Here is a 72089-nt window from a genome sequence, read left to right on the forward strand (position 1 = left end):
GATGTCACTAAACAAACAAACAGCAACTACAACAGCAAGCAGCAACAACAAAAAACCCTGGTGAGATGAAGAGAATACAATTTCCAGAGTTACCATTTATAATATTTAAAATACCTATTTTTCAACATAAAATTATGAGACAGACAAAGAAACAAGAAAGTATAGTCCAGACATTGGGTTTACTAGACAAAGAGTTTAACCAGCTGTTTTTTTAAATAGATTCAAATAACTAAAGAAAACCATGTCTAAAGAACAGAAAGAAAGTATGAGAACTATGTTTTACTAAATAGAGAATACCAATAAGCAGATAGAAATTAATTTTTTTTAAAAAATCTGAGTTCTGGAGTTGAAAATTACAAAATTTGAAGTTAAAAAAATCAGTATGGGAGCTCAACAGCACATTTGAGCAAGCAGAAGAAAGAATCAACAAACTTAAAGATAAGTCAATTGATATTATTTATTCTGAATAACGCAAAGAAAAAAGAATAAAGAAAAATGAACCCAACCTACAGAAATGTGAGATATCACCAAGCATACCAACGTACACATAATGGCAGTTCCAGAAGGAATGGAGAAAGGGGAAGTGTCATAAAAAATATTTGAAGAAATAATGGCTGAAAACTTCCCAACTGTAAAGAAAAAATGTTAATCTACACATTAAAGAAGTACAACAAACTCCAAGTAAGATAAACTCAAAAGATCCATCATAAACTGAGGAAGCTAAAGAAAGAGGGGATCTTGTATGCAATAAGAGAAGTGACTCCTTACATAAAAGAGATCCTCACTATAATTTAAAACTAATTTCTTATCAAAAACTGTAGAAATTAGAATATGGTAGGTAGACGTATTTATGTACTGAGAGAAAAAAATGTCAACCAGGAAATCTACAGTCAGAAAAACTATCCTTTTAAACTGGAGGAGAATTAAGACACTTCCACATAAACAAAGTCAAGAATTTATCATTAGCATACCTGCCTACAAGAAATATTAAGGGAAGTCCTTCAGGATAATATGAAATGACAGTAGACAGTAATTTGAATCCAGATGAACAAATATGTAGGTAAATACATATGTAAATATAATAGACAATATAAATATATTATTTGTTTTTAACTCTCTTTTCTTTCTATATTAACAAAAATGTCAAAAGACATATGGAAAACATACTAAAATGACAGTTGTGAATCCTAAGTAATCAGCAATTAATTAAATTATATGTCAATGAATTAAATACATCAATCAAAAGGCAAAGATTGGAATTCCAGTTTCTAGTACAAACAAGTAAGAAGTTTGGAAGTTGTTATTCCCATGCTCACAAGAAGAAAAACTTAACAAATTTAAAATTAATTTTTCTTAGGTACATTAGAGAATGAGGTCACCATGAAAATTGCTGCCTCAAAAATGAGAGACAGGTGAATACAGAGAATTGCAGCTTACCAAAGCAGAAGCCCAGGAGCAGAAACCCTGCATGGAATTAGTACCAGATTCATTTTACCCAGCAAATCATGTCAAGTTTTCAACAAAAAATTATAAGGCATGGGGCCGGCCTGGTAGTGCAGTGGTTAAGGTCACACATTCTGCTTTAGCAGCCCAAGATTCACCGGATCAGATCCTGGGTGAAGACATGGCACCGCTTGTCAAGCCACACTGTGGTAGGCATCCCACATATAAAGTAGAGGAAGATGGGCACAGATGTTAGCTTAGGGCCAGTCTTCCTCAGCAAAAAGAGAAGGATTGGCAGCAGATGTTAGCTCAGGGCTAACCCTCCTCAAAAAAATAATTATAAGACACACTGAAGGCAAAAAAAAACACAATTTGAAGAAAAAGAGAAACCATAAGACCCAGACTAAGACATGGCAGAGTTTTTGGAATTATCAGACCAGGAATTTAAAATAACTATGATTAATATGCTAAGGGTTCTAATGGAAAAATTGGACAACATGAAAGATGGGAAATGTAAACAGAAATAGAAATTCTAATAAAGAATCAAAGTAAATGCTAGAAATCAAAAACACTTTAAAAGAAGTGAAGAATACTTTTGAAAAGTACATCACTAGACCTGAAATGGCTAAAGAATCATTGAGCTTGAAGATATGTCAACATAAACTTCCCAAAATGAAAAGGAAAGAAAAACCAGAATAAAAAAACAAAAAAAATTCAAGAAATATGAGAAAATTATGAAAAATATATCATACCCATAATGGGAATATCACAGGAAAAGAGAGAAAATAAGAGAAAAAATATTTTAAGTAATAATGACTGAGAAATTTCCAAAATTAATGATAGATATGAAACTACAGATCCACGAAGCTCAAACATCTCCAAACAGTATAAAACCAAAAAGCCTACACCTAGGCGTATCATATTAAGCTAGAGCAACCAGAAAACAAAAGATAAAATGCCAGTATTACATCCTTATATATCAATAATCAGCCTAAATGTAAATGGATTGAATTCACCCACCAAAAAACACAGAGTGGAGGGATGGATTACAAAAAAAGAGCCAACAATATACTGCCACCAGGAAATCCATTTCATCTGTAAACACAAACATAGCCTCAAAGTGAAGGGCCAGAAGATGACACTTCAAGAAAATGGCAACCAAAAGAAACTGGGTGTAGCCATACTTATAACAGACAGACAAAATAGACTTTAAGTCAAAAAAGATAACAAGAGACAAAAATGGACATTATATAATGATAAAGAGGGAAATATATCAAGAAGACATATCATTTTTTAATCTATATGCAACTAACACAGGAGCATCAAAGTATGTAAAGCAACTATTAACAGACCTAAAGGTGAAATTGACAGCAAGGCAATAACAGGAGAGGATTTTACATCAACAGGACTTTACCCCACTAACATCCACAGATAGATCATCCAAACAGAAAGTTAACAGGAAAACATTGGCTTTGAATGAAACACTGGACTAGATGAACTTAATAGATATATAGAGAACATTCTATCCAAAAGTAGCAGAACAAACATACTTCTCAAGTTCACATCAAATATTCTCAAAGATAGACCATATGTTTGAAAACAAAACAAGCGTCAATAAATTTAAGAAGATTGAAACCATATCAAACATCTATTCCAACCACAATTGTATGAAATTAGAAATCAACTACAAGAAGACAGCTGGAAAAGTCACAAATATGTGAAGACTAAATAACATACTACTGAATGACTATTGAATCAATGAAAAAATCAAAGGAGAAATCAAAAAATACCTAGAGACAAATAGAAGTGAAAACACAACATACCAAAACTATGAGATGCAGCAAAAGATGTACTAAGGGGGAAGTTTATAGTAATTCAAGCATACCTCAAGTGAGAAAAATAAACAAACACTACACCTAAAAGAACTAGAAAATGAAGAACAAACAAAACCCAAAGTCAGTAGAAGAAAGGAAATAATAAAAATCAGAGCAGAAATAAGTGAAACAGAGCCTAAAAAGACAACAAATAGGATCAACAAAGCTAAGATTTAGTTCTCTGAAAAGTTAAGCAAACCCCAGAAATACAAAGGATTATAAGGGAATATTACAAAAAGCTATACAAAAACAAATTGGGTAACACAGAAGAAAGAGATAACTTCTTAGGTTCATACAATGTCCCAAAAACTGAATGGAGAAGACATAGAGAATCTGAGTAGATCAATCACTAGTAAAGAGATTGAAAGAGTAATCAAAAACCTCACAAAAAACGAAAGTCCAGGATCAGTCAGCTTCTCTGGTGAATTCTACCAAACATTATGAGAAGATTTAATAGCTATCCTTCTCAAATTTTCTAAAAAAGTTAAAGAGGAAGGGACATTTCCTAACTCATTTTATGAAGCAAACATTACCCTGATAGCAAAACCAGACAAGGACAACACAAAAAAGGGAAATTAGAGGCCAATATAGCTGATGAACACAGATGCAAAAATCCTCAAAAAAAATAGTAACAAATCGAATACAACACTACATTAAAAGGATTATACACCACAATCAAGTGAGACTTATTCCACAGATGTGAGGATAATTCAACATCCACAAATCAATTAATGTGATACACCACATTAACAAAATGAAGATTAAAAATCACATGATTGGAACTGGCCCCATGGTGGAGTAGTTAAGTTCTCATGCTCCACTTTGGCAGCCAGAAGTTTCACTGGGCTAGATCCTGGGGATGCACCCAGCATTACCCATCAAGTCACGCTGAGGGGACATCCCACATAGCAGAGCCAGAAGGACCTGTGACTAAAATATATACAATTATGTACTGGAGGTCTTCGGAGAGAAGAAGGAAAAAATAACAAAGAAGATCATCAACAGACGTTAGGTCAGGTGCCAATCTTTAAAAAAAAAAAAAAAAAGAGGTTTGCTTTAAAAAAAAAATCACATGATCATCTCCTTAGATGCAGAGAAGGCATTTTTCAACATTTATTAATCATTTTTTATAAAAACTCTTGATAAATGGGTACAGAAGAAAGTACCTCAACATAATAAAGGTCATGTATGACAAACTCACAGCTAACATCATACCCAATGGTGAAAAACTGAAAGCTCTCTCTCCAAGAACAATAACAAGATAAGGATGCCCACTCTCACCACTCTTACTCAACATAGTATTGGAGGTGCTAGCCATGGAGCTTAGGCAAGATAAAGAAATAAAATGCATCCAAATTAGAAAGGAAGAAGTAAAAGTGTCACTATTTTTGAATGACATGCTTTTATATATAGAAAACCCTAAAGAATCTACAAAAACACTATTAGAAATAGTAAAATATAGTAAAGTTGCAGGACACAAAATAAGCATACAAAAATAAATTGCATTTCTATACACTAACAAAAAACTAGCAGAAAAAGAAGTCAAGAATACACGGGCCGGCCCGGTGGCAGAGTGGTTAAGTTAGCATGTTCCACTTCTCGGTGGCCCGGGTTTGCCGGTTCGGGTCCCAGGTGCGGACATGGCACCACCTGGTACTCCATGCTGTGGTAGGCATCCCGAATATAAGGTAGAGGAAGATGGGCACGGATGTTAGCTCAGGGCCAGGCTTCCTCAGCAAAGAAGAGGAGGACTGGCAGTAGTTAGCTCGAGGCTAATCTTCCTCAAAAAAAAAAAAAAAATCCTATTTACAATCACAAAAAAAAAAGAATAAAAGACTTAGGAATAAATTTAACCAGGGAGGTGAAAGGCTTGTACATTTAAAACTATAAGACATTGTTGAAAGAAATTGAAGAAGACACAAAGAAATGGAAAGATATTTTGTGATCACAGATTGGAAGAATTAACATAGTTAAAATGTCGATATTACCTAAAGCAATCCACAGATTCAATGCAATCCCAATCAAAATCCAATGACATTTTTCACAGAAATAGAACAAAGAACCCTAAAATTTTTATGGAATAGCAAAAGATGCTGAAAACCAAAGCAAACCTGAGAAAAAAGAACAAAGCTACACGTATCACACTTCCTGATTTCAAAGTATACTACAAAGCTATGGTAATCAAAACAGCATGATACTGGCAGAAACATAAACACACAGAGCAAAGGAACAGAACTGAAAGCCCAGAAATAGACCCACACTCTTATTGATAGCTAGTTTTTGACAAAGGAGCCAAGAACATACAATGGAGAAAGGAAAGTCTATCCAGTAAATCGTGTTGGGAAAACCGGACAGCCTCATGCAAAAAAATGAAAATAGACGATTATCATACACCATACGTAAAAGTTAACTCAAAATGGATTAAAGAATTGAATGCAAGGCCTGAAACCATAAAACTCTTAGAAAAAAACATAAGGAATATGTCCTTTGACATTGGTCTTAGCAGTATCTTTTTGAAAATGTTTCCTCAGTCAAGGGAAATGAAAGAAATGAATGAATGGGACTACATCAAACTAAAAAGCTTCTGTACAGCAAAGGAAACCATCAACAAACTGAAAGACAATCTACCAATTAGGAGAAGATATTTTCAAATCATATACCCAATAAGGGGTTAATATCCAAATATATAAAAACCTCATACAACTCAAAAACAAACAATCTGATTAAAAAGTGGGCAGAGAATCAGAAGACATATTTCCAAAGAAGATATACAGATGGCAAAAAGGGACTTGAAAAGATGTTCAACATCACTAATTATTAGGGAAATGCAAACCAAAATCACAATCAGTCATCACCTCACATCCGTCAGATGGCCCTTATTAAAAAGTCAAGAAATAACAAGTGTTGGAGAGGATGTGGAGAAAAGGGAACACTCATACACTACCGGTGGGAATGCAAACTGGTGCAGCCACTATGGAAAGTAGTGTGGAGATTCCTCAAAAAGTTAAAAATAGAACTACCATATGATCCAGCTATCCCACTTCTGGGTATTTATGAAAAGAATATGAAAACACTAATTCGAAAAGATGTATGCACGCCTATGTTTATTGAAGCATTATTCACAATAGCCAAGACTTGGAAACAGATGAAGTGCTCATCAAGGACAAATGGATAAAAAAGGTGTGGTATATATATGCAGTGGAATACTTCTCAGTCACAAAAAAAGATGAAATCTTGCCATTTAAAACAACACAGATAGACCCTGAGGGTATTATGCTAAGCAAGATAAGTGAGACAGAGAAAGACAAATACCACATGATTTCACTCACATGTGGAAGATGAACAAGCATATGAACACATAGATACAGAGAACAGATTGGTGGCGACCTGAGGCAAAGGTTGTGGAGAGAAGGCAAAATGGGTAAAGTGACAGGTGGATGGTGATGGATGGCAACTAGACTTTTGGTGGTGAACATGCTGTAGTCTATACAGAAGTTGAAATATAGTGATGCACACTTGAAACTCAGCTAATGTTATAAACCAATATTACCTCAATAAAAAAAAAAGAATAGTCAAAGAGTTCTTGAAAAACAATAATAAAATTAAAGATCCTATCCCACATATTTCAAGGTATATCATAAAGCTACACTATTCAAGAAAATATGGTATTACAACAGCATAAAGAATCCATAAATAGACCCACATATAGATGGTCAAATAACTTTAACAAAGACATCAAAGAAATTCAATGAGAATATAAAAATGTTTTCAACATAAAGTGCTGAAACAACAGAGTATTTATACACTAAAGTAAAACCTCCAACTCTACCTCTCACTGGAGACAAAAAGTCAATTTGAGATGGATCATAGGCCTAAATACAAAACCTAAAAGTATAGAGCTAATAGAAGACACCATAGGAGAATATGCCTGCACCTTTTGCGTAGGCGAAGATTTCCCTGAGAACTCACAAGAAGTAAAAGCCATTAAAAATTATAAACTGGACTTCCCTATAACTTACCACTTCCGCTCGGGGCTGGCCCCATGGCCGAGTGGTTAAGTTCTCGCTCTCCACTTTGGCAGCTCAGGGTATCTCCCTTTTGGGTCCTGGGTGTGGATATCACATGGCTCATCAGGCCATGCTGAGGCAGCATCCCACATAGCATAACCAGAGGGTCTCACAACTAGAATATACAACTATGTACTGGGGGACTTTGGGGAGAAGAAACAGAAAAAAGGAAAAAGATTGGCAACAGATGTTAGCTCAGGTGCCAATCTTAAAAAAAATCAACTTCCTCTCTTCAAAAATCGTCATCAAGACAATAAAAAGACAAGCCATAAAATGGGAGATATATTTGCAGCACATACATATGCCCTAGGACTTGTATCCACCATAAATTAAAAAAAAAAAAATCCTCTCAACTCAATGACAGAGACAAGCAATCCAATTTTAAAATAGGCAAATGAACAGAGACTTCACAAAAGAAAACATACACATGATCAATGAGGACATTTTAAAAATGCTTAACACAATTAGTCATCAGGAAAATTAAAAGCAAAATCATAATGAGATGCCACTACACATCTACCAGAAAGACTGAAATCAAAAAGTCTGAAATAAAAAATCAAATGTTGGAAAGGATGCGGAGCAATCAGGCCTCTCTTACGTGCGGGTACAAATACAAAATGGCATAAACACTTTGGGAAATTTTTTCAGTTTTCTAAACAGTTAAACATACATCTATCCTATGACACAGCAATTCCACTCTTAGGTATTTATGCAAGAGATATGAAAATATTTGTCCACCAAAAAAATGTGTACAAGAATATTCACTACATACAGTATGATTCTAACTATATGACATTCTGGAAAAGGAATACCTATGGAGACTATAAGAAGATCGATGGTTGTTGGAGTGGGGTGAGGGAAATATGAATAGACAGAGCACAGAGGATTTTTAGGGCTGTGAAAATACTCTGTATGATATTATAATGATGTGTATATATATATCATTAAACATTTGTTCAAACCCATAGAATGTACAAAGTAAACTATTGACTTTGGGTGATTATGATGTATCAGTGTAAGTTCATCCTTGGTAAGAAAAAAAAAGTACCATTCTGGTAAGTGATGTTGATAATGGGGGAGGCTACACAGCAGGTATCTGTACCTTCCTCTCAATTTCATTGTAAACCTAAAACTGCTCTAAAAAAATAAAGTCTTTGAAAAGAAGGTTCATTGCAGCTCTATAATATCAAAGTCAAAAACAACTCAGATGTTGGGGCTGGCCCCGTGGCCGAGTGGTTGAGTTTGCGCGCTCCGCTGCAGGCGGTCCAGTGTTTCGTTGGTTCGAATCCTGGGCGCGGACATGGCACTGCTCGTCAGGCCACGCTGAGGTGGCGTCCCACATGCCACAGCTAGAAGGACCCACAACAAAGAATATACAACTATGTACCGGGGGGCTTTGGGGAGAAAAAGGAAAAAAAATAAAATCTTTAAAAAAAAAAAAAAACAACTCAGATGTTCATCAACAGGGTAAATTAACTGTGGTATATTTATGGAATACTGTATTACTCAGCAACAAAATAATATAAATATCAACGTGAATGAATGTCAAAAATATTAGACTAAGTGAAGGAAACCAAACACAAAACAAACATAATGTATGATTCCGTCTATTTGATATTGTAGAACAGGTAAAGCTAACTTATGGTAGTAACATGATCCCAATGATTTTTTATGAAGTCATGAGTGATTGGGAAGGAGCACAACTGAAGTTTCTAGGGAGTTGGAAATGTTCTGTCTTTATATGCATTCACCAAAACTGATTGCATGGTATATTAAACCTCTGAGAATTTAACTATGCACAAATATACCTCAAAGGAAGAGTTAAAAATTCTGTCCTCAGAGGAGTGTCATGTCTCTTAGACACATGAGTAGTTAAGTCTCTGAATCAAACTCAAGATTACACTTCGGACAGTTAAAAACTGACATTACTTCTAAATTTCATATAGATTTTCCTTCACAGTTTCTTTAACTTTTATCGTTAGCATTTAAATTTATGGGGTTTTATTGGGTTTTTTTTAAATTTTTTCCTTTTTCTCTCCAAAGCCCCCCGGTACATAGCTGTATATTCTTCGTTGTGGGTCCTTCTAGTTGTGGCATGTGGGATGCTGCCTCAGCGTGGCTTGACAAGCAGTGCCATGTCCGCACCCAGGATTCGAACCAACGAAACACTGGGCCACCAGCAGCGGAGCACACGAACTTAACCACTCGGCCACAGGGCCAGCCCCTAAACTTAGGTTTTGAGGGGCTCTCGTATATCCTTTATTTCTCCTCTTACCCACCTGGCACCATCTTTTCCCAAATACTTGCATTTGGAGCATACTGAACATGACACAGGAACCATTAAGCAAAGTTATTTCCAGATGTAGCAACAAGATTAAATTTATATCTTCTTCTCTGAATATAGACTTCAGGGAACTGCAGAAACCTCACTCATAGCTCCTATTCCATGACATCATCTTCTACTTTAAGGATTTTACATTTTCCTTATAGTTTAATTCAACAGCTTTATCAATATGTTAAGACACTTTGGCACTGGCCACACAATAGTAAGACGTCTCTATCCTTAAGTGCTAGTGACACAGAAACATTTGTCAATTTTGATACAATTATGTAGGTGGCACATTGACAAAAAATACATAGAGTGGGGCATGATTCCTTTTCTTAAGATGAACAATAATAGGGAGAGTGGAAGAGTTTGTGATATTTGAATCTGATTTAAAAAGTATGAGTAGCATTAACTGAAATTTCTGTAGAAAATTCATAGCATGGAAAGGCAGATGGAATAGGCATTTGAGTGTATTTGTGGCACATTATATGATTGTTGGAGTATAGGCCAGCTTGTAAAGGAGAAAGTAATCCAAAAGACAATTTTAATCCCAATTGTTAAAAATCTGCGGCTTCCATGCTTATAAATGTTCCCTGGTGAGTAATGACTTTTTGCTCTTTTCAAATTCTGTTCCTATCGAGTTTACCTACTATCCATTTGAAAAGGGTCAGAATAGTCTTATAATTTTTGTAATGGCCACATAGTAAAATGCTATTTCTTTCATACATGTTTGCATTTTCATAGCTCCACAAAAAAGGCAGACATACAAACACACACACATGCACATATCACTGATGATGGATTTTAGATTAGTGGTGATTAGTACCCATGACAGACTTTGAGACTTAATTGCACCTGCCCCCAGCCTCTCAAAATTAAACTTCACCAAAACGTGTATCCCTGCCCTATGGCAAAATAGTCTTGTGCTAATGGTCTCAGGTGGATTGTAGGCGAATATATCCTCAGAATTTATCATGACAACTATCAGAAGGTTCAATCTGTCGTAATATACAACACATGTGCCAGAAAACAATGCTGTATTTCAGGGGCTTGCCACTCCCCATTAAGAAATTTTGAGGAAAGAGAATGCCTGAACCCGTAACATAGGCAGCAGTTTCCTGAATAAGCCACTTATCTATGGAATATTGACTATTATCTAGAATGTCTATGAAGGAAGCAATCATTTCTGACTTGCTCAACATTTTATAACAGTGCCTGGCTCTTAGTTTACATTCCAGAAATATTTATGATTATATTGGAAAAAATGAATGTTGACAAATAAGTACACAGCTATGTCCAAAACGCCTCTCATCACTGTTTTCTTCAGTCATCTTCCAAAATCTGAAGATATCTTTGTCATCTATATTATTCCACACTGTTATTCCCGTCATGGTATCCCTTTCCTTTTCTATGCAGCTGCCTTCATTCCTCCCCAAACCTTCCACTGTGCCATTGAGATCTCCTGTTCCATGATTAATAAACTCACCTATATCCTCAAAGTATTTATACAACATTTTCTATACCTCCTAGAATTAAGTGAATTGAGACTCTCCCCTGAAGACACTGTTTCATCCACAACTCCCTTATGAGAAAATAACTCCAGCCTCAATATTTCAGAATGTGAGAATTGAACCAATGGCTTTATTCTACTTCTAGGTTGTTCTTCCCTCCACTCTTATTTTCAAAATACATAGATTCATTTGAAGCTCATGTCATTTGGCTGAGCAACCATCTAGGCTGGTATTCCCCACAGAATGGTCCTCAACAGCAGGCATCACAATTACTTACAGTGTTATTTAAAATGCCCATTCCAGGTATAATAAGATGTTTTAAACCAGAAATTCTGAATATTAAACCCAAGAATCTTAATTTTTAACAAGTACATCATGTGACTCTTATGAATTCTAAAGTTTTAGGAACTTTCTTCCTTTCTTTCATGCTGCTGTCATTTACTAGAATCATAACCTCTCTCCCTCTCATTCATATACATTTTGGAATCAGGCTCAGTTTTCCTCTATACCAAAGACTCTGGTATCATTCCAGCCTACATCAAAATTAGGCTGAATTTTGAATATGCCAGCGTCCCTGTTTCCATCTCCAGAGGAGTTACCACCTCTCATCACTATGTCCACACCACGAACCTAGTCATCCTCCAAAGCTGCTTCAGCTCTGCAATCCTAAAGCAAGATGCCACAAAATGACCTTCTGTCCCTTTAGTTTTCCTATTCATTATTCTCTTTATTCCTTACAACTGAGCAGAAGGATAACAAAATGATTTTACAAGTATTATTCTCTTATAGACAGTGAGAAATTATGTTACATCCTCACAGTAATTGTTCTGATATTATTTCTGACCTGTCTAGTGTTGGTCTGAGTTATTTAATACTCTTTTACTTTTGCAAACAGAAATTCAAATTTAGAAAATTTTTATATGAGATCTCTAAATGAGAAATAAGTGGTACAGTTCATCAGTACAGAAAAATGGGAGGGAATAGAGCCTGATCCTAGTTATATCTATACATGAAATAGGCATCAGTATATGGGAAGAACCTGACAATTGAATACAATTGGTTAGACAATCTATACAAGAGAGTCAACAATTTATATTCATGTGTTAGTGAAACAAACTAAAGTAGTGGAAACTTATAAGAAATAGTTAAAAAAGTAGCAATAGATAAATCTTTGGTAGATGATAGTCAAAAGTCAAAAAGTGTGTAGCATGGTCATCAGCCCTAGGCAGGAGTTGAAGAAGAAGTCTCTCTCCATTAAGGTAATAAATTAAAAGTATTTTGATCAATATCTGTATCCACCATTTGACCATAAGCTCCATGATGTTGATGATTTCATATGTCCTATCTACCATTCCTATTAGATGCCTAATAGGAAACAGATAAATATTTACAAGGTAAATAAATGGAAATTGAATTTGATGTTTTAAAAAAGCCGTTTGATCACAAAAGAGACTCAGAATGAAGAAAACGACACAAATCTATTCCTATAATTGAGGGTGCAGAATATCAGGGCTCAAACGAGGAAACTTGGACACATGATCTTAGAGCAGCAGCACCAGGGAGCAGTAAGTGTGGACTTCTACTTGGCAAACACTTCTGCACTGGATAGTTTTAGGCACATTACACAACAGTGGTGGTCATACTGAGGCAAAGAGGTAGAAGTAACTCAGAACCAAGACCCACTAGAGTGTCAGAGTACAGAAGATTTTCTTAACTTGTCTCTGTCTTAAAACATTTGGAGCCTTGTTGTCAATAGACATTTGGATGAAAGTACTGGATGTGCATGGAGGAAAAATAGAATGAAAAAAGAAAGGGAAAGGCATGAAACATATTATTTGGTCATTTATTTTGCAAGTTTTTGTTTCTTTTGTTCCCCCAATTCAACTGTATTACATGTTAAGACAATGTTAAGACGATGTTAAGACAATGACTATTAAATATATTTATTTCCATACCATACTGTGCCTAAATCAGCACCATGAAGAAAGTAAAGGCCTAACCAATGATTGATGAAAGGAACTGAAATCTCAGCTTGAACAAAACACAGCTCTTTCTCTCCTACTTCAGGGTTAGGGGGTATATCTTCAACTTTTTGTGATGACATTATTTTCTCTACTCAGGTTAAGAAACAGATCAACATGTGTCAACCTCTAGAGTTACTCTGGGAATCCCAAGTCTTCCTCCCCAGTCTCATTAGTGCCCCCTTTACCTCCTTGTTCCTTAGAGTGTAGATGAGTGGGTTAAGAATTGGGGTTACAACAGTGTAGAAAAGAGTGAGAAACTTGCCCCATTCGTGAGCATAATGATTCTTGGGTTGAAGATAGACAGCTGTAACAGTGCCATAGAAGAGGGACAGCACAAGAAGGTGAGAAGCACAGGTGCCAAATGCTTTCTTCTGTCATGTAGTTGACTTTATTCTCAGTACAACCTTAGCAATAGCACCATAGGAGGAAAGGATAATGATCAAGGGCACCACCAGAAGAATAATACTGGCTACAGACATCTGGATTTCATTGTAGGTGGTGTCTGCACTGGAGGCCTGAATCAGGGCTGGGACTTCACATACAATGTCATCTACCCTCTGGAGGGAGCAGAAGGGTAACTGGAGAGTAGCAGGTGACTGGATCAGAGACTGAAACAGGCCAGTTCCCCATGCAAGAATAGCCAACTGCAGACAAAGTTTTGGATGCATGACAGTGGTATATTGCAGTGGATGGCACACTGCCACACAGCGGTCCACAGCCATGACCATAAGAAGGACACATTCAGTGGCCCCAAGCCACAAGAAGACATAGAGTTGAAAGGCACAGCCAATATAGCTGATGGTCTTCTCTGGACTCCAGAAATTAACCAACATCTGTGGAACACAGCTGCTAGTGAAACAGAGATCTAGCAGGGAAAGGTTGGAAAGAAAGAAATACATTGGGATGTGGAGTTTTGGATCCTTCAAGGAGACAAGAATTATGACCATATTTCCTGCAATAGTCAAGCCATAAAAGATCAGAATTACCCAAAAAAGTATCTTTTCTAAATATGGCTTGTCAGAGAAGCCCAGGAGGATGAAATCACTGTGGCTGTTATTACAAATTGTGATCATAATCTTCTGGGTAATCACCTCTTTGAGAAATGGTTCAAAAAAGCCTGTGATGTTTCCAATACAGAGACAAGAAGAGGACAATATGACTTATTTGATTCCTTTGTACTCAAGGATGTTATTTTTATTTCCTATATTTTGAGAAAAAGATACAAGATTTAGTGACTTGTTTTAATCTTGTTATAACCTTGTTTGATACTCACCATTCATTTTCTCTATTTTTCTCTTCCTCTCTCAGATCTTCTTCATATTTTATATCTGATGAGAGCTATGCATTATAAATATTATGTAAAATATATATTAAACACCTACGAGCAAAAATCGCTTTGCAAAATATTATGAAATCATTCCATCTTTGCTCTCAAAGATGGCACATTTATCACATTATCACATAGTTTTTTATATAAATTACTGTTCCATGCATATTATTTTTCTGTCTTTCTCTATTCGTTTTGTTCTCTTATTTTTCTGTGTCTTTGTATCTCAATTTATCTGAATACATTTCTCCCATGTTTCTCCTTCTCCCTTTCATCTCCCCATCCCTCAATCTCTTTTCCTCTTCTCTTTTCTTTCTCCCTTTCTCTTCTTCATTCCTTCTTTCCACCTTCTCTATTGAGTTCTAAGCTTGAATTCTTCCTCACCACCTTGTGCTATGTGATCTTAAAAAAGATTTAAACATTTTGTTCTTATTTTAGTTTTCCCTTAGATTGTCTATTTGGAAAAGGTAGGAAAATCATAGAAACTACCTATGGTTGTTGGAGGAACCAAATATGAACACACAAAGAAATTACTAAAAAAATAATTCCTGGCTCATAGTAACTGTTCAGTGTATGTTAGCTATAATTATCATGATCATCTCATGGTCATGAGGATGATACTATCCAAATGATTGTTCCAGGTGCAAAACACCAAAATTTACAAGCAAAGTGTTGCAGAGAAATTCATTTGAAGAAATGAAATATTATATGTCTACACTATCTCCTTTGCAAAAGAATTGAAAAGTAATTATATTTCCCACCATTATAAATTATCCATCTTTATATTATAGAGCAGGAATATCTCTATTTACTGTCCTTTTCTTCCCAGAAAACATGAGATTACAAAAAAAAATTGGAGAATGTACTATCTATATTCATCTTTCCATAGATCAAAGAAATTTAAGGAAATTTTTTTTTTTACCCAATCGTTGGCATATTTTCTTAACATGGTAAAGCAAAGTGGCACCCTAGTTCCTTTTTCCTTCTTCTGTCTCAATTCTCTTCCATGGTTGTTGTCTTTTTTCGAACTCTGTACTCTGTTGCTTCACTTTTCTGCTTCTCTGTTCCCAACCAGTTTTTCTATTTGTGTAGCATGACAAAATCTGTTGGCTCTTCAAGTTGGTTTACGTAGCACTTTTCACTTTCCAAGTTTTTTTTTTAATTTACAATGAGCTTTTGCGGATAGAGTCACTGAAGGAAAATAATCAATGTTAATGGTTTGAAACAGATTTTATAAATCTATGTCCTCCACTGACTTATTTGACTGAAAATGTTTCCAAGAAATTTAAACTCTTGCCTCCCTTCTCTAACCCAAATCAATATGTTTGATGAAGTCTTATTTGTGCCAACATTTAAATTAAAGATATATATTTCCAAAATATTTTTCAGTGGACCGAATATTAAAGAATTAGATTAAATCATCAAAATTCTGAGGGTGAAAATCCAGATACTATTCCCATCTTTTTATTTATCATCTATCACTTTTTTCCAAATTGCTCCACAAACATAAAGCTTAGAACAGACAAGAATACTCTATCCAGCAAAGTTATCATTCAGAATGGAAGGAGAGATAAAGAATTTCCCAGACAAGCAAAAATTAAAGGAGTTTATCACCCAGAAACCAGTTCTGCAAGAAATGCTACAGGGACTTAAGTGGGAAAGAGAAGACCACAAATAGGAATAAGAAAATTATAAAAAAAAAACAACAAAAAACCCACTCAAAACAAACATAAAATAAAATCACTGGTAAAGGCAAAAATACAGTAAAGGTAGCAGAACAACCACCTATGAAGATAATATGAAGGCTAGAAGACAAGAGTACTAAAACTACGTGTTTCAATGATAAGAGGGTAATGGATAGATACACACAAAATAAGAGGTTAGATGTGATTTCAAAAACATAAAATGTGGGAGGAGGGGAGTAAAAGAGTAGAGCTTTTAGAAAGTTCAAACTAAAGAGACTATCAACTCAATATGCATTGCTGTATACGTAGAATATTATAAATGAACCTCATGGTAATCACAAACCAGAAACCTCTAATAAATACACAAATGAGTAAGAAAAAGGAAATCAAACATATCACCGAAGAAAGCCATCAAACCACAAGGGAAGAGAGCAAGAGAAGAAGAAAGAACCAGAGAACTACTAAAACACCCAGAAAAAAAGCAACAAAGTGGCAATAAATACATATTTATGAATAGCTACTTTAAATGTCAATGGACTAAATGCTACAATCAAAAGACATAAGGTGGCCACTGGATTAAAAAAACAAGACCCATATATACGCTGCACACAAGAGATACACTTCAGAACTAAAGACACTCACAAACTGAAACTGAAGGGGTGGAAAAAGATACTCTATGCAAATGTCAAAGAAAAGAAAGCTTGGGTAGCAATACTTATATCAGACAAAATAGACTTTAAAACAGAAACTGTAGCAAGAGACAAAGAAGGGCACTACATAATGATAAAGAGAACAATCCAACAAGAGGATATAACACTTGTAAACATCTATGCACCCAACACAGGAGCACCTAAATATACAAAGCAATTATTAACTGACATAAAAGGAGAAATAGACAGTAAACACAATAACTGGACAGCCACAGGCAAAAGAATGAAACTAGACTATTGTCTTACACTATGCAGAAAAAGCAACTCAAAATGGATTAAGACTTGAATGTAAGATCTGAAACTGTGCAACTTCTAAAAGAAAACATAGGTCTTACAAGCATTTTTTGAAATATCATATCTGATAGGACAAGGGAAACAACAGAAAAAATAATCAAATGGGATTGCGTCAAACTAAAATGCTTCTGCACGGCAAAGGAAATCATCAACAAAACAAAAAGACAACTTAATAATTGGGATCAGATATTTGCAAACCATATATCAGATAAGGGGTTAATGTCCAAAATATAGAAAGAACTCACATCTCAACAACAAAAAAGACTATCAACCCAATTAAAAAATGAGCAAAAGATCTGAAACAGAGATGTCTCCAAAGAAGATATAAAGATGGCCAACAGGCATAGGAAAGGATGTTCAACATCATTAACTATCAGGGAGATGTAAATGAAAACTACAATGAGATATCACCTCACTCCTCTCAGAATGGCTATAATTAACAAGACAGGAAACAATAAGTGTGGGAGAGGATGTGGAGAGAAGGTAACCCTCATCCACTGCTGGTGGGAGTGCAAACTGGTGCAGCCACTGTGGAAAACATGGTGGAGATTAGTCAGAAAATTAAGAACAGATCTACCATATGATCCAGCTCTTCCACTGCTGGCTATTTATCCAAAGACCATGAAAACACAAATGCATAATGATACATGCACCCTTATCCCTATGTTCATCACAGCATTATTCACAATAGCCAAGACTTGGAAGCAAACCAGGTGCCCATCAAGGGACAAATGGATAAAGAAGATGTGGTATATATACACAATGGAGTACTACTCAGCCATAAGAAATGATGAAATCCGTCCATTTGTGACAACATGGATGGTCCTTGACTGTATTATGCTGAGTGAAATTAGTCAGAGAGAGAAAGTCAAGTACCATATGATCTCACTCATAAGTAGAAGATAAAAACAATGACAAACAAACACATAGCAACAGAGATTGGATTAGTGGTTACCAGAAAGGAAGGGGTGAGGGAGGAGAGTGAAAAGGGTGATTAGGCACATGTTTGTGGTGATGGATTGTAATTAGTTTTGGGGTGGTGAACATGATGCAATCTACACAGAATTCAAAATGTATTATGATGTACACCTGAAATTTATATAATGTTATAAACCAATGTTACTACAATAAAAAAATTAATTAAAATAAATAAATAAAAGGCAAATCTTACCCTGCCAAAAAAAAAAAAAACATAGAACTGAAAAATGGAACTATAATCGATAGAGAGGAATTTTAATTAGAGATCCATAAATAAAACTTCTCTTGATAACCAGCAGCAGCAGCATAGCTATACTTGACTGAGATTTTACATGCTTGGAAATAAAGCTGAAAGCATGTAAAATCATTTAAAAATAATGCATTGTGTAAAATGGACCACTCAAGCCAGGATTCTAAGAAAACTTATGATGTGACCTAATATCTAGCATTTACTATATAGTCATACACTAGGGATGAATTCTTAATCTCAGCTGAATGCAGTCTGAACAACAAAATGATATATCATGCAGTAATTTATCTAAAGTTTTTATATCAGTGTATGTTTTGTTTTTACATAGCTTGCTTAAAGTTATTTCCTGAATATTCTGGTCCTATTCTTTCCTATCTATCCACCCTACTCTTACCGCTTATGATGAATCACGTTTGACTTTGTCCACACACTAGATGTAGATTCATTTGAAGTTCTCTCAATCAGTAGTTCTCATGCTTTCAAGATATTGATCTACAGGTAACTGCCAAGTGAAATTATTTTGCAAAGCATTAAGATGCACATGACCTCTCATTTCTCATATTCTTATTTTACTTAGATTTTTCTTTACTATGCATCACATTTTAGAAAATCCACATACAGTCACGCACTGCAAAACAATGTTTTCATCAACAACAGATGGTGTGTACAATGGTGGCCCCATAAGATTAGTACCACATAGCCTAGGTGTGGAGTAGCCTATACCATCTAGGTTTGTGTAAGCACACTCCATGATGTTCACACAATGACAAAGTTGCCTAATGACACATTTCTTAGAAGGCATCCCCATCATGAAGTTAAGAGTGACTGTATCCTCTCTGAGTCTTTCTTCTCTTTTCTGTGTTATTATTCTTATATTTTCTGTAGAATTTTTTCAAACTAGAGTGGAAATGTTCACTTTGGTCACGAATGTGAGTTTGATATTTCAGTAGAAGAATAAAGCTTGACATCTTAAAGAATCTCAGAGTCCTGTAGATTTTCCCATCTTCAAAACCAAGCTGCCTCCTATTCCATCTTGTGACTTTCATCCACTTCCAGTAACTTCTGGTTTGCGTTCTTTGTCTATTAGAATTTTCCTCTTTTCCTGGTTTACCCTTTTTTCTTTTGTAGTGGTGCCTATATGTCTCTATCTACATATATCCCTATCTATATATCTACAACTCCATCCGTCTATCTTATTTCTCTAAGTTCCTTTATAATTACTAATAATTGGAGGAGATTTATTTTTCCCTCCTGGATCAACTATTCTCAAAAGATTCTCAGGTAGAAGGAGAGAGTTTTAGTTTAGCTGATATTCACTATGCAAAATACAAGAATTCTCTTCATCTTTACTTCTGTTGAGATTGTCTTCTTGAAAATATCGATTTTCCCTGTGATTTTCCTTTAGTTCACCTCCTCTGCCTCTCAGAGCAGTATCTGGAGGAGTTTTTGTTGAGATCCAGGGTACCCCAATTCCTGTGGTTACAAATATGTAATGCAACCTTTATATCTCACCTTCTAAAGTAGATGCCTCTGGTGCCTGTGTATTTCATCTCCTCAGCCCACCTCTGATTTTAGCAGACCGGTGATGGAAAATTCTGTGTAAAATCAAATTCATCTCACACACCCTGGCAGTGATGTACTTCAAGCATGCTGTACTTGTCTTCTCTGTTTGCCCGAAGGCCTTTTCTGACACTGTGGGAGCCCACTTAGCACACAGAGAAGTGCCACCCAGAAATGCAAGAGATTTAATGACCCTAGGGGAAACTTTCAAACAAAGGAGGAGGGTAGCTAATGGATAAGTGTTCCAGAAACCCTTCCTTCAGGTGAAAAAATTCCGTATGCTTTTCATCAGGTCCTGGGAGAACTGAGTTTCCATTGCACACAACCTAGCTAATGCACTCTTATATTGTCTTTCTTTCTTAACTGCCTCATTCTTCCTGTTCCCTCACTCATTCTTCCTGAAGGCACTTCCCAAATAAGTTAATTGAAACTAATTTTTTGTCTCAAGCTCTGCTTTCAGGGAGATCTAAATAAAGTTGGTACTGAAAGCAGCTCTAGAAAGCAGACGCTTAGAAGAGAATTCAGGAAATGAATCACTCACCAGTCAGATTGCAACAAGCCCTCCACTGATAGGGGTAAATGGAATAGTGATAAATCTTAGCATGCTCTAACATCACTATTACTAATAGTCTTACCTGTTGTGGTTTGGGATGAGGTGCTGGTAGAAAGAGAAATATTGGGGTATATGGTAGATCTAGCCCTTGAAAGATATGGGGGTAATAATCAGAATATTGTCAACTTTGCTGGTTTTCACTGACTGTCTTGGAAGCCTTGAAGAAAAAGATTGGTATAGAAGTCCCCGCTTATCCACTATTTCACTTTCCATGGTTTCAATTACCCATGGTCCACTTCAGTACAAAGATATTAAATGGAAAATTCTAGAAATAAACAATTCATAACTTCTAAATTGCCTGTCATTCTGAGTAGTGTGATGAAATCTTACACCAGCCCACTTCATTCTGCTGGGGATATGAATCATTTCTTTGGCCAGCATATCAATGCTTTATACACTACCCTCCCATTAGTCACTGAGTAGCCACCTTGGTTATCAGATCCACTGTTACGTTATCACAGTGTTTGTGATCAAGTAACCATTCATTTACTTAATAATGGCCCCAAAGAGTAGTGATGCCAGCAATGGAGCTGCTACAGTTCCTTGATGGAATATTGAGGTAGGTGTCAGAACGATTAGAGTTAGAATGGATTTATTACGTACAGGCAGAGAACTTATCACCTAACTACACTCCCTGTGATATCCCAGAGGACACACTCTTTAATGAGAATATGGAATGTACTAGTTAAAGAGGAGTTTAATGTCCTCTGTAGACCAGGGTTGACAATAGAAGATGCTTTCCAAGAACTGGGCTCCCCACTGTGAATGGGGATGAAAGAATTCCAAATGAGCAGAATCCAGATGACAGCTCTTAACTTCCAGAAGCCAGCTAGATATAACTAACATAATGGACAGCAGGGCTGGATCAGCAGCAAAAGTGTCTTAATCCAAAAAGATCTATGGTAATGGCTAACAGACTATAATTTTTCCAGAGATGAGATAGATGTAGAGACAACTAGAAAGTTGTTTGAGTTTATTAGTCAGAAAAAAAATTAAGAGTTGGTGAAATGGCATTGGGAGCAGCAATGGGAAAATAATGACCTTGCACCCAGTTTCCATATCTAAGACTGTTCTTTGACCCATCCTGTGAATGAAAGGGAAAGACAGGTCCCTTGGAAGGCCACTGCAAGAATAGACAATAAATATTCCACCTAATATTTCCTCAAGGAGATGTGTGATCATTTACCAGAGTAACTGTACAAGGGTAAAGACAAATATTGAAACCAATATTTTGAGGGCCATTAAATATAGAGTCATAGTTGACACATACCAGGCAGGGCACACAAAATGCCATCCTGAACCACAAGTAGAGTGGGGGCTCATAGAAGAAAGGAGATAAATAGAGTCTTGGCCTAAGTAAAACTTATAGTAAGTCCGGTGGGTTTGTGGACCTACCCTATGGTATTTCTCTGGTCCCTGAATGCATAAATGGGGACAGATATACTTAGCAGGTGGAAGAACCCTCTCATTGATACCCTAAAGGAGTAAGAACCCAGGGAAAAATCTATTAAACTGCCCTTCATCAGTCAAGATCAGAAGCAGTAATGTATCCTGGAGAAAATACACAGATCAGTTCTGCCTTTGAAACACAAAGTATGAATAATAAAGAGATGATGGCTCCCACTTACAAAAACTAGAGGTACTAAGGCAGATGAAAGTACATTACTTTAAACTTAACAAGTTGTTGCCCCAATTGCAATCGGTGTATCAGTTGTAGAATCTTAACCAGAAACGATTAACAAAGGCTCTGCACATGGTTATTTTGTTGAGTGTATCATTTTCAATTCCCATCATCAAAGAGAATCGAAAGCAATTTTTACTTATGCAGGAAGGACAATAGGACACATTCACTGTCTCACCTTGATGCTCTATTAGCTCTCTTTCCTTCAGATGAAATATAGACTACAAGAATCTTGACTGTCCTGATAGTTCAAAGAACATAAACTATTCCCCTATGTTGATGACAGCATCCTAATCAGATCTAAGCAGGAAGGTGCAAGTTGCCTGAATAATCTATCAGATGAATGTCAGAGAGTAGAATATGAACCTTACCAAACTTTAGAGTCTTCCAGATTAGTGAAGTTTTTAGGTGTCCAATAATCTCGGGTGTGCTGGTACATTCTGACTAATATTAAGGAGAATGTATTGCATTTTTACCCTTTACCACAAAGAAAGAGGCACAGCATTTGATAGAACTCAATGGATTTTGGAGGTAGCATATACCACACGTGGGTATAGTGCTGTGAACTATTTGTTGGATGACTGAGAAGTCTCCCAGTTTCATGTGGAGACCAGAGCAAAAGAGGGGTTTATAGCAGGTATAAGCTCTGTTGAGAGTTGTCATGTTGCTTGAGTCATACAACAAAGTATATTCATTGGTGCTAGAGGTATCTTTAGTAGGTAAGGACTTTGTGTGGTATCTCCGACAAGCTAAAAGAAGAGATACATTCAGACTCCCAGAGTTTGGGACCAGGGAAATGGCTTGTGGGAGAGAAAATTACCTGTAAAAAGTAGCTATTCTGACCTAATAGAGACATCAAGTGATTATGTAACTGGAGCTTCCCATCATGCATTGGATGTTGTCAGATCCATCAACTCATAAGGGCAGATTGATGCAGCAAAAATCCAGCATATAATTGGAAACTAAACATTTGGAATCAGGCTGGAGCATGTCCAGAAAATGCAAACTATCTAAAGTAGTGGTCCAAACACTTATAACCTACTTCTGTTGCATCGGTGCTACACACTCCACCTATGGCCTAATGGAGATTCCCTATTGACCACATGCTGGGGAATGAAAACCCTCAGGACTCTCACAAGTAGTCAGCTTTATATGTTGTTGTAAGTCATAAGTAAACAGATGCTGCACTAGCGCTCAACTTAGTCACCCACAAGGACAGTAGTGAGAGGAATTTCTTTCAGTGGGAAGAACTGTACAGCTCACGTGAATGTCAACTTAGAATAGAAGGAGAAAGGGTTTGTGGTATGGATATACACAGGCTTCTGGGCAGAGGTAAGGACTTGTTTTGTTGATCAGAGGCCCGGAAAAGGCAACATGGGAATATCAAGAGACAAGGAGGTCTAGTGAGGGTGCATGTGAATGGTTCTATAGGAGTGAGAATAAAACACGGAATTTTATCTTGCATGTTAATGGCCACCAAAGAGCATTTGCCATGGAAGAGTCACCTCCCAAACAAATGGATGTCACCTAGTTTCTTTTCAGTCAAATCATTTTTTGTGCAATGTACCCATAAATGGTGGAGCTGTTGTGGTAAAATGGAGGCTATGCATAGGCCCAAGAGCATGAACTATCTGGTACCAAGACTGATGAATTCCTGAACTCTCTGATGCCTAGAGAAGTGAAGTTCAATGCTGAGGCCTTGGTATAGTATCAGCCACTGAGAAAAGTGGTCTCTTTGTGGAAAGTTGATTATATCAAACCTTTTGACCATTGACAAGGGAGCCATTAGTTCTTAAAGCATTGATGTTCTAGATATAGATATGTCCTACTTGCCTGTGGTGATCTGCTCAGACCACCATGCTTGATTTACTGACATCTGACCCTGCTTAACATTACCTCAAACTAGGGATATAGTCCGTATTGATGGAAGTATGATAATAGGCGCTTGACCATTTGATTCACTGACCCTAAAATACACATTGAAGACGGAGTTGCCCAGCAAGCAGACTCGGGGATAGAGATTAGCAGTTAGGACCTTTATTTGAGAATGCTTTTTAGATCAATATCTTTGAAAGGGAAGGGAAGGAAGCAGAATTGAAGAGAGAGAAAAGTCAAGTTGCAATGAAAACTCTACCAAAATTTCACTAGATCTTAAAGAGAGTCCTCAATGTTAGGTGATAGTTCAGAGATGTTCTGAATTGGGGCAAGAGGACAAGCTTTAAACGTCCTTGTGGTTCAGTGTTGAATGCAGGCTACATAGAAAGGGGCCACGTGTCTAGTGAGGCAATTCTCTTTAGTTGAGGTAATCCAGAAAAAGGACCTCAGATGAGTTTGTCTTCCAGTAGCATATCTAGCAGCTCTAGTAATAATGCCTTCACTCCAGAACAGGAATCTGAGCAGTGCATTATAACTTTCAACATGATCTATTCCTTTAACTGCTCAGATCCAGTCCTTTGTATAAGTTCTGTGAGAAGCTCCTACAGGATTCTAGTGGGCCTCCATAAATTTGGCAAACAGAAGAATACTGCCATTGCAACTGTTCTTACCACCACTGCAGCAGGTCTTTGATCCACAAATTATGTTCATATCTCCTTCTACTATCTATTCTGTATTCCCCTCAGCATTAGCTAGAACTTCTACTGGTCTCTGTGGTTTACCCACTAGCATTATTTAGAGGTATCTGAGCCTCTGATCACGATGCTTTCCTTAAGTCAAGCTCATTGCACTTAGTCATTTGCCATCGTATTTAGACAAAGTAGTACCCGTCTTAATATTCTTTCTATACTCCCTAGTGGAAGCATTTTTGTTTGGGAAAAGATAAACTCTAAGTTTTCAAAGCTCATAATTGTGAAGATAAGAAATACTTTCTCAAATGAGTTATTGGAAGTGATGATAAGTAGGGCAACTCCTGCTTCCTCCCCTTGGTTCCTAGACCCATGTACTCTTCCTTGTGAGAGCGCAGCACCACATAAATATAATTGATTTAAAGTATACACTGGGGTCCTGGAGGATGGCATTGCTTCAGACTGGCATTTAGATGTGTCTTAAACACGTCTCTCCATGATTCTAATAGATCGCTCTGAGATGGTGCAGTACATGATATAGCCGATGGATCTGATGGTCTTGTGTTCGCTCCCACACTTCCTTTGTTATTAAGTTGGCCTTTTGTCTAACACAGTGGTGTGTAGGATCTCATGCTGCTAAATCAAAGACTCCAATCCCTCAGATGGTAGTGCTGGCTGAGGACTTGTGGTCAGGAAAGGCAAACCCATACCTGGAGTGTGTGTATCCATTCCAAAAAAATCATTGCCACATCAAAGATGGAAGGCTTCCAATGTATTCAACTTAACACGACATTGCTGGTTGGTCTTTTGATGGGATACTGTTTTATCAGGGATATTTCACTGGTCTGTTACTGATGGCTGACTGGATATTTGGCAATGCTTATAGGGCATGCTTTTTAAACCCATACATCACTTCCATCCCTGTTACCATGGGTACTTCATTCCTGTGCCCATTGTACCAGTAATACAGGTTGGGGGACAAGGACAAATGACAGAAGCTTGACAATATCTGCTTGCCAAGTCATATTTTCTTCCTGATTGTTTCATTGCTTTCTACAGTAGCTTCTGTCTTGTGGGTTTTAACTCGATGCAAAGAAGGAAATTCTTGATATGCCCCATTCCATATGTCTATAAATGTTCCTCTGTTCCACACTTCTTTATTCAAAATCTATCTTTTTCCTTACAGCAATCCAAAAGCTTCCCAAGTCATTTTACACTCTTCATGAGTTATACATAGACTAACTTCAGACTACTTCTTTTTCCACTTAAAGTAGATGACCAAGTGTACCAATTAAAACTCTGCTCATTGAGAGGGTTTTCCCTCGCCACTATCTTTCAAGGTCACTCATTAGTAGGAATATAATTCAGTATTGATCCTTTTTTGACTTGCATACACATACCAAGCTGACCTATTCATAAACCAAGCTCAGGTTTTTTCCTACTCCATTAGCTTGGAAGTGTTCTCCCATGCAGGCATAGGTGTGATTTGTGGAAGATATTGATGCGAAAGTGATAGATATCATCAAGGTCTGAGCTACTTGCTCATGTAATTTGTTCCTGCCCCCTGGTCATCTTGTGCTCAATCCTGGATGTACCAATATCATGTTATGATGATTGCTGCTGTATCCACCAAACTAATGACTTGGTGGGTCAGAGAGTACCCAGCTCATGATGGGTAATTTTGGCTATATGGTTACTTGATGTTCGATGGTCTGTTGTTCTGTCTCTACCAGGACCCAGCAGCACACCTGAGTCTGTGTTTCAAAAGTTGTGTAATCCTCTGCTATAGGTAGCAGAGTTTTGCTCCGAACCATGAGGCTTTTATTTTTATTTTCCCATAAGCTCCACCTGATGCTTTTTAACCAGAACTTATGTCTCAAATACTATAGGATCTTCCTAAATGTATGCTCCTACATACAGGGTAACTTACACTATAGCTTAAACCTCCTACAAGCCCCTCTTTCTCTGGAGCCCATTCAAAGCTAGAAACATTCTGTGTTACCAACAGATGGATTGGAGCAGTATTCCACTGGTGTCAAATATGCTTAATACAAAACACAGAGAGGGCTGATAGGCACTTTGTTTCCTTTTTATGACAGGAGATTCCTGATGCAATTATGTGTCTTTTACTTTGGATTGGGTGTACTGTAATGCCCCAGACCAATAAACATCTGAAACTTGTACTGATGTTTCAGGATCCTGAATCTTTATAGTTTTTCACTCACAATCTAGAGTATATGTGTCTTATCAATAACTTCCATGTATTAACCACTTCTTGCTCATGTGGCATGATGTCCTTGATAGATACTAGTGTGAATGTCCTGCAGAATGTGCAGCTAACTCAGTTCTCTTCAGTCTATATAATGACAAAAGGCAAAAGAATTAAAATAGCCCTGGGGTTACGTATACTCTTCTCAGCTCCAAGTGAATGCAAACTCTTTCTCATCATCTTTCTTGATAAAGATGAGCCAGAAACATTCACCAGATCGATGAGTGCATACCAAGTCACCCAGTATCTGTTAATATGCTCTATCAAGGAGACTCATTCAGCCTAGCTGATTCAATTGGGGCCACTGCTTGTTTGATTTGTGATAATCTGTTGTCATCATCCAAGATCTATCCAATTTTTTCAATGGACAGACTGGTCAAGCAAACGGAGATATGACAGGGACCACAACCCATGCACCCCTTAGGATCGTAAAGGAAATAAAGAAAATAAGAAAATAAAAGCAAACTTATAGCCATGAGGAGAATTCAGTATTTGGTATTAAAATTGGTAGGGCACAAGAGAAAACAAAACAGGAAAAATATACACATATATTTCTTCAGTGATACCTTGTGGCACTCAGGTTTCTATGCTTCTCTTCTATAATCTTCCTCTAAAATTGCTTTTCTATTATAATCCAAGTCCAGCCAGTTATATTCTTTTCAAAACTAATTAGGAATATGATTTCTGTATAATACTTTTTAATCCATTAATTACATTCTGATAAACAATCTAAAGGAGGTCAAATATTGAAAAATTTTATTCTGAACAATCTATAGAATAAAGTGACTAATTCAGAAAATGCAAATATTTAATAGCAAAATTATTGGGAAAGTATATGCTTATAGATTATATATATACATGCACAGAATTTAGCTGGTCTAATAGTTAAGATTCAGTGCTCTCACTGCCACTGTCTGGGTTCGTTTCCTGGTCACAGAACCATACCACCCATCTGTCCGTTGTCTTTCTGTGGCAGTTGCCTGTTACTGTGATTTTGAAAGTTATGCCAAGGGTATTGCAAACACCAGTAGGGTCACCTGAGTGGACAGGTTTCAGCAGAGCTTCCAGACTAGACAGACCAGGAAAAAAGACTTGGCCACCCACTTCTGAAAAAGTTCGCTAGCAATCAGAATAGACTAAAAGACACTCACAACAAGCATATATTTTATATATTAATTATCAATTTATAAAATAATGTTATAGGGCTACAAAAATCACTTGTTAAGAAAATGTTATAATTTAGAAAATAATTGTATTCTACCTTTATGATTTTATAATTCATAAAAATACACTCTATAGAAAATAAAAATAAGGAGAAATAAATACATTAAAATACTAACAAGTGATAGTCTTTGAGATTATATCTAGGCTGATGTTCAATTAAATTTTCATTTTATTTTTATCAAAAATCTTAGGTGAGCACATATTCTTATAAATTGCATAAATCAACTTATTTTCAAAAAATATTCCTGTGCCAAGCCCATAGCATTATTCTTCCAGTTCTGCCTTGGTGAATTCATACTAATCTTAAACTTCAATGTGTTAATTTATATGTTGCAACTTTGTGTAATATAATTTTTTAAACTGTGGATCTCTAGCAGGTTTAGTCTGAACATATTCATTACAAAAATCAATGAACAATAGAAATACAACTTTCCCATATACACCATCAGTGGAGTCAGTCTTTGACCCTGAGACCATTTAAAAATAATTTGGGGCTATAAATTCATTTACCTTTGTGCTCTCCTGATAAAACAACTCTAAAATTATTTTTTAATGGTTTATGCTTCGTGACTATTTTCTTCACCCCAGTTTAAAATTTGTGAGCCACGTATGTGCCAGTATTATGCTACCAGTGCAGCTGAGAATAGAGTTCATCTATTTCCTCTCTGGACACAAGGACCAATTAAACTTGAGGGACTCTGGAATCCCTAGGGCTAAAAGAGGACACACATTGAATGAATATCAACCCCTTCATTTAAAGGTACAACCTTCTCTCCATGACTCTACCAATATTGTTTGTATCTAAAAATCACTTCTCACTGTAAAATCCATTAGAACCTGGTGAGAAGAGCCAGTGTTAGTCAAAATGCCCTAGTGACTGAAGACAATACCTATAAAAAAAAACTTTTAACTCATCACAAGGACTTTTTTCATATTATAGTTCTTGATGTGGTCAAAGTTAGATGCTAATTTCATTCTGAATCTGTGGGCAAATGGTAGTTGAATAAGAATGTCACAAGGATTGAAAGCTCAAAAAGTCATTGCATTTATCAGCCTGTATTGGGACCAGACCTCCTTCGAATCATGGCACAAAGAAAGGTATGAATACCTCTTTGACACTTAAAGGAAAAAAGATGAGTGATGTCTACTACAGAAAATTATGTTACCATGAGCTGGAAGGGTCTATCAAGACCATTTCACTCACATCCCTGCCTCTGTGTTGCATCACATTAAATAATCAGAGTGTTCAATTTGTTTCCTGGGAATCTTGAAATAAATGTCAAGCATTTTCAGTGATTCCAAAACTTCTTGTTATCATTTTGCTCTTTGAGTGAATGTTTGCCCATTACGTCTCCATTGGGAAGAAGAGTTAGTAGCATTTTTGTTTTAAGCAAAAAAAAGAATTAGTGGTATTTAAGATTCCTTTCGATTAGTACAGAGTATCTGAATAGTAACAGAATTAAGATGACAGTGGAATGAACATGTGCTTGTCAAAGGGTAGGTTCATTTTTCTGACAATGTAGAAGAGTAATTGGTGGGTGAACTGACACCAGAGCCACATAAATGTAAGGAAGAGTAGAAGATGTGAAAAAATAGAAGTACAAAAAAAACTGCAGCTGTGTAAACTCCTCTTATTTCCCAAGACCTTCAGATAACCCAATATCTCCTACTAACCCTTGACTTGACTTCCATTTACTGGAAAATAAGTTCTCGATATCACGCTAGAAACAAAGAAAAAGTTGCATATACATTTAATCATTTTGTATTATAATATTATAATAAGCATTGGCACCACCAATAGTAATTTGGTTGTCTTGTTTTCTCATACACATGCCAAGCTAAGATAATGATACATTATTACTATCTATGATTACTACTAATGATAAATGTTAATGATACTGTTAGTGATTACTAGCTCACATTCATTAAATGCTTACTGTGTTTCAGACAGTGTCCTAAGTTCAGATGTGTATGGATTGTCTTATTTGACCCTCACAATAACTCTCTTACCATCAGTACAGAAATTTTTCTTTTAAATGTGGCACAAGGATGTTCACCAATTTGCCCAGACTCACACAGCTCAGAAATCAAACGCTGGCAGATTTTAGCTCCAGAGGCAGTGTTCCTAACAGCTAACTTGTAAAGTTAATATTTTTAACATTACCAATGATAAGACAATGTAATATTTCCTTGTTGTTTTAATTTTTGTTTCTTTAATGATGAGAAAGTTGCACATCTTTTCTATTTTCACTTTTGGTTTCTATTTTTTCTTCCCCAAATTGCTTATTTACATCCATTGCTCACTTTTTATTGGGTTTTTGATCTTTTCTTATAATTACTATGTAATAATTCTTTTTACCAAGTAATTTTATTGAGATCATAATGGTTTATAATTGTGTAATTTGGGGTGTACATTATTATTTATCAATTTCTGAACATACTTCATCATGCTCACCCCCAGTAGTTTAATTTTATGGAGGGGATGGTGTAAGATACAGCTCATGGTCTCTGACTTGCATACCTAAACAAGAGGTGAATATATTTATTAAAATAGCTAGCTTTAGAAGAGGGCTCGTGGAGAAGGGAGATCAGGTGTTTGGTTTTTGGATATGTTGGGTTTGAAATGCTTATTGTATATTAAACAAGAGATGGCAATGGTATATACAGGTTTAGAAATTTTTAAAAGTCACCTGTACTAGTGCTCGTCTATCCTTTTCACCCACTCCCAAATCCCCTTCCACTCTGGTGGAACCACTAATCTGTTCTCTTTATCCATGTGTTTGTATTCTTCCACATATGAGTGAAACCATGCAGCATTTCTCTTTCTCTGTCTGACTTATCTCACTTAACATCATACCCTCAAGGTCCATCCATGTTGTTGCAAATGGGACAATTTTTCTTTTTTATGGATGAGTAGTATTCCATTATATATATACACCACATAGTCTTTATCTATTCATCTGTAGAAGGGCACTTGGGTTGCTTCCACTTCTTGGCTATTGTAAATAATGCTACAATGAACACGGGGGTGCATAAATCTCTTTGGATCATTGATTTCAAGTTCTTTGGTTAAATATCCAGTAGTGGGATAGCTGGATTATATTGCATTTCTATTTTTAATTTTTTGAGAAATATCCATACCGTTTTCCATACTGGCTGCATCAGTTTGCATTCCCACCAGCAGTGTATTAGCATTCTCTCTTCTCCACATCCTCTCCAACATTTGTTTTTTTTCCCTTGGTAATTATAGCCATTCTGACCAGTGTAAGGTGATATCTCATTGTGGTTTTGATTTGCATTCCCCTAATAATTCGTGATGTTGAACATGTAATAATTCTTTATATTTTATTAACCATTTTTGCCTTAATCACTAAACATTTTTCCATCTTGCCTTTATCTTTTCTTACTGTATACATCTTTTTTCACGCAAAAATTTTAAACTTACAGGTACTCTCAAAGAAGTCAAATCTGATATACTCTTGCATTTTTCCATTGAAGGTGTATTACTGTTATCGATCAAGAAATAATGTATATCTATAGCTAAAAAGCCAAAGTTATAACCACATATAATGGAAGGATTTACAAATCTTAGAACTGTTTTTATTCATTCTTATGTATCCCATGGTGAAGTTATACTTCATATGTGAATATTTCTCACTCTGGAAAAGGTATGCTACTCTGGTGTAAGATGTGTCAGTCTTTCTTATTTTATATCCTTTCTTAAGTCTGTCTAGCAGTACGCTATTTTTATGCCTGTACATTTAAATGGTGTAAGTTATATCAAAGACCTTGCATTTAAATGTGCAAAATAGACTGAATAAATTTAGATGTGCTTGGGTCATATAACCAAATAACTGATAGCTTCCAAAGACTGAAGAAAATAATTTGATTATCTGCCTTTTGGTGTTCCTGTTTTCATTTATAACCACCGTTGTGTTGTATGTAATCAGTCTTCTTGTGCTATCTGTATATTTGGGGGGAAATATGTTATAAAAAAAGGACTGGCTTTTAAATCCTGGCTTTGAGTCTTGGCCTCAGCATCACTGAGTGTGCAAATGATTTATTCTCGTTGAGTCATAGTAGCAATAAAATGTAGATCATGTTTATTTATCAGAGTTTTTGTGAGAATTAAAAAGGATGTATTTCAGGCACTGAGCAGTGTCCGTCACATGTCAGTCGAGCAACGACTAGACTATCAGTTTTACTATAATCACCAAGGTGTTTGAAGAGAGGGAGAGATGTCAAATGTGGTCATTGCCATAAATCAAAGCTAAGCCATAGTTTTACTACCTTGAATGAAGCATCTTATATCCATGATAGCTCTTTGTGGGAATCGACATGAATACATATCATTTAAGAGAAAGAGACAATTCAAAAAATCACATGAAGATGTTACTAAAACAAGCAATATTTCTTTAGATAAATTGTAGATTTAGATAAAAATCCTATAACCTCTATTTTACTCAGCATTTTCAGCCTGAATTAAAAATAATTGATTACAAGTAGTGTTTATTATTAAAATGCTTATTAACGTAGGTTAACAGGTAAGAAAAGGGAGAAGAATTGAAATGTATTGAGCACTACAACTGTCCACGCTATATGAATTTATATATTTTGTCAAATAATGTAATGATTTACTTCATAAAGTAAGTATAACACAACTTTTTGAAAACAGAACTACTTTTTTTCCTTCCCAAGTCCCCGGTACATAGTTGTACATTCTAGTTTTAAGTCTCAGAAGACTACTTTTAACCACAAGATAACTATATTGACTATAGTTAATTTTGGTGTTGAATTATGCATTATAATGAATCCAAATTCAGTTTGGTTCCAATAAGAATATTCAATAATTATCTATTAACTATTTTCTATTTTCAATTTGTTTAGGAATGAAAAATAGACGAGTCGTCATGAATTGGGCAAATGAGAGCTCCCCAAAAGGGTTTATACTACTTGGCTTTTCAGACAGGCCCTGGCTACAAATGCCTCTTTTTGTTCTCCTATTAGTATCATACACAATCACCATCTTTGGCAATGTGTCCATCATGATGGTGTGCATTCTGGATCCCAAACTTCATACACCCATGTACTTCTTTCTCACTAATCTCTCCATCTTAGATCTCTGTTATACCACAAGCACAGTCCCTCATATGTTGATAAACATTTGTCACAACAAAAAGACCATCAGCTATGGTGGCTGTGTGGCTCAACTCATCATCTTCCTGGCCCTGGGTGCTACTGAGTGTCTCCTCCTGGCTGTCATGTCCTTTGACAGATATGTGGCGATTTGCAGACCCCTCCGCTACATAGTCATCATGAATCATTGGTTCTGCTTAAGGATGGTGGCCTTTTCATGGTTCACTGGCTTCAGCAACTCAGTGTTGCAGTCTTCCTTGACCCTTAACATGCCACGCTGTGGTCGTCAGGAAGTGGACCACTTTTTCTGTGAGGTTCCTGCCCTTCTCAAGTTGTCATGTGCTGACACAAGACCTATTGAGAATGAACTCTTTTTCTTTAGTGTATTAATTCTGTTAATTCCTGTGACTTTGATCCTCATCTCCTATGGCTTCATAGCTCAAGCAGTACTGAGAATCAGGTCAGCCGAAGGACGAAAAAAAGCTTTTGGAACATGTGGGTCCCACATGGTTGTGGTGTCTCTCTTTTTTGGAACAGCCATCTACATGTATCTACAACCACCTTCATCTACATCTAAAGACTGGGGAAAGATGGTTTCCCTCTTCTATGGGATCATCACACCCATGCTGAACCCTCTCATCTATAGCCTTAGAAATAAAGATATGAAGGAGGCCTTCAAGAGAGTGATGAGCATCACTTTTTTCTATAAGAAATGAGAAGCACTCCATTGTGATGAAGATCTTCTGTCTCTCCTTATCCTTGAAGATGGTAATAATGCCTGAACCAATTTTTCTATTTTTCAGGTCTTATGATTTCGTTGAATTCTACCGTTAGAAAAGTTTTCTTTCTTCAGGAAGCAATGTTAAGACCATAACATACCCTTTCTAAATAAAAAACTCCTTAGCTTTCCTTAAGTTCCCCTAATGCACTTTGCTCCTTGGAGCCAAGTCATGCTAATTTCCTCCTATCAATGTCAGACTAGTTAGAACACTTGGATGGTTTACATTTCCATTTATATACTATTTATTCCAGAGCCATCTTGTCTACCACCTTAGTTGGGGATTTCCACATCTTTATGGTTAAATAACCAGTGATCCCAAGACAAAAATGTTCCTTTCAGCACCCAAGTCCTCAATCACCTTACACTCTCACATCCTTTGATAAAATTCATCAGATGCGCCTTCTAGAACTGTTCTAAGCATGCAGTCAAACCCAGCTGGCTTTAAACTAGCCAGGTGTGCGCATCTCACACTGCAAACTTGAAATGTCAGTTGAGTTTCATTTACAACTCTACTTTTTTTTTTTTTTGCTTTTTTGCTGAGGAATATTTTGCCTTGAGCTACCATCTGTTGCCAATCTTCCTCTTTTTCAATGTGAGCTGCTGCCACAACAAGGCCACTGACAGACAAGTGATGAAGGTCCATGCCCTGGAACCAAACCTGAGTAACTGAAGTGGAGTGCGCTGATCTTAACCACTATGTCACCAGGGTTGGCCTTCAAACTCTATTTTTAATTCCTCCTTTTATTTACCATGGATAGCATTTCTCCTGTTTTTGTCTTTTTGTCAAATCCTCATTTTTCCCAAGTTCTGCCCAAAGCATGCAGGATTTCCCCTAAATTATAAAGCTAATTATTATAGAAATGTTAATATGAGTATTTTTTTCTAACGTTGATCTGAATCAATTCATTTTTTGTTTGAGCAGTCATTCAATAAATATTTATTGTTCACTAGGTAGCACTAGACCTCAAGGAAAACAATCATAGTTCCTCTACTGAAGAAATACTCTAGTTCCTGCAGGTAATGACCCTTAAACTCAGACACTTAGGTTGTTATTTACAGTTAGTCATGTAAGGACATAGAGGAGGCAAGATTTTAGGCAACAGAGAAAGGATTACAAAGTGTAGCTTTTCAAAGAATACAAGTAAGTTACTATGCTTAAAATACTCAAACACATGCAAAATGAGGCTGGAGATGCTCGCCAAATAGTTTGGACTTTATCCAGTAAGCAAAGAAAAATAATTAAAGTATAGAAGGGAACAGTGGCAGTAGAAAATAACTACAAACGTAAGTACAGCATTTGGCTGTAATATAATAATCTCCTGTTCACTAAATGAGACATTTCAAATAAATGAGAAAAGGAAAGGCTTTAAATATATGGTCTTTAAAATGTTGGCTTTTTCAAAAAAAGTTAGCAATTCAAGACACTAAAAAACAAATGAAAGCAATTATATCACTAGTACAGGTGACTTTTAAAAATTTCTAAACCTATATACACCATTGCCATCTCTTGTTTAATATGCAATAAGCATTTCAAACCCAACATATCCAAACACCAAGCACCTGATCTCCCTTCTCCGCAAGCCCTCTTCTAAAGCTAGCTATTTTAATGAATATATTCACCTCTTGTTTAGGTATGCAAATCAAATACCATGAGCCATAACTTACACCATCCCCTCCATAATTTTCCATATCAAAACCATTAACAAGACATATTAATAATTTCTCTTTTGTACCTTCAGTCTCTCCATTTCTTTCCATCTTCACATTCCTAGTATCATCATCTTTTACTTAGGCCTACCTTATTACCCAATCCATCTTTGTGCACTCCTCCCAACATTCTGCAATACACATTATAAAATACAACCAGAGTGATCATTTCAAATGGAAATACAATTGTTTCACTCTCCTCATCTGCACTATAGATCATCAGTGGCTTTCTGTTGCTTACCAGATAAAGATAAATGCAGTCATACACCGCATAATGACGTTTTGATCAGTGACAGACCGCGTATACATTGGTGGTCCCATATGATTATAATGGAGCTGAAAAATTGCTATTTCCTAATTATGCCTTCACCATCATAACGCCACATAACTGAAGAAGAGACAAGAGAAAAGGAAACTGCAGGAGAAGAAAAGAAGTACCCTCAAGAAAATTCACAGTGAAAGGCTTAGCAGAAGCTTTTGCAGACCTCTACAAGCTCCTTCAAAAGTTTGAAAATATGGACCCCACCCTTGAAATATTTTCATTAATGAAGAAGAATGCGCATTGTGCATTATCTGCTTACAAGTAAATCTATGGTAAAAAAAAGAAACCAAACAAACCACCGTGGACATATTTCTGAAAAGAATGACATCTCCTCAAGAACAGCCTCAGGCTTGTCCTTCAGGAACTATTCCAGAAAAAGACATTATTATCACAGGAGATGACAGCTCCATGCATGTTGTTGTCCCTGGAGACCTCCTAGTGGGACAGGATGTGGAGGCAGAAGACAGTGATATTGATGATCCCGAACCTGCGTAAGCCTAGGCTAATGTGTGTATGTGTCTTAGTTTTTAACAAAAAAGTTTAAAAATTAAAAATAGAAAAAAGCTTATAGAATATGTATATAAAGAAAGAAAATTTTTTTGTACAGCTGTACAATACGTTTGTGCTTTAAGCTAAGTGTTATTACAAAAGAGTCAAAGTGTTTTGAAAAATTAAAAAATTTAGGGGCCGGACCTGTGGCCTAGTGATTAAGTTCACGCGGTCCGCTTGGGCAGCCCAGGATTTTGCGCTTCCGATCCTGGGCGCGGACCCAGCACCTCTCATCAGGCCATGCTGAGGCTTCACCCCACGTGCCACAGCTGGAAGGACCCACAACTAAAAGTATACAGCTGTGTACCGGGGGGCTTTGGGGAGAAAAAGGAGGAATAAAATCTTTTAAAAAAATTAAAATGTTTGTAAAGTAAAAAATTATAGTAAGTTAAGGTTAATTTATTATTGAAAAAGAAATTTTTTTATAAATTTAGTACAGCCTAAGTGTACAGCGTTTATAAAGCCTACAGTAGTGTGCAGTAATGTCCTAGGCCTTCACATTCTCTCACCGCTCACTCACTGATTCACCCGGAGCAACTTGCAATCCTATAAGCTCCATTCACGGTAAGTGCCCTATACAGGTGTACCATTTTATATTTTATACCATATTTTATACTATATTTTTACTTTTCTATGTTTATATATATTTGAATACACAATTACCATTGTGTTACAATTGCCTGCAGTATTCAGTACAGTCACATGCTGTACAGGTTTGTAGCCTAGGAGTAAAAGACTATACCATAAAGCCTAGGTGTGTGGTAGGTTACACTATCTAGGTTGGTTTAAGTACACTGTATGATGTTTTACACAATGACAACATTACTTAAGGGCGCATTTCTCAGAATATATCCCATTGTTAAACACTGCATGACTATTCACTTCGCAGTCATACAGCCCTGATCCTTGCACTTATCATATTTCCTTAAATCCCATGACATTTAAGCATACTTATTCTTCTACCTGGGATACTCTTCCCATCCATCTTCACCTGGTTACTAATTGTTCAGGCCCCATCATAAATTTAGAGAATCTTTTTTGGTCTCCCTGATTCAGTGAAATACCCACAAATTTACATGCTCATCAGGTACCTCTCATTTATGGCATTTCCACTTTTAAGTGATCATTTGGTAAATGTCTGTATCTACTATTAGACTGTGAGCTCCCGGGCACAGGGACAAAGTATGTTTTTGCTCACCAAAGGATTCATAGCACTTAGTTTATGGAGGCAGAAAAATAAAACACCAAGTTATCAAAACTATGAATAATTTTAACTAATATGCAAATTTTCACTAACTCTCTGAAAAGGATTTTAAGAGATGTGAAACTCTGCAGCTAGGCACAGGGCTCGTATGAAATTTCACAGTTAGATATAATCTTAAATTCTCAAAGTCCAAAGAAATTGTGTTTTTCTATAAAAATGAAAATCTGAGTATCACATATGGTTATTAACAAGCTTTTCTCTTTTAAAAATAATAAAGTACATTGCAAACCGTTTATGGAAAAGAACTCATCCTTAAATTTACTACATTCAAAGTTCACTATAGTTGGCATACTATTTATTCCTCTTTTCTGTCAATGGAGTTTTATAATCATTTTTACGTATTTTTTATTATATTCTGAGAATATATCCTGCTCTCTCTTCTTTAAAACATAGTTTAAGTAGCTGTAAATTGAATTTCACCATGCAGGTATGTTAAAAAGCATTTAACTATTTTTCTGTTGTTGAACATTCAAATTCCTTGTTTTGATTATTATAAGTACCACTGCAAAAAATTCTGCACTTATGAACCTGCGACCATATATGTCAGTTTATTTTCTTAGAAATGATAAGACCTAAGAGTTAACAGATATTGACAAATTTCACTACATAAATTTCATAGCATTCCATTTTTCCACTAGCATTGTATATAATAATTGAGAATATTTGCTCCATGACCTTTTGCTAACCCTGGGAATTTTCATCTTTTGAGACATTTGTCAATTTCAAAGGCAGACATATTATCAAGTTCTTATTTTTTTATTTCCTTGAGTATTTTGGAAGTAGTATATTTTTCACACATGGTATAAACTAGCGATGGTCATATATCTCTGATTCCCTGTCTTCTTCTAGACAGATGATAGATTGAACTTCTCTATCCTGTTAAATGTAGGCCTATCTTTTTAATTTGCTTTGCCAGGAAAATGTGAGCAGAAATGATGTGGGTCACTTCTTGATGACTTTAATATCTAGAGTATACTCTGCCATGACCTGTTTCCCTCTGTCAACCAAAACAAGCGATGTTCCAGGGAGAGTTCTCAATCTGCCTGAATTCTAGATTGTGGACAATATGTAGAACTCCAAACTTTGCTGGACAAGTAGCATGAATGAGAAGTAAACTTTCGTTATTTAAAGTGACTAAGATTTTTGAGGCTCTTATTACTTTGTTATAATGTAGGATTTCCTAACTAATTATAGAAATTGGTACCAGTAGTGGAATTCTGACGTTAAGAAAAAAGAATTAAAATAGGAGACATTGTCATAAAGTTCAGGCGGCATATGGTCAAGACATTGGTATTAGAGATCGGAACCATAGTGATCCATGTTATACAGTAGGAAAATATTTGGTAAAAGTGTCACCTGCAATAATTTGGAAGGCAGATAATGAACCCAATAACTGTAACTCTAGATGAAGAAGTTGGAAAACGTAAGTATTTGCTGCTGTTATATATATTTGACAAGATATTACAAAAAATATAAACTCAGAAAAAACTTTGTTTTCAAGTGGAAACAAAATAGCAAGACTAAAAATTCAAAAACATGATAGATTAAAAAGAAAAATTATTTTTCTAGTTCCAGGAAGTAATATATAAAATTGAAGACATTCTTTGTGCAACAAAGGCCAATTAAAATTTAATCACTAGTGATAAGAATTGATTTAATAATGGAGCAAATAAGCTTTCCCAATTCATAGCTGTAACTCTTCACAACAACTGCCCAGTAGTTTTCAGATTTCTACAGACCTGTGACATCTGTGTATCTCTAAATTTTATCTTTCTGAACAGCAGTGTTTTTATCAGTCATCTTCTTCCAGTTCTACCTATTAAATTTTGAGCATATGGAAAACAGATAACTTGTCTATTTAGTTCACAGATCTCTGAGCCAAGAGAATTCAAGTACAGACTAATGAAGAGATTGATATATATACCACATCTTCTTTATCCATTCATCAGTCAACGGGCACTTGGGTTACTTCCACATCTTGGCTCTTATAAATAATGCTGTGATAAACATAGTGATGCATAACTCTCTTGAATCATTGATTTCATGTTCGTTGGATAAATACTCAGCAGTGGGATAGCTGGATTATACAGTATTTCTAATATTAACTTTTTGAGAAATCGCTACTGTTTTCCATAGTCACTTCACTAGTTTGCTTTCCCAACAGCAGTGTATGAGGGTTCTCTTTTCTCCACATCCCCTCCAATACTTGTTATTTCTTGTCTTGTTAATTATAGTCATTCTGATAGGTTTGAGGTTATATCTCGTAGTTTTGATTCGCATTTCCCTAATAATTAGTGATGTCGAATATGTTTTCACCTGCCTGTTGGCCATCTGTATATCTTTTTGGAAAAATATCTGTTCAGAGACTCTGCACATTTTTTGATCAGGTTTTTCATTTTTTTGTTGTTGAGTTGTATGAGTTCTTTAAATGTTTTGTAAACTAATCCCTTGTTGGATATATGATTTGTAAATATTTTCTCCCAGTTGGTGTGTTATCGTTTCATTTTCTTCATGGATTCCCTTGCCTTACAGAAGCTTTTTAATCTAATACAGTCCCATTTGTTTATTGTTCCTTTTGTTTTCCTTGCCTGAATATACAAGGTAATCAAGAAAATACTGCTAAGACCAATGTCAAAGAGTGTAAAGCCTAAATTTTCTTCTAAGAGTTTTAAGATTTCAGGTCTTACATTTAAGTCTTTAATACATCTTGAACTAATTTTGGTATATGGTGTAAGATAATGGTCTACTTTCATTCTTTTGCATTTGGCTGTCAAGGTTTCTCAGTACTATCTATGGAAGAGAGTTTCATTTCATCATTGTATGCTCTTGACTTCTTTGTCAAAGATTAGCTGTCAAAAATTAGATGTGTACTCATTTCTGGGCTCTCAATTCTGTTCCATGGGTCTGTGTGTCTGTTTTTCTGCCAATACCTTCCTGTTTTGATTACTATACCTTTGCAGTATAATTTAAATTCAGGGATTGTGATACCTCCAGTGTTGTTCTTTTTTCTCAGGATTGTTTGGGCTATTCAAGGTCTTTTGCTGTTCCACGTAAATTTTAGGCTCCTTTATTCTATTTCTGTGAAGAATGTCATTGGGATTCTGACTGAGATTGCATTGAATTTGTAGATTGCTTTATGTAATATGGACATTTTAACTATGTTTATTCTTCCAATCCACAAGTATGGAATATCTTTCCATTTCTTTATGTCTTCTTTGATTCCTTTCAATAATTTCTTGTGGTTTTCAGTGTATAGTTTTTTCACCTCCTTGGTTAAATTTATTCCTAGATATTTTGTTCTTTTTGCTGCAATTGCAAATGGGATTGTATTCTTGACTTCTCTTTCTTCTAGTTCATTATTAGTGTATAGAAATGCAATTAATTTTTATGTTGATTTTGTATCCTGCAAATTCACCGCAATTGTTCATTATTTCTAATAGATTTTTGGTGGATTCTTTAGGGTTTTTTTATTTATAAAATCATATCTTCCACAAATAGTGAGAATTTAACTTCTTCCATTCTTATGTAGATCTCTTTTATTTCTTTTTCTTGCCTAATTGCTCTTGCTAAAACTTCCAGTACTATGTTGAATAAGAGTGGCAAGGGTGGGCACCCTTGTCTTGTTCCTGTTCTCAGAGGAATGGCTTTCAGTTATTCTCTGTTGAGAATGATGTTGACTGTGGGTTTGTCATATATGGCCTTTATTATAATGAGATACTTTTCTTCACATCTATTGAGATGATCATGTGATTTTTACTCCTAATTTTTTAATGTGATGTATCACATTGATGTATTTGGTGATGCTGAACCATCCCTGCATCCCTGGAGAAATTCCACTTGATTGTGGTGTATGATCATTTTAACGTATTGTTGTATTCAATTTGCTAATATTTTCTTGAGGATGTTGCACATATGCTCATCAGAAATATTAGCATGTAATTCTCCTTTTTTGTGTTGTCCTTGTCTGGTTTTTGTATCAGAAAAATGTTGGCGTCATAAAATGAGTTGCATAGTGTCCCATCATCTTCAATTCTTCAGAATAGTTTAAGAAAGATGGGAATTAAATCATCTTTTACATTTGGTAGACTTCACCAGAGAAGCCATCTGGTCCTGGGCTTTTGTTTTTTGGGAGGTTTTGATTACTGTTTCAATCTCTTTTTTCATGGCTGGTCTATTCAGATTCTCTATTTCTTCTTGATTGACTTTTGAGAGGTGATATGAGTCTAAGAATTTATCCACTTCTAGGTTATCTAGTTTGTTGGCATATACCTTTTTGTAGTATTGTCTCATAATTCTTTGTATTTCTGTGGTGTCCATTGTAATTTCTCATCTTTCATTTCTGATTTTATTAATTTGTCTTTTCTCTTTTTTTCTTGGTGGATATGGCTAAGAGTTTGTCAATTTTCTGTTCTCATAGAATTAGCTCTTAGTTTCACTGATACTTTCTGTTCTGTTTTGTCTCTATCTCATTTATTTCTGCTCTGATTTTTATTATTTCCTTCCTTCTACTGACTTTTGGCTTTGTTTACTCTTTTTTTTCTAGTTATTTAAGTATAGTGTATTCTTTATTTGAGATTTTTCTTGTTTGTTGAAGTAGGCCTGTATTGCTGTAAATTTCCTTCTTAGTACCACTTTTGCTACATCCAATAAGTTTTGGTATGTTATGTTTTCATTTTCATTTGTCTCTAGGTATTTTAGGATTTCTTCTTTCATTTCTTCATTGACTCAATAGTTGTTCAGTAGCATTTTGCTTAATCTCCTCATATTTGTTACTTTACCAGGTTTTTTCTTATAGTTGATTGTTAATTTCATAGCATTGTTGTTGGAAAATATGCTTGATATGATTTCAATCTTCCCACATTTATTGAGGCTTGCTTTGTTTCCCAACATATGGTCTATCTTTGAGAATGTTCCATGTGCTAAATGTATAAGAGATTTCAATTCACAGTGTGGAAAGCACTAACATACATCCTACTGTATTTTTAAGTATTGATGCCTTTAATGACCTTCTATCACCAGGTTGTGCATTCAATTATTGTTTGTCTTGTTCTTCAACTACCAAACTTTTTTCAAGGAATAATTTCCTTTCAGTTGCATGTTTTTTTCTAAGACAAAAGTTTTATGTTGGTAAATTCATTTTAGGATTTGAGGCATAGGCCTATGGAGAAGCACTATGTCTTGTTGTTTCTATGCAAACCAGACCAATCCAGATGGAGCACAATGACTTCTGAACTTACCCAAATTAGCTCATAAATTTGACCAGAGCATGGCCAGCGCCAGCAGACTATAGATGAAAGAAATGAATACATCTGGTAAATCAGTATGGGTGGTTATTGAGAATGATTCCTCCATTTTACTCTTTTCTCTAATATAAGAGTAATAATGAATTTCCCTTTACTTAATCACTATTCTATAAAAATTTGCTATATTGCCTTTCTTAAGTAAAATATAGAGATTTGTTAGTCTTTCTTTTAGATGCACTATAAAATAATAATTTTGGCATGTAGACGCATAATTTTTATGCTTGCAAGTATCAAATCACTTCACTGGAGTTACATCACAGAGAAAATACCTTCATAATTTACTTTATTTCAGTGAATAAAGTGACCATAAAGAAAATTTAGTGCTGAAATACAAGTCTTCACTTTGCCTTGAATTCACCAACAAGATCAACAACAGTCATGAATGCAAGCAATTCAAGCTCTCCAAAGGTTTTCATTCTCTTGGATTTCTCTGACCATCCCTGGTTGGAAATGCCACTCTTCATAATGGTGCTTGTTGCTTACATCTGCACACTAGTGGGAAACATCTCAATTACTGAGGTATCCATGGTGGATCTTCATCTTGACAGCCCTACGTACTTCTCCTTTCCAACCTCTACTTCCTGGACCTGTGTTTTACTACAACCACCATCCTTCAACTACTGCTGAACCTCTGTGGCTCAAATAAGTCTATCAGCTATAGAGGCTGTGTGATCCAGTTTTATATGTTTCACTTCCTGGGGCCCCCCAAATACATGTTCTAAGTTGTGATGCCAGTGGATCATTACATGGCCATCCGGAAGCCCTGGAAGTCCCCAGCTATCATGCATCAGTGACTCTGCATCCTCCTAGTGGTCATGGCTTGGTTAAGCAGTTTGGCTACCTCCTTGCTTCAGTCATCCCTCACCATCTGGCTGCCACTCTGTGGTGACAAGATAGATGACTTCCTGTGTGAAGTCCTAGTGATGATCAAGATGTCATGTGTTGATACCACATTCAATATAGCTATGCTCTCCATTGCAGGGACTTTCTAGTCCCTGTTTCCCTTGTCATATATCCTTATCTCCTATGAATTTATTGTAGTTACAGTGCTCAGAATAGGGCCCTCAGAGGGAAAGAAGAAGGCCTTTAACACATGCGGTTCTCATGTGATTGTTGAATCTTCCCTCTATGGGCCAGTAATTAGCGTGTGTGTGCAGCCTTCTGCTGCTAACTCCCAGGACAAGAACAAACTCACGTTCCTGTCCTACAGTTTGGTGACTCCTATGCTTTACCTTTTTACCTATACATTGAGAAACAAGGACATAAAATGGGCAAAGAAGAGGCTTCTTGTCAGAATGCACCATTGGGGAAGAGACTAAACATAGCTATTTTTATACTCCACATAGCACTCAGAAGATCCCCCGCTTTAAAATTACTTCTTAATTGAACCTCCTCCAAAACTACTAGCATTCTTTTGTACCTATCCTATCTGTATATCTGTTCATTTAACACACTGTTGATCATTTCAAAGTGTTAAGCCTAATCCTCAGTTTTTCTGCAATTCGTATTGAGTGATCACCATGTCATTAAGTTCCTCTGTATCCATCTAAACATTCTACTATACAAATCTAAAAAGTGAGCAATAAGTAAATGCTTATTGACTGACGCATTCACTGTTGACCAAGGGAAAAAAATCAAACCTTATCATTTTATGTTATATTTTTTAAAAATTATACAAGTAATATAGATTGCAGTTTACCTTCCTGTTATTATGTACATGATTTAAGGATTAATCTTTCATTTGCTAATCAACTCTTTTTATGAATTACCAGCAACACCGAATGGCTTGATACCTCATATTCTATAACCAACCATCTCAACCACACATTCAATATCTGATGCTTTATAAATAAGATAATTCAAAAGTAATATCTGACAATTTCTTTCCTATAGGTATCAGTGAGAAATCCTTCCTTTTGAGGCATTTGACTGAAGTAACTATCTTTAGGTTCCCCGAGAGAAAAGAGAAAAATTGTAATAAAACATTTCCACAGAGAACTCTGTCCCAAGGAACTTATTCAGCTAACTCATTTGGGATACCATAAATGGCCTGTTTGAAAATAATGCCCAGGAGTCTCAGGAATATAATACAAATAGCACACCCACAAAACATTCTTGATGTTACTGTCTTCCTAACCCATGCTTTTTTCTCTTTGGCAGCATTGTATCAAATGCAAAACTCACATTTCCGAAGGTAATTCTTAAATACTCATCTGTGTACTGCAGTTTCTCTATCCTTCTCTGAAAGTTTGAAAACTTCAAGTGTATTCCTTCATAATTCCTTTTTATTGAATATTTATCAAAATAAGGTGAGTAGAAAGACTTTGTTTTAAAGGCCACACGTTCTTAGAGGAAGTGGTATGTGTGTACATCATAGTACCTTATATACATAGGAAAAGCAGAGAGCATTTCATTTCTGGGAGCATTTTCTAAATTTTAGAAATACCTAGTTGAGTGGCTGTAGAAAGCAACTAGATTTTTCTTTGTAATCAGTCTCTCTGTCTCTCATTTAAACCAATTTAAAACAAATTTAAAAGCATTTAAATTTCATTGAACACTCTGACAGATGTTAGATACCTGAATAAAGTGATGTCTTCATTCAATCATGTAAACTTTTTAAATATATGATCAAAATTTGAAGGATTGACATGCCCACAATTTTTATCCAGATATTTCGATGTCAGATAAAAAAATTTTGTTTTGTATGCTTTTTCCTACATATTAAGCTAAAAAGCACTCTAAATATAAATAAAATACAATGTGATGAAAATGATGTATAAATAAGATAGACTAGCATAAAAATGTGACTGGAGATACAAAGGAGGTGTCAAAAGGAATACATAGAGTCTGGCACTTTATTAAATGACTTTAAACATTTGTGGATAAATAGAACCCTATGTAGTGAAATAGTGATGAAAAATCACTAGAAGTAGATCAAAAAGTAGGTTAAAAAAGTCAGAGATTCTAGGAGCTAAAAGTAATGAAATACCATGAGAATGACATGGAAAATATTTAGAGATGTAAGCTAGAATATAGAGCTTAAATATACTTCATGATTAAATCACATTAAGATACGTGTTGTGGAATCTCCAGGGAAATATCCAGAGAAATGGAGGAGCCTCTTAGGTGATCACCATTCACAAATAAAACCACTCTTACTAAGGTGAATAACATGAAAGAAATTGAAAATAATTCAAATTTAATAAAATTGCTGAAAGCATAATTGACTGAATGCTGTCATTAGAGTTAGATAGATCAGAATCTTTAGAATATTTATTTTAACTAATAAATTAATTCATACCTTTTTTTCATATTCCACCTTCTAAAACATAGAATTTTCTACCTGAAAAAGAACTTAGGCCAAGATATGTTTCTAAATTCAGTATACTCATATAACATCAAGTCAAACAAGGTGTAGGGGACACACTCATTCAGGAAACATCCCTACATCCCGATTTCTTTGGAATCTTGAAACTGAATGTACAGTCTTATTACGTTACTATCTCATCTAAGGAATTGATTGCTTTTTGATCTTTAGAATCTCTCCAGTCATTAGCAGCGAATAGGAATGAATGATTAACAATATCCCAAGAAAAGGAAACTAAAATTTCCTTTGTAACAGGATTTGGGGACGGGTACTAAATGATTTAACGTGTAGCAAATACGTACTGTAGTGTTTGGTACACAGGATTCCTTAAGGATTAGTTGGAATTATTGTTATTGTTTTATTATTCTACCACACATTTCTCACCTAAGGGTAGTGTGTAATCAAAGGGAAACATTTACATCTTAGCTCTGAATAGCTTTGTGTGACACCTCACAGGGTGGCTTTGAGGACTTAATGAAACAGAGAACGCCAAAACTGTGCTTTATAACCTTACGAATATAATCTGTTGCCTTTAAACTGCTAATTGGCTGAGAAGTTAACTCAAGATTTTGTCACTAGGAAACACTACCTTAACTTCCTGTCTGAATATCCCTCATCTAACAAATGATTGTACATTTCATAAAACACACTTCATCACTAAAGTAAAAGTATAATCAAAAACGCCTCATTACCTAATTAATCTTTCTCAAATATTGTTTTAATTAGTTAGTTGATTTTGTTATTACAATGTGCCTTTTAGCTAAAATAAGAAAAAAGGAAAAAAAAGGAATCTACCCTGAATATGTAAAAATCATATGAAAAAGTCTCTGGTCCTGAATTGAAATATCAACTTTTCCCTGACACCAGTTCTCACTAGTTAAAAGAAGTAATTAGTGGCCGGCCCTGTGTTCAAGTGGTTAAGTTCCCAAAGCAGAGGCTTTGGATGCTCAGGGTTTCTCTGGTTCTGATCCTGAGTGCAGACATGGCACCACTCATCAGGCCATGCTGAGGCGACGTACCACATGCCACAATCATAGGCACTCACACCTAGCATATACAACTATGTACTGGGGGGCTTTGGGGAGAAGAAGAAGAAAAAAAGATGTAATTATAGCTACATACAATCAAGTGAATCATTGATAACTGTTCAAACTCATATAAAAATATATAAAATATATATAATATAATATATAAAATATATAAATACAAGCCCACTCAATAAAGGAAAATCCCTACAACACAAATTAAAACTTAACATGAAAAAATAAAATGCCTAATTTGAACGAAATAGTTATGCAAGAAAAAAATACATCCCAAAACAAATTCTTGAGTATGGGAAAGCGTTTGTCATAGTGCAACTCTCCTGTTTTATGCTTCAGGAAAATGACGTGAAAGTGTTTAAATTTCTTGCTCAATTCCATAATACAAAGATGGACTTGTTTCAAATCAGCCTTCTGACTCCTCTTGGAGATGATATGATTATTCAATTAAAATAATATAATTGTATCTGGAAAAGATTATTTTCATGATTCTTATAGCTCCAGGTTTTCTCCTCCTCCTCCTTCTACTATGGATGCTCAACACTTTTACCTTCTTGATATTTCAGTAACGCCTTGTAGCAGTGCTTCTGAAAATCAGCCATCTGATTCCTGGGCCTCATGCCACACCTACACTATCAGCTACCTGGAGATAGGAACCAATAAACTGCATTTTAACAGCCTCCTCAGCTGATTTTTATGCAAGCCATGACTTATAAACCATTGCTTTCAAGTTTCCTAAACGAAGTCATTTCTACTTGTCATTTAATCCTCACCATAACCAAGGAAATGCTTATTGTTATCCTTATTGTTATTGCTATGCTTATTGTTATCCTTATTATACAGAAGAGGAAGTTCAGTACCAGAATGGTTAGGTTACTTGTTTAAAGCAATTTGCTTTATTTTGTAGCATCATAAGGGAAGTAAGGTCACCTGGTGTCAGATCCCTTTTATCATTTCCCCCACAACTTACTGTAACCTATATTCTATGACTGGATGGCCAATGCATAGTTATGTTTTGTCATTTCTATAACTCTTTCTACCTTTCCCGCCACTTCCCTACTATAGGTGAAACAAATTGAAGATTATGGCACTAATTAACAAAAGCCATCCTGAAGAATTTATTCTACTGGGCTTTGCTGACCGTCCTTGGCTAGAGCTTCCTCTATTCGTTATTCTTCTTATAACATACCCCACGGCCATGATGGGAAACATAGCCATCATTCTGGTGTCCAAGCTAGACCCCCGTCTGCACAGCCCCATGTATTTCTTCCTCACTAACCTCTCCTTTTTGGACATGTGCTATACCACGAGCATTGTCCCTCAGATGCTGTTTAACCTGGGAAGCGCTAAGAAGACAATAAGCTATATGGGGTGTGCAGCTCAACTTTATTTCTTCCACATAATGGGGGGCACAGAATGTCTGCTTCTGGCTATCATGTCTTTTGATCGCTATGTGGCCATCTGCAAGCCTCTACACTACACCCTCGTCATGAATCAGCGTGTCTGTATCCTATTAGTGTCCACTGTGTGGCTGTGCGGAATGATCTACGCTGTCTCAGAGGCCACTGTTACATTACAGTTGCCACTGTGTGGTCTCAATACCCTGGATCACTTGTTGTGTGAGATTCCTGTTCTGATAAAGACTGCCTGTGGTGAAAAGGGTATTAATGAGCTCACACTCTCAGTGGTATGCATTTTTATGTTAGCGGTTCCGCTATGCTTAATTATTGCTTCTTACACTTGTATTGGACATGCTGTATTTAAAATGAAATCATCTGAGGGAAGGAAAAAAAGCTTTGGGACCTGTTCTTCCCATCTCATTGTCGTTTTCTTATTTTATGGCCCGGGCATTAGCATGTACCTTCAGCCCCCCTCCTCCATCTCAAGGGACCAGCCCAAGTTCATGGCTCTCTTCTATGGAGTGGTGACTCCTACACTCAACCCTTTCATCTACACCCTGCGGAATAAGGATGTAAAGGGGGCACTAGGCAAACTGGTGAGAAGCATTTTCACTTCCAAGTGGTAGTTGGTAGACATCAAATGAAATTACTTAACATTTAGAGTAGGTTTACAGGGTTTCTCTAATAACTCATTCTTCTCTCATATTTTCCTAAATTTAATATTAAACATTCTTGTTGCAAAATAAGTCATGCTTCTGATATTCTTTATAATGGTGTTAGGTAAGGATGACACTTGGCTAATAGGCACCAGTAAGGGCACTCAGTTTGTGAAAATGTATTTATAATAGTTCTATACTGGTTGGTAGATACTGAAATAGTAATAGCATTAAATATTAAAAAATAAAGAGAAGTAATAATATGAACTATAAGATAAAGTCATTACTTCAAGCTAATCGTCTTAAAATAGCATGGCAACCATTCATCTCCGGAGCATCATCGGAGATAGGCAACCATTCCTATCTCCACTCCTATCACAGAGTCACCTTAGAAATATTCCGTCACTCTCTGCAAGACTGGCCAAGTCTAAGAGGACAGCATGGCTACACTGCACATCCAGTGTGAGGCACTCTATGTTTTAGAACAACCCTGAGTCTTGTAAGTTTATCAGCCTTAATTATTTGGAAGCTATCGCTTCTTAAAAAACACATCGTTACTCTTGTTTAACAAAAAAGTGTGCAATGTCTTGTATTTTTAATTAAAGAATTCATCTTTCATATTAAAATGAACAAAATACAGGTACAAAAAAGTATCAATATGTTTCTTAGTGTTTTTTTTAATATCATAAGCATGAGTCCTCTGAATCAGTAAGAGAAGAAGAAGTAATATTAATAATAAACCAAAACCTGGAAACATTTTTGTGCATAAGTAGAGCAAACAGGAATGTCTTTTGAAACTGCACAAGAATCAATATGAGAAAAAATTAATTTGTTTTTCTAGAATGGAAAGCAACCTGATTGCTACAACAAGAAGTGCATCTTTTTGTTGATGTAAATTTTGAATGTAAATGATGCTCAGAATCTGTATCAATAAAAGTCATAAGTGCTAAACTAAGTTCTAGGACTTAACATTCCACTTAAAACACTGTCATAAAATTAGTTACAATTTTTGAGAGCAAATTAATGAATTTTAGTTATTTAGTGTAAATTAATATGGAGAGAATTCAACATGATGTCATGTATTGATTAAATGAACACTTGTAAGAAAAACAAAAGGTCATTTGGACTTTTCTGGAATGTCTTCTGGTATGATCAAGATCAAGGCAAATTACTGGGTGGAAAATTGCATGTTACCCCAAGAAATAACTAACTGCAACCCAGATCTACTTTTTGAAAAATAATAGATCATCCAGGGCTTGGTCCAGTTCTTAAGAGAAATTGACTTTGGTGGCTTAAGTTGGGAAAAATTGTAAGGAACTTTAAAATTTGAATGATTGCTGGCCAAATTCCAAAAACTGTTTTAAAATTTCACACATACACATAACACACACACAACCATGCAAAGAAAAATTCTGTAATATTAAATAATACCTCTGATCATTTTTGTTAACTGATTTTGTTAAGATATCCTTTATCTCACGTAGTCATACATACCAAGGAATAAAATAATTTTTAGTTTTGGGGGCAAACCTCAGCAAGTTTTGTGTCAAAATCTTAGCTTTTGGGATTGTTTAGGGCCACTCAGACTTCTTTCTTAAATTATCTGCTACCTTACAGACCTGTAAAGATGACTCATTTCAGAATTGTAAGTTTCTTCCAGACTATGTGAAATATCACAACTTCCTAAAGGAAATAAATAAAACTTTCAGATTAAGAATATTGAGAGTAGTGGTAGGGAAACTCATAGAAATGTTTTATTTGTACTAGACTACTTTATATTTCCAGGTCATATATCTTCAGTATATTCCAGCATGAAGGATACTTTTGTTAACAGTTGAGAAGCTCTGTTGAAGGGAAGCACAAATTATATTTGAAGGTTAGCATGTGCTCTATCCTGGGCATAAAGCATGAGCAATGTTAAGATTGCCTTTTCAGTCATGTAGAGAAAGGCAAGTACTGTATCATTTCATTCATATATGGAAGATAAACAAACACATAGATACAGAAAACAGACTGGTGGTTACCACAGGGGAGGGGAGAGTGGGCATGGCAAAAGGGTGAAGGGACACATTTGTATGTGACAGATGGCAACTAGACTTTTAGGGGAGAACACAATCTACGAAGAAGGCTACATATATTGATGTACACCTGAAATTTATATAATGTTGTAAACCTATGTTACCACAGTAAAATTAAAAAAGGAAAACAGAAAAACATAGCCTTTTCAAGGAAGGTGATCAAAAAGTTATCTTATTTTCCCAAGAAAGCAGCATTTTCCTGAAGAACAAATGGAAGACGGCAAAGCATTTTAACCCCTGGTTCTAAAAACACTGAAAACGCAGGCATGCATTTGGGAAAGTCTTTAAAGCAGAAAACAAGAAGGTTTAACACTGATTTTCTCCACACTATGGACGTCCTTAGATCTGCATACCATAGTACTTCAAGGCAAGAAGTGTATTCTGCTCTAAGGAAGATGATTAAAATAAATGCAAATCAGGATTCTGGTTCAAAAAATGCCTTATGATTATTCTAAATCAAAGTCTATTAAACTGTGATGCTCTGAATTCCAATGACTTAGAGGAAGCCCAAAGATCCCTGGAGTGTGAGGGTAGGGCGCAGAAGGGTTGGGTAGAGTGGAGTGGGTAAAATATGTCAGATGGACAGTAGTATTCTGTCCAAATATGATAAAAGAAGTAATCATTATGCTTTATTTTCATGTTATCAAAACAATAGCATATGTTGACTATCTACTCAAGTTTTTACCTGAGCAAAAATATGTATATAATACATATAAACACAAAATGAAACAAATACATGGCAAGAATTCAACTAATCACTTAAGAATTTGCTCCACATAAAACTTAAGTCTGAATGTCTCTATGTTTGTTAAGAATGGGATAATACCAAAAAAACATTTTTAACCTTTTCTGGTGTGTTAATTTTTAACTATTGATCTTGAGGTCTCAGTGTCTCATGTATATAGTTTGATTATTTAACATGAAGAGGTAGGGAACTGATCTCAATAATTACTGAGGTTTCACTGTATTTCAAAAAGAAGGATATTAAATCCATTGCATTAAAGGTCTGTAAACTTATGTCCCATTACTCTTCCTTTTCAATTATCGTATTGTGCACCTCCCCTAAAACTGCCATCTCCTCCTAGGCTGACCACAATACATGCTGCAACACTTCCATTTCCTAAACTTTTTTCATTTTCAATTCATTTGTGTTATTGTTTACTTTTGCTTTCAAAATGCCTCCTCCAATTTTCTACCTCTGTAAGGTTTTCCTTAAAAAAAACTGTAATACAGAAAGTTATGTGCTAAAATGCACATTCAGAAATGTCCTTTTGCCCTCTTAACAAATTTTGAAGTGCACAAACTCATGTTAAATGTTCTTATCAACAAAAAAAAAAAGAAAAAGAAAAAAAGGAGTACAATAAATCATTTAGAGGTGGTGGGTATGTTTAGTATCTTATTTGTGGGGATGATATCATGCATCTGTCCAAACTCACCAAAATGTTACATCAAATAAGGGCAACTTTCTGTATAATAAGTATACCTCTAAAGATGGGGAAAAAAGAGATGAGCTTCTGGAACAGAGGAGGAAGACTAGCTAAATGCCAAGACATTTGGAAGAATTAAAGATATTTCCTAGTAACAAGTGGCAAAAATGGATATATTAAGCAGTTTGTAGGAATATGCCAGTTGCTGAGGGAACGCCATAATCAAGGTGATGTTTAAGAAGGAGAACTCACAACTATTGAAAAGCTGCCACGAGTTCGTGCACGTGCTCAACATTGTGTTTTAAATCTTATTTAATCTTCAATAACCTTTCAGTTTTAAATCTTATTTAATCTTCAATAACCTTTCAAGGTAGGTGTTCTCCAGGTATGATAATGAATTTCTGTTCATTAATGCATGATTTTCAATAGTTTATGTCAGAACTGAAATTTGAAAGCCTTTCAATTACCAAAATCCATGTTTTTACCCACCTTATAAGTTATTTGCAAAAGTGATGCACATTTAAGATGATGTATGTAAATGATGAATAATTTAATATGTTTCAAGTGAAAATTTCATGGAGAATATGTAATATTGAAAGGGAGATATACATTGAACCAGAACTAGGGACCAGAACCAAGGATAATATTAAAGAATGTTTATTTCTATAGGTGAAGACACGTTATAGGATTTTAAGTCCTTGGAAGATAAAAGACCTTTATTTAATAAGATCACATTTAGGAAAGTGAAAATGATTTGTAATAGGAAAACATTGTACTTGACTAGTTGAAGTTTCTGCAACTTCTGTGCAGTAGATAGCATGCTCAAAGAGGATTTGACTAAAAGGATAAGAATTCTTAAAAATTTTGTAGTATTTCTTTTTTGGAGACATTAAAGAAATTCAATAACTTGATATTATGATATCTTAGAATAAAAGATTTGACCATAGACTATATTAATATATTATATGATAAATATTTTAACAAGAATTGGCACTTCATTCAGCTATAATTAACAAATAAATTGTATATATTTAAAGTGTACAATGTGATGCTTTGGAATAGTATACTTTGTGAAATGTTTACCACAATAATTAGTTAAAACATCTATCACCTCCCATAATTACCTTTGGTGTGTTTGGTAACAATGCTTAAGGTTTACTCTCTTAGCAAATTTCAGGAGCACAACATACTATTATTAACTGCAGTCACTATGCTGTACATTAGATACCAAGAACTTATTCACTTTATAAATGAAGGCTTGTACCCTTTGACCTGCACCTTCCCATCCTTCAACCCCCAGGTTCCAATATTAGCCATTCCAACAGACGTGAGGTGATATCTCATTGTGGTTTTGATTTGCATTTCCCTGATGATTAGTGATGTTGAGCATCTTGTTTTATACCTGTTGGCCATTTGTATGTCTTCTTTGAAAAATATCTATTCAGCTCCTTTGCCCACTATTTAATTGGGCTATTTGGGTTTTTGCTATTATATGAGTTCCTTATATGTTTTGGATATTAACTCCTTACCAGACATATGCTTTGCAAATATTTTCTCCCATTCCATAGGTTTCTTTTTCATTATGTTGATAGTTACTTTAGCTGTGCAGTTGAAGGTTTTGAACATCACTTTCAAAGTGTATTTTCTGTCTGTCAAAATGCATGACTTGGGGGTGGTTAAAGATGGTGGCATAGGATGACCCTGAACTCACCTCCTCCCATGGACACACCAAGTCTACAGATACATGTAGAACAATTACCTCTGAAAAAGACCTGGAAACTACAGGGCCACATCAGCATGGCTAAGAGAGGCAGAGACACTGTCTCACCAAAATCCCCACCTCAGCATGCTTACCCACCATTGAGAGTATCTCTGCCTCTCCTACCTGTCTTGATGTGGTGTTTTTATCCTTTGTTTTGGAGGAACTGTTCAGCTAGTTTTGAGAAATGTAACTAACCCAAACAAGATATCAAAAAGAAAAGAGAACTTCAAAAGGTGAAGATAGCTTAAGGAGCCTATGAGACAATATCAAGTGGAATGACACTCAGATTACAGAGGTCTCAGAAGAAGAAAAGAGAAAGAGGCATAAAACTTATTTGAAGAAATAATGGCTGAAAAGTTCTCTAACCTGGGGAAAAAAACAGATGTCCAGATCCAGTAAGCCCAGAGAGGTCTAAATAAGGAAAACTCAAAGCAATCCACCCCAAGACTCGTTCTAATGAAAACATCAAATGTTAAAGTCAGAATCTTAAAAGCAACAAGAGGAAAACAACTTGTTATATTCAAGGGAACCCCCACAAGACTATCAGCAGACTTTTCAGCAGAAGTTTTGCAGGCCAGAAGGATGTGGCACGATATTCAAAGTGCTGAAAGAAAAAACCTGACAATCAAGAATATTCCACCCAGCAAGGTTATCATTCAGAATTGAAGGAGAGACAGAGAGTTTTTCAGACAAGCAAAAGCTAAAGAGGTCATCACCACTAAACGGGCCTTACAAGAAAGGTTAAAGGGACTTCTTTAAGCTGAAACCAAAGAGAACTAATTAGTAACAAGAAAACATATGAAAGTAAAAATCTCACTGGTAAAGGTAAATATGTAGTAAAGGTAGTAGATTAATCACTTATAGTATGAGAGAGAGGTCCAAGACGGCAGTGTAGGAAGACCCTGAACACAAATCTTCTCATGGACACAGTGAATCTGCACCTAAGTATAGAGAAATATCTCATGAAGAATTCAGGGCTGAATGAAGAGCTTCTGTAAAACAAACAATAGAGAGACCACATAGAGACCTATAGGAGAGACATGACCGGTATTGATGGGCACCACACTCCAGATGCAGCAACTTGAAGTAGGGAGGGATATCACTGAGGGGACTGTGCAGTCTCACAAGCCCAGGTTGGATGTTTGAGAATACAATCAATTTACATTGCATGATTATTGATATATGAGGCCTTAATACTGCTGTTTTATCTCTTGTTTTCTGATTGTTCTATGATTCCATTGTTTCTCATCCTTTTTATTTTCAACTGCAACTTCATTTTGGTGGTTTTCTGAGGAGGTTTTCTCTCTTTTTGTGAATTGTGGCTCTGCTCTGATATTTTCATTTAGTGGTTACCATGATATTTATATAAAAGATCTCATAGATGAAATAGTCCATTTTCTCATAGCCTCTTATCTTCAATAACCTAAGCAGGTTTCATCCCTCTCCCCTCCCCTTCTGAGTTAAGGCTGTTACAGATTGTTCTGTTTTTAATGTGAGTTTGTGACTAAGTTGAAGTGTTTGTTACTTTTGATACTTTCTTTCCTTTTACTTTTTGTTATAATTGAGTATTTGGCTCCTTATTCTGACAGACAGCTGCAGTTTTCTGATTATGTCTATTTATCTCCTTGCTCAAAGCTTTGTAGGCCTTTGCCTCAGTTTTGGTTTACCTGGGAAAGCTTTTATTTCTCCATTATATCTGAAGTAAAGTTTTGCTGGATAGAGTATTTTTGGCTGACAGTTTTGTTTTTGTTTTTAAGGAAGATTAGCTCTGAGCTAACATCTGCTGCCAATCCTCCTCTTTTTGCTGAGGAAGACTAGCCCTGAGCTAACATCTGTGCCCATCTTCCTCTACTTTATATGTGGGACGCCTGCCACAGCATGGCTTGATAAGCAGTGCCATGTCCGCACCTGGGATCCAAACCAGCAAACCCTGAGCCTCCAAAGCAGAACATGTGAACTTAACTGCTGCACCACCAGGCCAGCCCCTTTGACTGACAGTTTTTGTCTTTCAGTATTTTGAATATATCATTCCATTCTCTCCCAGCGTAGGGTTTCTGCTAAGAAATGCTCTGAAAGCCTGATAGGGTTTCCTTTGTAGGTTATTTTCTTCTGCCTTGCTGCCCTTAATAAGTTTTCTTTGTCACTGACTTTTGCCAGTTTTACTACTATATGCCTTGGAGAAGGTCTTTTAGCATGGATGTAATTAGACATTCTATTAGTTTCATGTATTTGTAAGTCCAGTTCCTTCCATAGGTTTCGGAAAGTTCTTAACTATTATTTCTTTGAACAAGCTCTCTGCTCCCTTCTCCCTCTTTTCTCCCTCTTGAATACTTATAATCTTTATGGTGCTTTTTCTAATTGAGTCTGATATTTATCAAATAATTCTTTTGTTTTTTAAAAATCTTAGTTCTGTCTCCTCCTCCACATGTAGAATGTCTATATTTTCATCCTCTAAATCACTAATTCTTTCCTCCATAACATCAGCTCTATTTCTTAAGGATTCTAGATTATTTTTTATTTCATTAATTGTGCCCTTTATATCCATAATTTCTGTTTGTTTTTTTTTCTTATAGTTTCAATCTCTTTGGTGAAGAGATTCATTTTATTTCTGAGCTCATTGAACAGTCTTTCTGTGTTCTCTTGTATTTCGAGTTTCTTTATGACAGTTATTTTTAATTCTCTGTCATTTGGTTTGTAAATTTCTGTGTCTTCAGATTTTGTTTCTGGAGAACTGTAATTTTTCTTCTAGTCTGAATTGCTGCTGCAGTTTCTTATGGTGTTTGATGACCTAATCTTTTGTTAGGGCATTTGTGGTAGTATTAGGTCACAGATTGCACCTGTTACCACTAGGAGGAAGAAGGATCAGTGTTTCTGGCCCCACTGCATCTGCTGGAATCTGTGAGGGTACTATGGGTGCTTTTGCCAGATTGGCGAGCTTTCAGGCACTTCTGTGAACTGTGCTTTATGGGTGGGGCTTCCTCACTTGACCAAGCTAGGGCCACTCCCTGGGGTTGCAGGAGTACAGTGGACTCCCCTTCCCCACTAGGAAAGAGATCATGAGTGGGTCAAGAGTTGCCACTGCCTCTTCCTACAGTCACCCTGATGCATGTTCCTACTGTTGGAGTGCTTGCACCAGGTTGTAAAGTGATCATGCACATGCACAGGGCTGCCAGGGGACAGCAGGAAGTGCTCACCTATCTCCACCACTTCCCAGAGGGCAGGTCTATCCACCCTCACACAAAGGGAACAACTCACTCTGCCATGTTGCTGACGTCACTCCTGGATGACATAATTTTATAGAAAGAAAATCCTAAAGATTCCACCAAAAGACTCTTAGAACTACTAAACGAATTCAGTAAAGCTTCAGGGTAAAAAAAAAAAAATCAATATAAAAATTTCTGTTATATTTCTATACATAATTTTGAAATTTCAGAAAGAGAAATTAATAAAACAGTCTCATGTACAATTGCATAGAAATGAATAAAATACATAGGAATAAATTTAACTAAGGAGGTAAAAGACTTGCACACTGAAAACCTGAAAACATTGATGAAAAAAATTGAAGAAGACACAAATAAATTCAAAGATATTCCATGCTCATGGTCTGGAAGAATTAATATTTTTAGAATGTCCACATTACTCAAAGCAACATACAAATTCAATGAAATCTCTATCAAAATTTCAATGATGTTTTCACAGAAATAGAACTAACAATCCTAAAATTTGTATGAAACCACAAAAGATCCAGAACAGACGAACCAATCTTGAGAAAAAAGAACAAAGCTAGAGGCATCACACTGCCTGATTTCAAACTATATTACAAAACTACAATTATCAAAACAGTATGGTATTGGCATTAAAAAAAAAAACACGTATACGTCAACAGAACAGAATAGAGAGCCCAGAAAGAAACCCATGTACATATATTAAATTAATTTATGACAAAGGAGGCAAGAATATATAATAGGGAAAGGGTGATCTCTATAATACATGGTGTTGGGAGAATTGGACAACCACAGGCAAAAGAATGAAATTAAGAGTACTATCTTACACCACATACAAAAATTAACTCAAAATAGATTAAAAACTTGAACATAAGACCTGAAACCATAAAACTGCTGGAAGAAAATAGAAGTGGTAAGCTCCTTGATGTCAATCTTGGTGATGATTTTTTGGATGTGACCTCTAAAGTAAAGGCAACAAAAGCCAAAATAAACAAGAGGAGCTACATCAAACTGAAAAGCTTCTGCATAACAAAGGTAGCCATCAACAAAATGAAAAGGCAACCTACTGAATGGAAGAAAATATTTGCAAACCAAGTATTTGATAAATTGTTAGTATCCAAAATATATGAAGAACTCACACAAATCAATAACAAAAAAATAAATAATTCACTTAAAACATTGACAGAGAATCTGAATGGATGTCTTTCCCAAGAAAACATACTGATGGCCAACAGGCACATGAAAAGATGCTTACCATCACTAATCATCAGGGAAATACAAATCAAAACAATGAGATATCACCTCAAACCTGTTAGAATGGTTATTATCAAAAAGACAAGAAATAACAACCCTTGGCAAGGATGTGGAGAAAAGGGAAATCTCATGCGTTATTGGTTGGAACATAAATTGGTTCAGCCACTATGGAAAACAGTATGAAAGCTTCTCAAAAAATTAAATATAGAACTATCATATGACATAGTAATTCTACTTCTGTGTATTTACCTGAATAAAACAAAAACACTAATTCAAAAATATATATGTACCCCTATGTTCATTGCGCCACTATTTACAATACCCAAGATATGGAAATACCCTAAGTGTCCATCAATGGATTAAAGGATAAAGATGTGAGGTATATGTATACAAAGGAATATTGCTCAGCCATAAAAAGATGAAACCTTGTCATTTACAACAACGTAGATGGACCTTGAGGGTATAATGCTGAATGAAATTTCAGACATAGAAGGACAAACAACATATGGTTTCATTTATATGTGAAATCTAAGAAATAAGACAAATGAACAAACAGAAGAAAACAAAACTCATAGATACAAAGAACAGATTGGTTGTTGTCAGAGAGGAGGGAGTTAGGGAGGTGGCCAAAATGGGTGAAGCAGGTCAAGAGGTACAAACCTCAGTTATAAGGTAAATAAATCATAAAGATGTAATGTACAGCATATTGACTATAGTCAATAATATTGTACTGTATTGCATATTTGAAAGTTGCTAAGAGAGTAAATCTCAAAAGCTTTCATCAGGAGAAGAAAAATTTTGTAACTTTCCATGGTAATCAATGGTAACTAGACTTATTGCAGTGATTATTTCAGTGTACACATATATCGAATCATTATGTTGTACACTTTAAACTAATATACTGTTATATGCCAATTATACCTCAATAAAAAAATGCATGGCTCATTCTGAATATCTTTAATGTGATTTTTAAGTCTTCAGTGATTTGGTGTTCTTCAAATAACATCATTTTTATTTTGTTTTCTTCCAGGTGAAAAGTCTTTTTTTTTTTTTTTTTTGAGGAAGATTAGCCCTGAGCTAACTACTGCCAGTCCTCCTCTTTTTTGCTGAGGAAGCCTGGCCCTGAGCTAACATCCGTGCCCATCTTCCTCTACTTTATATGTGGGACACCTACCACAGCATGGCGTGCCAAGTGGTGCCATGTCCGCACCCAGGATCCGAACTGGCAAATCCCGGGCCACCGAGAAGCAGAACGTGCGAACTTAACCACTGCACCACCGGGCTGGCCCTGGGTGAAGAGTCTTTAAAGAAGCATAACTCAGGCCGGCCTGGTGATGCACCAGTTAAGTTCACACACTCCAATTCAGGGCCCAGGGTTCACTGATTTGGACCCCGAGCAACGACCTATGTGTCACTTATCAAACCATGCTGTGGCAGGCATCCCACATATAAAACGGAGGAAGATTGACACAGGTGTTAGTTCAGGGCCAATCTTCCTCAGCAAAAAGAGGAGGATTGGTGGCAGATGTTAGCTCAGGGCTAATCTTCCTAAAGAAAGAAAGGGAAGGAAGGAAGGGAGGGAGGAAGGGAGGAAATGAGGAAGGGAGGAAGGAAGGATGAAAGAAAGAAAGAAGCATAAATCAATTTCTTCTAAACTCTTTTTGACTGATTATTGGGTGGCACTCCTTTTCTGATTTCTTTGTTCTTCCTATTCTAAGTCCCTGTCATCCATTTTTTCTTCTCTAAGTACAGTAAGAAAGAGTCATCAATTGCTCACTCAGACTGATTTATCAAAAACTTTATTTTTGCTTCTACTGGAGCAGAAATTGTTATGGCAAATTCTTTTTTCCTTATTTGCATACTGTGGGCTTTTAATGATTAAAACACCCAAATATAGCTGCACTTATCACCCCCTCCTACATTAAATCTATTGATCTGGTTGAGTCTCATGTCTCCAGGCAACACTGACATGGCCTCATTCAGCCTCCCCAGGACTTACATAAAGTAGAACATCCAAGCAGTAAGTGGGTCCACCATAGAACCAGATCTCCCTCAGATTGCCAGGATCCTCCTATTTCACAACAAACTGAAGAGAACTCTAGAAGTCTTCTGCTTGTAACCTAACTCAGCACCTGGCAACCAGGAGAGACCATCAATGGGGTGGCCATGGGGGAAGATAGACAGTGCTTCTCAAACATTTTCATGTAATAGAAGACATAAGGTAGAAATGTACAAGCTGCTCTTAATCAAAGGAGGCTGACCACAAGAACTCTGTCTCTTCTAGGTCCTACCTAGTAACTCCAAAGTCTGAGAGGTTCAATGTCTTTCCACATCTGTACAATTCAAGGATCACTGTTTCAGGCACTTGGCAGTTTAAAACTTAGATGCCCACACCGATAGTCAAGGTATTCTTAATGTAAACACATCTTTATGAGGCCCACTAGGCCTAATATTCAAAAAAAAATCCAAGATTCCTCCCTTCATCAACACATGCTTGTTTTGACTCTGGTTAGACCACCAGTGTAGGCATGAGAAAGTCAAATTCTTTTAGTCATTAACTTAACCCGAATTTCAAATCTAAAAACTCATGAAGAATCAAGGTAATTTAAAAAGTCTTCAAATTTCAAGAATATACAATCCTGCCATAAATAGCTACCAAACCCATATTTAGTAAGTATTCTTCAATGTTGTCCCATTCTCAAGCACAATACAAAAACTCTCTATTTCTTGGAAGAGTAAAAGAAAGTAATGTTTTAACTAATCAAGCATTTGTCAACCATATTAAAATCTCTTGGTTTTGTCTACTCCATGCATTTCTGGTGAGTTGTTTATTAGGCAACCCATTTCTGTGTTCAAAGGTGTGATCACGTGACCTACAATAGGAAAATGTCTCTTCCATGGGAAAGTGTGAGATTAGTCAAAATCACTTTGCTCTGACAGAAATTAGGATAATGTTCTAAGAACTATGGGGACATAGCAAAAGGGTATATAAGACAACTGGACGTGGTCCTCACAGGTCAAATAGTGGCAGTTTCAGCAACAAAATAATAATATATCAAAAGGAAATCCATAAATTCAAATTAAAATAGGTAGGTAAATGTGAGATAGATAGATAGATAGATAGATAGACAGATAGATGATAGATGATAGATGATACATACATACATGCACAATACATATATACATATACACATAGATAGGGTAAAAAGTGAAGCTATTCCTTCCAGTAGAATGACAATTCTGTTAGTTTCCCGTCGCTGCTATAACAAATTATTGAAAACTTATTGGCTTTAAACAACACAAATTCATAATCTTATAGTTACCTATCAGAAAACTATAGCGGGTCAACAGGGCTGAGTCGTTCTTCAGGCTTCAGGAGAGAATTTGTTTCTTTGCCTTTTCCAGCTTCTGGAGGCCACCTACATTCCTTGGCTCATGACTTTTCTTCCACCTTTAAAGTCAGCAGCATGGTATCTCCTCTTCTCTCTAGCCTCCTGCCTCCCTCTTGTCAAGACTCTTGGGATTATATTGGCTCACCTAGATAGTGCAGGATAATCTCCCCACCTCTTATTCACATCTACTAACGCCCTTTTGCCATGTAAAGTAATATATAATCACAGGTCCCAGGTATTAGGACGTGCATTACTTGACAAAAGAGAAAGAGGAGGCATTATTCAGCCTATCACACTACAAAATAAATGTATCGTGAATGACACAAATTTGAAAGTCACCATTTGGCAACCAGTATGGTAATAATTGTTTCTGGGAAGAATTAATAAGGGATGATTGGTACTAAAACTAGTAGGTGAAAGTTAAATGAAAACAGAATTCCACCTAGTCTTAGTGTATCTCCCCACAAAATACCTATAAATTACCAAAGGAAACACAGTGACCTTATGATAGAGAAGACTAGCAAACACCACTTTAACCAAGTGATGAAAATATCACCAGTAACTCAATACATGAATACCATATACTTTCTAATATGATGCATCGAGAAGGATGCAATATCACTTCTGTGGTATTCATGCCCAAAAAATTAATAAATTGAATCTAATCATGCATAAACACCAGGCCAATTTAAATTGAAAGATATTATGCCAAATAAATGGCCTGTACTCTTCAAAAATGTTAAGCTCATTAAAGACAAGGAAAGACTAAGGAAAGGTTTCAGATTAAGCAGGACTAAGAGATACAACATTGAAATCCGATTTGTATTCCTCGATTAGATCTTTCCTTTAGGGTATACTTCCAGGAGTGCTTAGGGGTAAATGTGCATTATACACTGTAATAATTCAGAAATATATTTAAAATGCATATTAATATTATTATAGATAGAGAGTGATAAAGCAAAAATGGTAAAATGCTAACATTTGTGAAATCTGGAGAAGATTCTATGGTAAACCTTTGTATTGCTTTTCCTTTCTGTAGGTTTTCTTGTTGTTGTTGAATTATACATGGAATATGGTGGATTTGAACTCAACATTTATTATGTTTGAAATCACATGATGTTGTCATAACATATGATAAGGAGTGAACTTCCAGACCCACATTTGTAAAATAGACATAGAAGATGTGAACTTCAGGCCAACAGAACAACAGAGAATGAGTGTATCTGGGATGGAAGCCAGAGCTAGTTTCTGTGATTACCTGGATGATATATTTGTGCCCATAATCCTGCACCACTGAGACACAATAGGAAGAGATAATTGAGCATGAGTACAGGGAATATGCTGCACAGGACTAAGTATAAGATGAAGTGGACAGAGTTTGAGAGACATCCATCTGAAGGAAGAGGAGAAATTTACTGGGGTAAAGAAGAAGCTAGTGCTTCAGTGCATTTAGCCTCCATTCTTAGCTGGGAAAAGGCTGGCTTCATTGTTAGTTCTTCAGTAAAGTTGCCTGTGGCCCAAAACCATACGTGCTGTGCCAGTGCACCAAATGTTGGTCAGAGGTTTAGGATCGGCAATGGGAGAATCTCAGAGCTTGTAGCTTACCTTGAGTGTTTTTGATGAAAAGAAGGGAGCTTAGAGCTAAAAATCTATTGCCAGTACCCTGATTTTGTCTAATAAAAGTTGCTTAAGTTAGACAAGTCACGTATCTCCTTCCCTGCAGCTTCCTCATTCACAAAGTGAGAAAAATTTATACTGATAGCCCTGCCTGCAATAAAATTGCGCTGTTTGTGTAGTGGTTTAAAAAGTACAATACAAAAAAAATAACATCTCTGTTAATCTTTGGAGGAATTTTTGGTAAATAGTGTCTTTTTAGATTACAAATTAAATAGAATACCAGCCTGATGAAGCTAGGATTTAGCATCATATGTGCTATAATTATAGCATTTCAAAGGAAATAAAGTTTATACGTATAAAAGAGAACTCATAAGTTTTGAAAGCACAAGAGGGAGAAAAAGAAACATAAATTGAAAAGTTTTAAAAAATTTAGATGGTCAAAAGAACAGGATGCTTCATAAGGTGTCCCAAACTATAAGATTTCCATAGCGCAAGATGGTTCAAAGAACTAAAATATGTTTTTTAGGTTCTTAAAAACTTTTTGCTCTATGATATTTTACTATATGTGGTCCCAATTACTTAATGACAGTTTTTTAAATACCTGATTCTTGGTTCTTCATTTCTTGGACAGCATGTTAAGGACAAAGGAACATACTCCATATTATTGTTCAACTAGTCATTCTCAACTGGTGGAACCCAACCAGAAGTCAGATCAATGAATCCTCTTGATTCAGCCTCTTGAGATACAGCACATCTACAGGGTAGAAACATACATAGTAGGGTAGAAAATTGGATCTGGGGCAGAGTAGAGGGTGTGGAAAACATGTAGCAAATATACAATGTGGAAAGCACACCCATATGATAGTAGTGGTTACTACTAGGGAAAGGAGAGTGATTATGGACAATAGGAGGGGGTTGTCAAATGACAACCTATACATTTGTACCTACTATTTGTATATTTCAATTTGTTTTTAAAAATAATATATTCATGGACTGTGTGTAATTTTAAAAATATTAATGTTCATCTACATATATGATTAATATTATGTGGGCTATGTGTGTGCGTATGGCTACAGAGAGGAAGACAGAGAGAGACTGCCATTTAGTCATTTCGTTATAGAATCGTTACATATTTTGAAAGTTTTGTTTTAAATATCACTTGATTCTTTCTCATTGGAAAGACCACTTATTGTTTTTTCTTCTCATCCCAACTCATTTTGTACTCCTTTGTTGCATGACCAGAAGTAATTGAATTTTATGTGAGATATTTCACAAATGAACAAAATAAGATGTTCAAGTAACTCACATTTAAACTCGCCAGATTCATTTGTTGAAATTAGGTTTACTCTAATTGTATTCTATTTAAAATTAGTGTCCAGTGTGTTAGAAACTCAAATGAGTCTATTTTAAGGCAAATCTAACAGAAGAGACTTGCTACCAACCTCAAGTCACTAGGTAACTAATTGCAATTAGAAGCACGTCCATAGAGAACTCTGTCCCAAGGAACTTGCTCAGCTAACTCATCTGGGGTAAGCATAAATGGCTTGTTTGAAACAGCACCCAAGAGTCTCGGGAATATAATACAAATAGCACACTCACAAAGCATTCATGATATTATCTACCATAGTCTTCCTAACTCATGCTTTTTTCTCTCTGGCAGCATTGTATCAAATGCAAAACTCACACTTCTGAAGATAATTCTTAAATATTCATCTGTGTGCTACAGTTCTGTGTCCTTCTTTGAAAACTTGAAAACTTCATGTGTAATCCTTCATTCCTTTTTATTGAATGATATTTATCAAAATAAGGTGAGTAAGAAGATCCTTGTTCTAAAAGCCGCACATTCTTAGGGGAAGGTGGAATGTGTATACATCATAGTTCCTAATATACATAGAAAAAGCACAGAGCATTTCATTTCAGGGAGCCTTTTATAAACTTTGGAAGTACCTAATTCAGTGGCTATACAAAGCAACTACATTTCTCTTTTTATAATCAATCTCTTTGGTTCATATTTAAACCAACCTTAAAAGCCTATAAATTTCAATAAATACTATATAAGAAAGATGAAAAATATTTGAACGAAGAGTGAAGCTTTCATTCAGTCATGTGAAGTTTTTTTTATACATGGTCGAAACGTGATAGACAACTTACCCACGTGTCTCATCTGAATATTTTGATGTCAGATAAAAATAACTTTTAATAAAATACTTTGCATGATGAAAATGATATATAAATGAGATACACATAGAATGAAAATGTGAGTGGAGATACAGTAGAAATGTCCAAAGGAATAGAGTTTGGTATTTTATTAAAGTGATTTTAACATTCATGGATAAATGGATCACGGATAAATAGAAATAGTAATGAGAAATCACTGCAAGTAAAAAACCCAAAAGTCCTGGGATCAAAGAGCTAGAAGTATTGAAACATCATGAGAATGGCATGGAAAAGATTTAGATATCTAAGGACAGAATTATAGCTATTAAATATACATTCATTGTAAATCACATTGATTAAGCACACCTGCAGAAGTGTATCTAGGGAAATAGAGAAATGAAAGAGCCTCCCGGGCTGATCACCATTCACAAACAAAATTACCCTTAGTAAGGTGAATAAGATGCACAAAATCATAAATAATACATTTATAAAATTTAATAAAATTACAGAAAACATACTTGACTGATCACTGTCGTTAGAGTTAGATAGAATTAACTAGGGAGAAATTCATGAAGAATCAGATTTAAATTACTCTTTAAAACACTGAAAAATATTTCATAGTGGAAAAATCTAAAAGGTGAGTATAATGATGTTATATGTATAAATAATACATATCTTTTATGTCAGTTATTTAATAATATGAGTAGATTGCAATTTTTAGAATATTTATTGTAGCCATCAAATTAATGCATATGTTTTTATTTTGTATCTCATCTAAACATAGAATTTTCACCTGAAAAAAACTTATGCCAATCTATCCTCCCAAATTCAATGTGCTCATGTAAGATTCTGAATAATGTCAAAGTCGATTAAGGTATAGGGAACACATTCATTCAGGAAACATCCCTACAGCACTGATGCTTTCTTTGAATCTCTAAACTCTGAATTTATAATCTCATTATCTCACTACCTTATTTAAGGAACTGACTGATTTTTGATCTTTAGAACTTCCTTAGTTATTAGCAGACAGTAGAAATGAATGATTAACAATGTCTTAAAATATAGTAACTAGAATTGCCTGTTTTATAGGGTCTGGGGATGGATATCAAATGATTAATGGGTATGAATTCTTGCTGTAATGTTTGTCGCACAGTACTCATTAAGGATTTGTTGGAATTATTACTATCTTATTATTGTATTGCACACTTCTGACCTAGGGATATCATGTAATCAAAGGACAACATTCACATCTTACCCCTGAGTAGCTTGATGTGACACCTCACAAGATGCCTTTGAGGATTTAATGAATAGAGAATGTGGAAACTATGTCTTGCAACCCTACAAAATTAATGTTACCCTTTAACTGCTAATTGACTGATTGGGTAACACAGAATTTGGTCACTGGGATGCACCATCTTAACTTCCCTTCTGAATATCCCTCATTTTACAGAAGATTATAAATTTCATGAAAGATACCACAGTACTAAAGTAAAAATAAAGTATAAACAGAAAACATTACCTAATTAATCTTTCTCAAAATACGCTTTACAGCTAGCTGATTTTGTTGTTACAATGTATCTCAGAGCTTATATATATATATGTATATATATATACATGTTTTAAATATCTAAAATAATTTGTGGGTATGAATAAGCTTCTGGTCCTAAATAGCAATATCGACTTTTCTCCTAAACCAGTTCTCTAGGGTTAAAAGATGTATGTGCAGCTACATAGAATCAAGTGAATTACTAATAACTGTCCAAACTCTTATGTTAAAAAAATGATACACTCACTCAATAGAGAGAAATTAATAAAAGATAGATAAATTAAAATTTAACATAAAAAATCAAATGCTCAGTTTGAGTTTGAGTTTGAGAAAACATCAGATCTCCTAGTTTAAACTTCAGAAACTGATGAGAAAGTGTTTAAATTTCTTGATCAAGTCCAAATTATTGAGATGGTTTTTTCTAAAACCATCCTTCTTACTCCCCATGGAGATGATGTAATAATTCAGCTAAATGTAATTGGATCTTGCCAAGGTTATCTTGATTCTTAGAGCTCCAGGTTTTGTATTCCTCCTTCTACTATGGATACTCAATAGTTTTACTCTTTTTAATGTTTCAGTAATGCCTTGCAGCAGCATTTCTGAAAACCAAACATCTGATTCCTGGCCCCATGCCACATCTACAGTATCAGACACCTGGAAATAGGAACCAATAAACTGCATTTTAACAGCCTCCTCAGCTGATTTTTGTGCTAGGCACGCCTTGCAAACCATTGCTTTGGAGTTTCCAAAACAAATTTGTTTCTACCTGTCATTTAATCATCACTATAACCCAGGAAATACTTACTGTTATACTTATTACACAGAAGAGGAAATTCAGTTTCAGAATGGTTAGGCTACTTGTTTAAGGTAATTGCCTTTATTATGTAGCGTCATAAAGGGAAATTAAGTCACCTGGTGTCACATCCTTTTTACCATTTCCCCCACAAGTTACTGTAATCCATATTCTATGACTGGATGGCCAATTCATAGTTATGCTGTGTCATTTCTCATAACTCTTTCCACCTTTTCTTCCATTTCCCTACTATAGGTGAAACAAATTGAAGATTATGGCACTAATTAACAAAAGCCATCCTGAAGAATTTATTCTACTGGGCTTTGCTGACCGTCCTTGGCTAGAGCTTCCTCTATTCATTATTCTTCTTATAACATACCCCACGGCCATGATGGGAAACATAGCCATCATTCTGGTGTCCAAGCTAGACCCCCGTCTGCACAGCCCCATGTATTTCTTCCTCACTAACCTCTCCTTTTTGGACATGTGCTATACCACAAGCATTGTCCCTCAGATGCTGTTTAACCTGGGAAGCGCCAAGAAGACAATAAGCTATATGGGGTGTGCCATTCAACTTTATTTCTTCCACACAATGGGGGGCACAGAATGTCTGCTTCTGGCTATCATGTCTTTTGATCGCTATGTGGCCATCTGCAAGCCTCTACACTACACCCTCGTCATGAATCAGCGTGTCTGTATCCTATTAGTGTCCACTGTGTGGCTGTGCGGAATGATCTACGCTGTCTCAGAGGCCACTGTTACATTACAGTTGCCACTGTGTGGTCTCAATACCCTGGATCACTTGTTGTGTGAGATTCCTGTTCTAATAAAGAATGCCTGTGGTGAAAAGGGTGCTAATGAACTCACACTGTCGGTGGTATGCATTTTTATGTTAGCTGTTCCGCTATGCTTAATTCTTATTTCCTATGCTTGTATTGGACATGCTGTATTCAAAATTAAATCTTCTGAGGGAAGGATAAAAGCCTTTGGGACCTGTTCCTCCCATCTCATTGTCGTTTTCTTATTTTATGGTCCAGCCATTAGCATGTACCTTCAGCCCCCCTCCTCCATCTCAAGGGACCAGCCCAAGTTCATGGCTCTCTTCTATGGAGTGGTGACTCCTACACTCAACCCTTTCATCTACACCCTGCGGAATAAGGATGTAAAGGGGGCACTGGGCAAACTGGTGAGGAGCATTTTCACTTCAAAGTGATAGTGGATGTCAAATGAAATTATTTAACAATAAGAGTAGGTTTATTGGGATTTCTCTAGTAACTCACTCTTGTCTCCTATTTCCCAAAATCTCATGCTAGGTGTTCTTCATGCAAAATAACTCACGTTTCTCATATTCTTTATAATGGTGTTAGGTAAGGATGATACTGGGCTCAGATTCACTAGTAAGTGCACTCTGTTTCTGCAAATATATTTAAAATATTTCTATGCTGGTTGGTATACTGAATTTAGTAACTGCATTAAATAGTAACAAAAGAAGTAATAATATAAATTATAATATAAGTTCATGAGTTCAAGCAAATTTTCATAAAATAACATGGCAACCATTTATTAGTGGACTTCCTATCACAGTGTCACCTGAGAAACACTTCATCATTCTCTGAATGAGTGGCCCATGTCTAAGTGGACAGCATGGCTGCAATGAATATCCAGTGTGAGGCACTCTATATTTTAGAACAACCATGATCTCATAAGTTTATCAACCTCAATTTATGTAGAGTCTATTTCTTCATAAAATATTCATTGTTACTCTTGTTTAATGAACAAATGTTCAGTGTTTCATAATTTAATTAATTTGTCTTTAAATATTAAAATGAATAAAATATAGGGACAAAACGTGTGGATAAGTTTCTTAACATTCCTTTATCATAAATGAGAGCCTTCTGTTTCAGTGAAAGAATAAAGAAAGGATATTAATAATGAGCCAAAATCTGGAAATATTTCTGTGCCTAACTGAAAAAGCCAGAAATGCCTTTTGAAATTGTAGAATCAATATGAGAGGGGAATCATTTGTATTTCTGGATAGGAAAGCAATTTGATTATCTCAACAAACAATATGAGTATCTTTTGGTTGATGTAAATCTTGGATGAAAATGAAGCTCAGAATCTGTATCATGAAAAGTTAAAAGCACTGAACTTACTTCTAGGATTCACACCTAAAACTTAAAACGTTTTCATAAAATTAGTTACAATCTTGGGGAGCAAATTAATGGTTCTTTATTGTTACTTGGTGTAAATTAATATTGCGAGAAATCAGCATGGCATTGTGTAGTAAAGAAATGCACAATTGTAAGGAAAACAAGATGTCATTTGTGCTTTCCTGGCATGTCTTCTGGCATGATCAATGGAATTATTTCAAGGAGAATTGTATGTTATATTGAGCAAGAGTCAACTAAAACCCAGATTCATTCTGAAAAATAGTAGAGCATCAGGTGCTGGTCCAGTTCTTGAGTCAGATGGACTTAAGTATATTTACTTTGGAAAAATTCTAAGTAAGTTTAAAATTTGGCTAATTGCTGGCTGATTGCCGGAAAACGTTTTTAATTTTTACTCACACACACACACAAAGAATCATGAGAATAAAATCTCTGTGATGTAAATAATATCTCTGATCATTTTTGTTGATCATTGTTAAGATATTCTTCATCTAACTTAGTCTTGCAGGCAGAGAAATATAGCAATTTTCAGTTTGGGGGGCAAAACCAGCAATATTGTGTCAAAATCTCAGCTACAGACTGTAGACTGGCTAAAGTTGTTCTGGCTGCTTTCTTAAATTATGCTCTTTCCTGGACTCAGTAATGTGTATACTTCCTTCTAAGCCTTTAAAGGTTACACATTTCAGAAGTGTGAATATCATTTAGGCTCTAAAAAATTAGGACTTCCTAAGTGAATTATATACAAA

The 72089-nt window shown here is 35.7% G+C and overlaps 3 protein-coding genes and 1 pseudogene across 3 annotated transcripts; 3 read left to right on the top strand and 1 right to left on the bottom strand.

Moving 5' to 3' along the window:
• Positions 1–13364: 13364 nt before the first annotated feature.
• On the bottom strand, positions 13365–14318 carry LOC106843484 (olfactory receptor 2H2-like; annotated as a pseudogene).
• An 18992-nt stretch (positions 14319–33310) lies between these two features.
• Positions 33311–34252, top strand: LOC106843485 (putative olfactory receptor 2B3). The gene has a single exon (XM_014860518.1). It carries the CDS (start codon positions 33311–33313, stop codon positions 34250–34252), a length of 942 nt encoding a protein of 313 aa, XP_014716004.1.
• Positions 34253–48953: 14701 nt separating this feature from the next.
• LOC106843486 (olfactory receptor 2B11-like) lies at positions 48954–49895 on the top strand. Its single transcript, XM_014860519.2, has one exon. The coding sequence runs from the start codon at positions 48954–48956 to the stop codon at positions 49893–49895; it is 942 nt and encodes a 313-aa protein (XP_014716005.2).
• Positions 49896–69449: 19554 nt separating this feature from the next.
• LOC106843515 (olfactory receptor 2B11-like) lies at positions 69450–70388 on the top strand. The gene has a single exon (XM_014860547.1). The coding sequence runs from the start codon at positions 69450–69452 to the stop codon at positions 70386–70388; it is 939 nt and encodes a 312-aa protein (XP_014716033.1).
• The last annotated feature ends 1701 nt before the right edge of the window (positions 70389–72089 follow it).

Source organism: Equus asinus, chromosome 8 (assembly GCF_041296235.1).
Source record: "Equus asinus isolate D_3611 breed Donkey chromosome 8, EquAss-T2T_v2, whole genome shotgun sequence".
Classification (NCBI taxonomy): Eukaryota; Metazoa; Chordata; class Mammalia; order Perissodactyla; family Equidae; genus Equus; species Equus asinus.

Excerpts from the sequence above, each read along its gene's own strand:
- LOC106843486 (XM_014860519.2), top strand. The coding sequence starts at position 48,954 with ATGGCACTAATTAACAAAAGCCATCCTGAAGAATTTATTCTACTGGGC.
- LOC106843485 (XM_014860518.1), top strand. The coding sequence starts at position 33,311 with ATGAATTGGGCAAATGAGAGCTCCCCAAAAGGGTTTATACTACTTGGC.
- LOC106843515 (XM_014860547.1), top strand. The coding sequence starts at position 69,450 with ATGGCACTAATTAACAAAAGCCATCCTGAAGAATTTATTCTACTGGGC.